General features: G+C 35.7%; 4 protein-coding genes across 14 annotated transcripts; 2 read left to right on the top strand and 2 right to left on the bottom strand.

Annotated features, from left to right (window-relative positions):
• Positions 1-4,268: 4,268 nt before the first annotated feature.
• LOC109160295 (zinc finger A20 and AN1 domain-containing stress-associated protein 8-like) lies at positions 4,269-23,353 on the bottom strand. Of its 4 annotated transcripts, none has more exons than XM_019308600.1 (3): positions 23,164-23,353; positions 6,422-6,563; positions 4,269-5,191 (listed from the first exon to the last, which is right to left on the bottom strand). In XM_019308600.1, exons 1-3 carry the CDS (start codon positions 23,304-23,306, stop codon positions 4,664-4,666), a joined length of 813 nt encoding a protein of 270 aa, XP_019164145.1. In that variant the 5' UTR covers positions 23,307-23,353; the 3' UTR covers positions 4,269-4,663. The 4 variants fall into 4 exon arrangements, 3 of the variants coding, with proteins under 3 accessions (XP_019164145.1, XP_019164144.1, XP_019164146.1); XM_019308599.1 differs by having other exon boundaries at positions 6,422-6,562; positions 23,160-23,353; XM_019308601.1 differs by having other exon boundaries at positions 6,430-6,563; positions 23,168-23,321.
• Positions 23,354-24,119: 766 nt separating this feature from the next.
• On the bottom strand, positions 24,120-27,469 carry LOC109159829 (uncharacterized mitochondrial protein AtMg00810-like). The gene is made up of 2 exons (XM_019307940.1): positions 26,830-27,469; positions 24,120-24,307 (listed from the first exon to the last, which is right to left on the bottom strand). Exons 1-2 carry the CDS (start codon positions 27,467-27,469, stop codon positions 24,120-24,122), a joined length of 828 nt encoding a protein of 275 aa, XP_019163485.1.
• Positions 27,470-31,289: 3,820 nt separating this feature from the next.
• On the top strand, positions 31,290-37,017 carry LOC109160237 (pre-mRNA-splicing factor CWC22 homolog). 5 transcript variants are annotated; one of them, XM_019308499.1, is made up of 9 exons: positions 31,290-32,292; positions 32,341-32,350; positions 32,390-32,822; positions 32,947-33,136; positions 33,307-33,410; positions 34,021-34,123; positions 34,249-34,550; positions 35,401-35,706; positions 36,419-36,814. In XM_019308499.1, exons 1-9 carry the CDS (start codon positions 31,482-31,484, stop codon positions 36,755-36,757), a joined length of 2,598 nt encoding a protein of 865 aa, XP_019164044.1. In that variant the 5' UTR covers positions 31,290-31,481; the 3' UTR covers positions 36,758-36,814. The 5 variants fall into 5 exon arrangements, with proteins under 5 accessions (XP_019164044.1, XP_019164043.1, XP_019164040.1 ...); XM_019308498.1 differs by having other exon boundaries at positions 31,290-32,350; XM_019308495.1 differs by having other exon boundaries at positions 31,290-32,130; positions 32,161-32,822.
• A 24,120-nt stretch (positions 37,018-61,137) lies between these two features.
• LOC109160191 lies at positions 61,138-66,418 on the top strand. 4 transcript variants are annotated; one of them, XM_019308412.1, is made up of 12 exons: positions 62,251-62,394; positions 62,586-62,686; positions 62,802-63,004; positions 63,171-63,368; positions 63,462-63,533; positions 63,647-63,742; positions 63,869-63,948; positions 64,119-64,194; positions 64,309-64,519; positions 64,737-64,933; positions 65,019-65,214; positions 65,508-66,418. In XM_019308412.1, the coding sequence occupies exons 1-12, from the start codon at positions 62,360-62,362 to the stop codon at positions 66,233-66,235; spliced, it is 2,193 nt and encodes a 730-aa protein (XP_019163957.1). In that variant the 5' UTR covers positions 62,251-62,359; the 3' UTR covers positions 66,236-66,418. The 4 variants fall into 4 exon arrangements, with proteins under 4 accessions (XP_019163956.1, XP_019163955.1, XP_019163954.1 ...); XM_019308411.1 differs by having other exon boundaries at positions 61,138-62,686; positions 65,022-65,214; XM_019308410.1 differs by having other exon boundaries at positions 61,139-62,686; positions 64,737-64,936; positions 65,022-65,214.
• The last annotated feature ends 5,671 nt before the right edge of the window (positions 66,419-72,089 follow it).

Consider the following 72,089-nt stretch of genomic DNA (forward strand, 5'->3'; position numbering starts at 1 on the left):
AAAAAATTATAGATATGCATTTCTTTAATTTAGAATTATGTATCCACAATGCCTTTATTCAAAAAAAAATTATTCATTATCAATAAATTAAATAAGAGAAATAATTGTATTAGTTATATTGTCTTTTTTTTTTTTTTTTGAATATATATTGTCTTTATTTTTCTACAATATAAAAATTCTTTATATTCAAATTTATTAATTGATTATATTCGCTACATTGTCCTTACAATGTCTTAATTCAGTAAAAAAAAATTATTCATTATCAATAAATTAATTAAGAGAAATATTTTCATTAGTTATATTGTCTTTATTTTTCTCAAATGTAAAAATTTTTACATTCAAATTCATCAATTGATTATATTCACTACATTGTCTATTATCTTTTTTGTGCACTATTTTTCTAATTAAATATCAAAGTTATAATACAAAATAATGCTATATATTTATTTACCAAGTATTTTATTAATACCATGAAAAAATTAAAAAAATATATAATTAATAAAGCCAACCATATTAACTACTTGAGAGATTTTGTGACAAAGAGAGTATTCAAATCACACAACAAATTGAAGTGAGAACTACCTTGCAATGTCCTTGTTTGACAATCCGCAGTTACGGATTATATTAGCGGATTTGACCAACGAATTTATTTAATTATTAACATTGGGTAGAAAAAATGACCGCCAAATTATTAAATCAAATGAATGATTCAAATTGTTCAGGTTTTAATTTTTTTTAAAGTTTTTCTAATTTATCCTTAATTATATGATTATCCATTTAACTTTTCCGTTAAATACCGTTAATTCACCGTTAGTCTAATTCTAATATTAACGTCTAATATAGAATTATAATTACACCATTAATCTAATTCTAATATTAAAGTCTTAATATAACTTAACCACAAATCCTAATGTCGAAATCTCCTCAAACAATATTAGTATATATTTAATATTTTATGCCCTAATTTTTATTTGTTCTCCCTTATGTCCCGTATTTGGTTTCAACCATACCTATACAATTATTTTATTGACAATTATAATCAATCTTGACTATATTATCTTGCATTTGTAAACTTAGAATTACCTATTTAACCCGCACGGGCTTAGCTCAATGGTTTAGTGGGCAGTATTTGGGAGAAGAGACCAAGGTTTGAACCTCGGCGGCGGCAGTGCGGGAATTATGTCCAAAGTGGGCAGATTCCTTGTTCGCACCGGCATTTGATCCTGTCTGCTGAACCATTGAGTCATCGTGATTTACAACTTCCCACAATGCTCTGTCGAGTCAGAGTGTGGGGGGCCCTTGGGGTTGGGGACTCAACCTTTGGGAGAAGAATTACCTATTTAAATACGCAAATTCAACCTTCAATTATCTATGCATGAACAATTTCAATATAATCTTGCCTTAATATATTTTAAAGTACTTATTTTAAAAAAAAAAAAAAAAAAAAAAAAACATTAGGCATTATCCCAATCGCGCAATGCGCGTAAAAAACTAGTTTAAAAAATACAAGTCAATTTTTATAATTATTGAAAATTTTGTATAACCTAGTTCATTTTATAATTATTAAAAACATGAAAGTTTAGTTTTAGTAAGATCCAAACTTTTGATTTCTCAAGATTGAAGGGTGTATGTGTTCCAATGTTGCAAAAACCGCGCCTAGGCGCTAGGCGGTCGGCCACTTAGGCGCCCGCCTAAGCGCTCTAGGCGCCGATTAATCGCTATAGACGCCGATTAATCGCTATAGGCGCCCTAGGCGATCCCCCGGCGCTTAGCGATTTTTTCAACCTTGATGTGTTCACATTTTTTACATGGATACCCCATTATGATTCATCAACGGTTATGGGTTTTAGTAAAAAAAATAATAATAATAAGGGTCAAATAGGTTATCGAACTGCACACGATAATGCAATTAGGCCACTGAACCTAAAAAATCAACAATTGGGTCCCTAAACTAACCAATTTCAAACAATTCTTTCAATTTGAAGGTTTCCAATAAGTCATCCTCCCAAATTAATTATTTTTTAAAAAATAATTATTTAAATTACAAAAAAAAAAAAAAAAAAAAAAAAAAAAAAAAAAAAAAAAAAAAAAACAGGACTCCGGCCGGAGACGAAGAAACCTTCTTTGTCTCCCGTCGATTTCTTCATCTCCACGGCCGGAGACTAAGAGTTTCTTCTTCTCCATGGCTGGAGACGAACTCTTCAAAGCTAAGGAAATTAGGGGTGTTCAATCGGTTAACCGAACCGAATTAACCGAAGTTTTTTTTTCCTTTAACCATTAACCGAACCGAAATTTGCTCTACCGAATTCACCGAACCGAAATTTTTTTCGGTTAACCAATTAACCGAACCGAAATTTTTTTCGGTTAACCGATTAACCGAACTTTTTAAAGCTAAAATCTAAAAATAACACCTAAAATAATAAATCTAATTAAAATAAAATACATATCATAATAAATTCATAACAAAATATACAAAAACATTAATTAGAAACTCCAAACATCCATAACTTCAAATTATTATTTATATTTATATTATTATTTATATATATATATTAAAAACTTCAGTTAACCGACCTTTCGAACCGATTTAACCGTTAACCGAAGTTTTAAAATTCCTTTAACCATTAACCGAACTGAAAAAGTTTGGTTCGAAAATGGTTAACCCAAATTTGTCGGTTCAGTCGGTTAACCGAAAATTATCCGAAGTTTGCACACCCCTAAAGGAAATTACTGAAGCCAACAGGAAGGAAAGAAGAGACATAGCTAAGGAAATTACGCTTCTACCCCTATACTTAACGGTTGTCAAATGCCATGTTAACGGAAGGACTAATGGTGGAACAAATCTGATAGTCAAAAATTTATTTCGTCCAAATTAAAAGACGAGGACCAATTTTGAAAAATCACAATAGTCGAAGGAGCATTGCTAGAATTAACTATTTTCGTGATTATCTCCAACTTTACTTTGCAACTTGCCAACTTGTAAGACTATATGTTGCACATTGAAGTACTTAACTATGCACTCTGCAACAACTAAATGTGCATTTCTAGATAACTTTTATGAAGTCAATGAAAAAAACTGAATTTGAAACCTAAATCATCTATGCAGTAAAAAGTGAACCCCTATGTCAAATAAAACCAAAATATCAAAGCATAAAATAGAAAATCTGAAACTAAGTGCACTACACTTGCGCATTTTTTAAAGTTTAATTTTTAATACTAAAAGTGCACTTTGTACCTGGTGTTGCAAAAATCATACCTAGGCGCTCGTCGGGTGCTTATATAATAACCATAATCGGTGCTCTAGGTGGCCGGCCGCCTAGGCGTCAACCGATTAGCTATTGTATTTCTTTTCAAATGGGTTATTCGCTCAAACGACGTCATTTTGAGTTAAATAACCTTAAATCATTTATACCCTAGATGCTTTTTAGGCTAATATTTAATACTTTACTATTAACAAGTCTTAAAGAAATTTTTAAAAATAAAAGTTTTTAAACAATTTTCTTTAAAAAAAAAAAAAAAAAAAAAAAAAACACAGCTGCCTAGCGATTTTTTCAACAATATTTGTAACAACTAAATGTGCACTTTGTAACAACTAATTGTGCATTTATGGGAAAACAAAAACGCGGTGGCACTTTGTAACAAACAAATGTGCATTCATGTAATATATATTGTGTTAGAAGTTGCGTAATAAATTCGATTATAATTACGATAATGTCATCAAGTTTTGTTTTTGTTTTTGGTTTTTTTTTTTTTAATTTGATATGATTCGTTCAATTTTTTCAAATGTAAGACAGAGATTGATTTTTAGTTTTTTTTCCTGAGGACACACACATATATTTGTATTTAAATGATGACACACCTTCAATGGAGGACAATTAGGACAAATCTTATCTATTGGATGCAAACTTTTAACTTTTTCTCTACTAATATGTAATTCAACTCCAAATTTGGTTCTTTGATGTTTAAGTTTGTTTGATTTGGGTCAAACACCTTTTTGTTCTAATAATATCACTATTATTTAAACATATACTATAATCAGTATTCAAACTATAATTTTATATTCTTATTCATTTCAGATTGTTGGACCTCTCATAGCATTTTTTTTTTATAGCTTAGGGTGTTTAAAGGTCAAACAATTTGTTGATTAAACAAAGGCCTAATTTTTTCTTATTTTAATTTCTTCTATATAAAAGAGTAAAACAGTTACATGAAAGGATACTACAAGTAGGGTTGTCAACCGTTAAAAAGAAACAGAAAAATATGTAGTCTGAAGTGGATCGGAGCAAGTGAAACCACACTTATAAGAACGTGAAAAGCATAATTTACAAACCCAATCACAATCTGGCAATTGACATTTTGGATATTTTCTCCATATTATCCAGGGTCTGTGCATAACATTTTAGACATGAGATACGATGCCATAATAACCAGAATTACACATAACCTAATCACGACGATTACCCACCAAACCAGCACATTAAACTTGGAAACATGACCCAACAAACGAATTCTTGCCAATCATAACGAGAATAAGAGAGAGTTCAACCTTCCGCGTTTTTTCTTTTACTGCCTTGCTTCCAAGTATCTGAAATGACATGATGTAGCCAATCTGAAGATGCCCGTTTTTGGAATATAATTGAGGAGTTTCAGCAGAAGGGCATTATTAGATCTTATCCAGTTTTTCAGCCTTGACAACGGGATTGGCCTTGGCTATGGCCTCCTGTGCAGCAGTGCGGTAGTCGAAAGGGCAGTCGTGTTTATCGGAGTAGCGGTGTGAGCCACAGAAAAGGTCACCACAGCGGCATTTGAATCCAGTTAACCCAACCCGTTTATTGCAATTGCTGCATCGGTTAGGCCCCTTCTTGGCCTTTGGCTCAGCACCATTGACAGAGCTCGAAGCTTGAGATGACGGCATAGATACATCCTTCACTTCAACCGAATTAGGATGCACATCCATAGAGCCAATGGCAACCGGTCCCTTCTCATTACTGCTTGATCCATTAACAAGGTTTTCAATTGATGATGCAGCAAGCTTAGCCTGTTCTTGTTTTAATATCATATCCTTGTAACACTTGGAGCACATGTTCATGTTTGCTGCACTTCCGAAGAAGCCACAGTTGTTGACACACAAAATAGGTCCTTCAGGATGGGGTTGGCATCCTGTCTCATCGTGCTCCATATCTCTATTATTCTGCAACAAATCCAATATAGAGGTATACAACATTAGTGTGATATTACACATATAGACAAATGTTTCTTTCCATTATCAATCATTCCCCAAACCGCAACTAGAAAGCTATGAGATATCTCTGACAACAAAACAAGAATTATGTATTAATGTATTATAAAATGTACTATTAACCTAATCCGGGATAACAGAGTTGCTAAATGCAGAGACTGAAAAGAAAATTTTCATATTTTCACTTCATAATTGGACCAAATTCAAATACACAATCCTAGGAGCAGAGCTCCCTCTTAGCAATTCATCTAGCCACATGAACCGAGTTGCAAAACTGAAAGGTCACTAGAAATAAGTTGTTCCTTTTGTATCTCATAAAAACCAAAATCCAAACCAAATAAAATATCAGCAAAAAGCTATCCTTAGAATAGTATCTCAATAATCTATAACCATAGATAAAAGACATAATTCTTTCCTTGCTTCTACAAATCTTCTAGGATAAACACCCACCCTAATGCTTCACACACAACATACTTCTAAATTTGAAAAGAATCATTCAACTGTACAACAAATACATGTTCAAGTCAAATATACGAATTTCATTCAACTTTGAACACAATCCACAACAGAAATAGAATAGTAGGGAGTAATTATTTATGAGATTAATATTCATAGTTTCACAAAACCTCATTAAACCATTTATTATTGAGCATAAACCTTCCAAAAAGAAACTTCAATCAATTTATACAGCCACAAATTATCCTCCAGTTGCAAACCATAACAGGAACGAAATAATAACTCAAAAATACAATTTTTTTAAGGCATAACCCTCCACAAAAGAAACTTTAACACTTTTATTATCTTCAATTCTTTTTCTTTTCCCTAATTGTACCAAATTACAAGCTGGCCCGTACCAATCAAGAAAATTTATTCATAACACACAAAATGATCCAAAAATTGAAGCTCAATACCAAACTTTAACATGAATACAGCACAAAAGACTTTAAAGGGGGAAAAAGAAAAAAGAAAAGAAAAGAAAGGAGATACCCTATACGGTCGATCACCAAAAAGATAATAATCTCATAACAAGACAACCAGGAGAAGCGATAAACCACAATAATTTAAAAGAAGAGAAACAATAGAAGTTGCAATCGAATCAGGCAAGATCCAAACACGCAGAAAAGAAAATTGATTGTGTAAAAAACAGAAGAAATCGAGCGTTAGATGGATAGGGGAACTGACCGGAGAACTGGAGAAGGGATTGAGAGATCGCGTAGGGAGAGAGAGAGAGAGAGAGACAGAGAGAGAGAGAGAGAGGAGGGAGCGTTTATCTTCCGTTTTCTGTGCAAACAAACGGAAGAGAGAGAGAGAGAGAGAGAGAGAGTTTATCTTCGGTTCTGAGCAAAAGAACGGGCTTTACTGATTGCGTACGTCGTGTGGGGCTCCCGTTGCTCCTAAACTTGTTTATTCTTCTTAAATAATCCTTCACCTTTCCTAATTTGACCCTCCTAATTAGTATAGAACTTTATGTAAGTAATCATATTTTTCAACCAATTTTTAGTAAAGTCCTAAACCAATTAAATTTGTTGAAACTGGAAAAATAATAAAAGAAAAATATTAAGAGACAAAAATTTCTTTACTAAAAATAGAAAAAAAAATCATGAAAATGACTAAAAGTGTTCAAAAAACGATAGTCTGGAATGTAAAATGACAAAAACGATAGTCTGCGACTAAATTTGAAATTACCACCAAAGACAAGGGACCTCCGGTGGAATTAACTCTCCTAAGATTGGTGAAATAATAAATGTGTGTTTATTGAGCGTAGATTACAGGACTACTTATACACAGAGATTAGCAGAGAGATAGGTAACTGTTACACATTTAGCTCTAACCAACTCATAACAATCTAACTGTCTAATACTCCCCCTCAAGCTGACGGGGGACTAGGGACCACGCCAAGCTTGGACCTTAAATCATGAAACCGTTTCGCAGGCAGCGGTTTGGTGAAAATGTCAGCAAGCTGATCACGAGTAGACACAAAATTGAACTTCAACCCTCCTGCGGATACCTTGTCACGGACGAAGTGATAATCGACCTCAACATGTTTGGTCCGTGCGTGAAAAACTGGGTTGGCACAGAGGTATGTGGCACCCAAGTTGTCACACCACAAGACTGGCACAGTCGGTGGGTGTAACCCAAGTTCCCGTAACAGCGATTCTATCCAGGTTACCTCAGCTGCAGCATCTACCAAGGCTTTGTACTCGGCTTCTGTGGAGGAGCGGGCAACCGTTCGCTGCTTCCGAGACACCCAGGAAACAAGATTGGGACCGAGAAAAACCGCATAACCTGACGTAGACTTGCGATCAATTGAGCACCCGACCCAGTCTGATTCAGAGAAAGCATGCACAACTGGAGTCGGGGCTGGTAAGAGATGAAGACCTAGATGTTGCGTCCCTTGGACATAGCGAAGGACCCGTTTCAGCGACGCCCAATGGTCTTCTGTTGGCTTGTGCATAAACTGGCACAAGCGATTTACTGCAAAAGAAAGATCCGGACGAGTAATGAGGAGGTACATCAAGGACCCAACAAGACGCCTGTAGGCGGTTGGATCATCGAGAAGCGGGGATTCTGTCGTAGTTGTAGTAGTTAGGGACATAGGCGTAGAAGTTCTTTGCACGTCTCCATGCCGGCCTTCTTGAGTAGTTCGGTCATGTACCGTTGTTGGGATAGGATTAGAACACCCTTGGCGTAAGTGGCTTCAATACCGAGGAAAAAACGTGGTACACCAAGGTCATGGATGCGAAAGGTCGTGGCAAGTTGCTTAAGGACGGTGTCCAGCACGTCGGAGTCGTTCCCAAGGAGTAAGATGTCATCTACGTAGACCAGGACATACATGCGAACCTGCCCTGAATCGAAGATGAACAAGGAGATGTCCGTCTTTGAAGGACGAAACCCAACCTGCAGCAAGAAGCCATGCAAACGCTTGAACCACGCATGCGGGGGCTTGTTTGAGCCCGTACAACGAGCGTTGGAGTTTGCACACATAATCAGGAAAGCTGGGATTTGCGTAGCCTGGCGGCTGCCGCATGTATATATCTTCTTCTATGTGGCCATTGAGGAACGCGTTGTGCACATCTAGCTGGCGCATGGTCCAGTTAGCTGACACGGCAAACGCCAGCAACAGCCGTATGGTGGTAGGCTTAACCACAGGGCTGTAGGTTTCAAGATAATCTTCGCCCGGGATTTGATTAAACCCCTTGGCCACTAAGCGGGCCTTGTATCGTTCCACGGTTCCATCAGATTTCCGCTTAATGCGAAACACCCATTTACTACCTATTACATTCATATTTTCTGTTACAGGTACAAGGCGTCATGTATTATTTTGCAAAAGGGCGTTGAATTCAGCATCCATCGCGGCACGCCATTGTGGTGACTTGATAGCTTGAGTATGACAAGAGGGCTCATCATCTTCGACCGAAGCCACCAAGGCGGTAGGACGACGCTTCACATGCGTCGTGGTGCGCAGCTGCATGCCATGTGTGCGTACGATGGACCTTATGCGACGACGCCCGTGGGTGGTGGTGGACGACAAGGTTGTTGGGCTGAAGAGATGAAGACGTCGCCTCTACTGAAGATGACGAAGGCGGTATGACTGGAGGCTGGGCCGGAAGGTGGCTGGTTGAAGCCGAGGCCGGTGGACGCGGTGGTAGACGCCTAGGCCGAGGTTGCGGTGCGGCAACTGGTGCAACTGGAACAGGTTGGGGTCCCAAGTGAATGCTTGCGCTGGCTCATGGTGATGTAGCGCTGGTTGTGGGGACACCAGTGGTATGTTGCTACTGCTGTTGTTGATATGGAAATATGTCCTCATTAAAGCGGACATGTCTTGCAAAATACACCCGCCCGGTCTGTCTATCCAAGCACCTGTAACCAAGGATAGAATCTGGGTATCCCAGAAACACACAAGGAGTGGACCGAAAATCCATCTTGTGTTTGTTATATGGACGGAGACATGGGAAGCACTCGCACCCAAAAACCCTTAGAAGACTATAATTGGGAGACTTGTGGTACAGGAGGGAGTAAGGACTGACATTTTGTGTGACTGTGGACGGTAGGCGGTTTATTAGATGCACCGCGGACTCGAAAGCAAAGGAGCAATATTTTTGAGGAACAGGACTTTGGGCGAGTAAGGTTAGCCCGGTTTCTACCACATGCCGGTTTCGCCGCTCCACACGCCCGTTTTGTTCGTGGGTATGTGGAGCAGATTGGCGATGAGCAATTCCAGCATAGCGTGTTTAACTTTCGATACTCCCCACCCATATCTGATTGAATGCACTTAATTGTCGTTGAAAAATATTTTTCTACGTAAGTGCGAAATTTGGCAAAAACGGAATATATATCGGATTTTAATTTTAAGGGATAGTACCAAATAAATCGTGAATAGTCATCAACGAAGAGCACAAAATATTTAAAACCATCAACTGACGGGACCGGGGCTGATCCCCAAATGTCCGTGAATACTAAGTCGAGTACATGTTTACTAGATTGTTCGACGCATGCCAACGGGAAGCGCGCAGACTTGCCCAATTGACATGCTGTACACAATTTATTTAAAGAGGAAAAAGACCCATCAACTGGACAACCAGAAAGAACCTGACGCAAGACGCGAGGGTGAGGGTGACCGAGACGGTTATGCCATATCCTGGGTGACACTTTGGCTAAAACTAACGCAACTGGGGAAGCCGTAGGCAGAGCGTACATCCCACCATGACTGGGGCCGCTAAGAAGAACTTGGTTGGTTGTACGGTCCTTCATAAGAAAATGAGAGGGATGAAACTCGAAGTAAACGTTATTGTCACGTGTAAATTTGTGTACAGGTAACAGTGATGCTTTTAACTTAGGTACGTGTAGAACACTATTTAGAAACAGTGACCGAGAACTAGATGGAAGAGTAACTGAACCTGTGTTCAAGATCGACAGACCTGAACCATCACCTACGCGTAACGTCTCATCACCACCATATTGTTCCACGTTGTTGAGAGTCGCCACATTCGGTGTTGCATGAGCGTTGGCCCTAGTGTCGGGACACCAAACATTGTTAAAAGGTGCTGAATTAAAGTCCTCCTGCGGTTGATGCGAGGACATGTCAGCTTGTGGAGGTACGGCCGCCGGTTGCCCATACTGCGATAGCGCGTTGCGCTGCCCGCCAACATCAACAAACCTCCGGTAGCAAATCAGGGCAGTGTGCCCGGTGGCGTCGCACAACTGGCAGCGGACTCCACCTCCGCGACCTCTCTGGCCACGATTGTGGCCGCGATTGTTATTATGACGACCGCGACCGCGACCATTACTAGGGGGTGCCGCCGAGTGTTGCGCAACCATCGCTGCCGGCGAAAGAGACGAAGGAATGGAGTCCTCTGGGAACAGATAGTGGTGGGTAGACAGAAGATCGGACACTTCCGGGATCGTCAGCGGCGTATTCTTAGTGGTGAAGGAGGCGACGAGGCTTCGGTATTCCGGTCGAAGTCCCCGGAAGACATGGATATTCTGTTCATCCAGTCCGATTGGGCGTCCTGCCTGGGTAAGCTGTTCGACCAGCACTTGAGCCCTGCCCAGATACTCTGTTGGAGCGGAGTCCCCTTGCCGGAGACTTTGGAGCTGAGTCAGGAGGCTGAGTGAACGCGCACGGGAGGCGGAGCCGAGAGCAGTCTCGATGGAGACCCATACCGATCGCGTTGTGTTGTGGCCGATCGCAAGATATAGAACCTCCTCCGACATGGAGGAGATCAACATACTTAAAATAGACTGGTCCTGTTGGACCCAAGTTGCGTGAAACGGATTAGCAGTTGGTGTAGCAGGGGAGAGTTTCTGGAGGACACGCCATGGTTCCGTCGACATATCCATACAGATTATGTCCTCGCAGAAAAGGTACTAGTTGGGCTTTCCAGAAGAGATAATTGGCAGATGTGAGTTCGAGGGAGACGTAATGATGAGCTTGTTGTAGCATGTTGGAGCTCCAATGACCGGCTCCGGTGACGGCACCAGTAGAGCCGTCGGGGGAATTGGGAGTTGATGAGGGAATGTCGTTGGTTGCCATAGGATCGACAAAGCAAACTGATACCACATTGGTGAAATAATAAATGTGTGTTTATTGAGCGTAGATTACAGGACTACTTATACACAGAGATTAGCAGAGAGATAGGTAACTGTTACACATTTAGCTCTAACCAACTCATAACAATCTAACTGTCTAATACCTAATTACCATAAAGACGGAATTGCCACAAAACCAACCATCATTTCTGTTTGGCAAACTAAATCGTTATAGTGAAACTGAAAATCAATGATTAAGCTTTTTTTTTTTTGGAAAAAACTAATGTTGGAAAAAAATAGCTTAAAATGGCATAAAATGGCATATTAAATGGCTATTTTGTGGTACAATTATCAGTGGGGTCCACTTCCGATTTGGGTCGGGTCAAAGTGGATTTGGGTTCTTCGTAGTAAGACGGAGATATTGATATATTGTACGCTCAAAACGGATAATGGGTGAATGAGATATTGATTCTCAAAGTAGACCAATTTGAATTGGAAAATGAAGGGAAAAAGTGAGCTTTTGTCCCACATTGGTTTGGGAAGAGGATTTGCCCCATTATTTATACATGAGCTCTTTTTAAGCTTATTGAATTGTATAGCATAGAGGCTCTCTCTTGCGCGCAAGGGGGTGCAAATCAAATCTCATAATGCATCCGAAAATTGGCAGACCTTGCGGGCTATATTTTGGTATCATTTTCCAATTTAGCCATGAAACAATTGTTTCAATGAAACTTACTTTCGTGGTGGTGTAATGCTGAAACTTTCGTGGGCCACCACGAATGAAACAATGTTTCACTTGAAATGAAATGTGACAATGTTTCACTGCCACGAAGCAATTGTGTGGGGCCACCACGAATGAAACAATGTTTCACTTGAAATGAAATGTGACAATGTTTCACTGCCACGAAGCAATTGTGTGGTTGGTGAAATATAAACAATGTTTCACTGTCACGAAACAATTTTTTGCATGGCCACCACGAAACAAGCCGAAAGTAGTGGTTTCGGCCTGATGGCCGAAACTACTACTTAGGCCGAAAGTTCGGCCTGAAACTCTTGTTTGTGACTGTTAGGATTTAATTCAGCTGTTATGGAATTAATTTTGAATTAATTTTAATTTTAATTTTTGAATTAACACCCATGTTAATGGTTGATGTTACAAGAGTTGAAGGGATGCCTCTAAATGCCATAATAAAGGCTATTCACTCCTCACTCCCTATATAAGAAGGGGTAGAGTGCAGCAGAATTTTTCTAAGGGAAAAAGTAACAATAACACACAAGAAAATAATTTTTCCAAGCCTCAAAATACTTCTGCTTCTACTCCATTCTTGAAGCTATGCTTTTGCCCGTGCTCTTGTTCGCCGGGTTCGTTCGTTTGGGTGCTCAAACGTCGAACCGTTGTACGTTTTATCCTGGGAGACCTAGGCCACAACGCTCCTAGCACTTTTGGGAGGTGGCAAATAAGGTTTTAAGGAAAGAAAGGCACTCGCCTAACTCGTACATTTCTTTCTTCCTTCTCCTTCTTTCTTGTTTGGATTATGCTTTTAAGCAAAAATCCGTTCTCTCTTTTTTTGATATATTTTTGGATTGGACTCATAATCTGAGGATTATTAGTTTCAATTTTGGTTGATATATATTGGTATATCTTTTTCGTAGATATACATGTATATATAACCTTTGGATCCGTTTTATATATATTTGTGTGTATATATATATTACGGATAAATATCCAATAATATTTTATATACTAGTGTGTGTATATATAAATATTATTTTTGGGATATTAAATCGATTGTCGTTCATTATCTCCAACAATCTTAAAACCTTATTTATTTCTGATAATGAACAAATCGGTGGAGTCCAAAAGTATTGGATCCGTGAATGTTGCCGGAGGTGCACATTCAAATGGTCGGAAAGGCAACGATGTTGCACATTCCGTGATGCCGGTTGACGGCGGCAACGTTGGAAATAATATTTCCATGGGAGTTGCAAAAACACACGATGGTGCTCCGGAGAACTTTGGTTCACGATCCGGTAGACCTGTGGCTAATGGCACACAATTGGTACCTATTGTGTTGTCTAGTGGATCGACTAAAAGCCACGAAGGATCCTATGATGGTGTAATGACTACATGGTCTGAGGACTATTGTAGTATAACCAAAGTCTTCAACAATAATCAAAGGAAAGGCAAGCGGAAGCTTAGCTTTCATGAAGATTATGAGAAGAAGGAAAATTGCCACTACAAAGCGAATCGTCATCCTGGTGAAAAGGTTGAGGACAACTTCGCTATGTTTAAAACATGTGGATGGTTGGACGAGTGAGGTCACAACCGAGGTACCCCCGATGTGCGCAATGGACCACCCTTTGTGGAGTGGACGGTTGAGAATGGAACAAGGCACACGGGTTTGAAGGATCACTACGAGATAGGAATAAGGAAATATGTTTCCAATGTATTTATTTTGAATAAATGTTGTAGTATCCTTGGAATATTTTTATTTGAATAAAAAAAATATAATTGTTCCATTGAGTTGAATCTTGGTACATACGAATTATTAACTAGAATAATGTCAAATGTATGAAATGATTCAATATGGGTGCATAGTGCATCACGGGGCATTATGTGGAAAATGCTAAAATGGCTTAACGGCCGGAACGAAATGTAACAAGCGTGTTACATGTTTGAAATCCCGTAAAAGGACTGCGGTCCTGGTTCATGTAGAACGATAAGGATTTCAAGGATCAATTTGTCAAAAAATTGGGATAGCTATATAATCGTGAGCGTCACAGCTCAATTGTTGAATATTTTAATTAATATTTTGAGAACGATTATATAAGTGTGTTTCAACTAGTTGGAAAATTTGGTTGATTTGTTCTCGTTAATTGTGTTATAATTAACTTGATCGAAAATTCCAAATTATACTAGTATATTTAATTTGAGACAAATTGTGTTTTGGTGAATAGTGCTTTTGTAGCACTAATGGAAAGTGCAGTTTTATTTGGCACTTTGAAGTGCAAATTAGAACACTGCAATAGTGCTATTAAGCACTAGGTAGAGTGCTTAATTAGGCACTTTCGGCCACTTGGTGGCTGCACCTCTATGTGTTGGAAACTTAAGCATTTGGTGCTTTGGTAATAGCAATAAAGGTGCTAGATTATGATTGGTCTTAATGCTAATCTACTTTGCTTAAATCTTTCGTATATGGCTAATTAAATTTAGCGTTGTAAGAGTGTTATGTGATTAGCACGAAAGGAGTTTTTGGTTAATTGTGAAATTAACTAATAATCCTTGCGCTAGGTAGCACTAGAATTATAAATTAAGCAACCGAATGTTGCTATGAGTTTATAATTTAAAAGCAATAAAGATTGCTTTGGAATCGATGCGTTAGTTTGGCAGCATTGATTCGTGCCTTGTGTAGCATGTTTCGTGCGTCACTACTAAGCACTGATTCGTGCTTCAATTTCTGGAAGCACTGATTCGGGTTTGTGGTCAATCGGTGAAAGCCGAATGGATTCGTGAGGGCTAATCTGTTAGCACCTACGAGATGTGTTGGCGTGTAACACATGTTTACTCTTTAAAGAATAAAAAGAGAAAAACCAAATTAATCGTGGATTAATGCGGTTATGAACAATCGATGTAGTGAATATGAAACACCTGTTGGTGATTTCTGCGAAAGCGTTGGTATCGTACTCGAGCATACGACACGGTATTCACCTCAATCGAACGTTGTTGTCGAACATAAATATCAAAACGTTGATAAGTTCGGGTCTACCTCAAAGTATGAGGGGTGAGATAATACTTTGGAAGTAAGTACCTTTTAAATAAGGTTGCCCGCATGAAATTCTTACGAATTGTGGGTACGTAGGAAGTTTTCCTACCAATGCCTGAAATGTGGGGTTGTCTTGCCAAAGGTGTGTATTGGTTCTTAGTACACGAGTCCAAGAGTTTGGATGTACATAAGAACACGAAAGATTGATTCAAGAAATTCATCGTTCTTGGAAGATGTATTTTTGTGAAGGATCAATAAAGGACTTAACACGTTGAAAGGAACTTTCGGCGTAGCTATGGTTGAAGGGTATGAAAGAGAACCCGAGCTCAAAGCTAGATGTAGCAAGAGAGCTAGGATTGAAAAATCCTTTGGTCCATTTTTTCTGACGTACATGTTATAGTGTGATGCGCACAATCTAACTTGTTTACTAGAAAAGAAATTGGATTTTCTGACATGGTTGTTAGAAAATGAGCCTCGAACATATGTAGAAGTGGTGACTTCTACTGGTAGACCAACCCGAGAGAGGCTACCGAGCGTGAAGTAGATTCTATCTAAAAGAATCATACTTGGAACTGGTTGTTCTTCCTTCGGGTTGTAAAACCTCTAGATCCTAAACGGATCACTAGTCGGAAGATAAAATCGGTTGGTTATATCGAAGTAAAATGGCCGAGCTTGTAATTTTAAATTACATGCAATGCGAGTGCCACAGTTACTTCAATATATATTCTCTTGTGATGAGAATGAAATCCATTAGGATGATACTTCCCAAGAGCTGTTTACCGAAACTTGGAAGTTTATCGAAATGGATGTATCGCTTTCTTAATAGACATGGAACAACCCGAGGGTTTTGTGGTTCCACGCTAGGGAAAGAAAATGTGTAATTGGTGAGATCATTGTATGGTTTGAAACAATTGCCTTAGTATTTGGCATGTAGGTTTTGATCATACAATGATGTGTCACGAGTTTAGTATAAACAAATGTGATAAATGTCTACGTAATGCGTACGATAGACGAGGCTATCACTATTTGTCTATACACGATAAACTCAACGTGGGTAGTAACGATCAAATGATCAATTCTACCTTGAACATGTTAAATTTGATATTTGACATGGGGTTGGCAGATTTAATCCTCGGGATTAAAATTGTGAGAACACTGTATGGTCTCGTGTTGAGCCAATCTCACTGTGTTGATTAAATCCTTGCAAAGGATGTTAATCAAGTGGCTTGGACACCGTTAGATACTAACGTACACCTAGCCAATAATCACGAGTATTGTACTTCTCATGGAGAATACATTCAGATTATTGGTAGTTTAATTGTATACAATGGGTTGTACTAGGTCGGACATTGCCTCTGCGGTTAATGAACTCGGTAGACATACGAGTAACCCTAGTGTTACGCACTAGAAGGCAATAGTGGAAGTTATGAGATACTTATGTATGCTTGTGACTTTGGACTGCACAACGTGGGATATCTAGCCGTACTTGGAAAGTATAGCACGGATATCAAAGGACGCTAAGTCCATCAAAAGCTACGTCTTTACGTAGGCCAGTGCAGTCGGTTGGACGGAAATTCTCGAAATGAATTTGTGATAGCTAAAATCCGACGGGATCAAAGCTAAGAGCCTTACACTCGTGTCGCGAGCGAGTAGGCCGAATTGCTAAGCCATTATTTCGAGAATATTCCTAGTGGTGAACTCGTACCTCCAATTTGTGTGCATTGCGATAGTCAAGCCAAAATTGGTTAAGTACAGAGTTAAATGTGGAATGGTAAGTCTAGACTTATAAGTCGTAGATATAATACCATTAAACAATTTCTCACAACGGGGGTTATCTCTATTGACTACGTGATGTCAAAAGATAACGTAGCGGCCGCAAACTCGCTAACCCGAGGGTAAGCAAATGGTTGTGGAGAAGTTGGAACGAGGATTGGGTCTAAAGCCCTTGGACTAAAAGTTCTATAGTGGATACCCAACCTAGCTGGCACCTAGGTTCAATGGGACAACTAAATTATGGAACGGAGCGTGTCACTGTGGGGTCTCGGACTCCCTACCACTCCTCGTTAGAAACAGTGACTCCCGCGCAAGGTTAGCATGTTGATGCTTTAATAATTCAAATGTCGGTTGACATGTGTGAGTATGCGGGATACTCGGGAAAGAATCACCTATGTGAGAGAGAAGTGAGGGTCGCTTCAAAGGAGAATTGATGGGCGCAATTCTTCACAAACTCTTGCAGAACCAGGACGGTGACCCACGACCAAAATGGGCACACTCATGAGAACAGAGCATGGTTGGGAGGTTCCTGTGTGAGATATGTCATCGTCTACACAAACGGCAGTCGGTTCAAAGACATCGCGTTCTACCGTACAGCCAGTAGAGTAAACATATCTTTACAAGGGAAGGTTCAAAGGGTATAGTGATCCCTACCTATCCTATGCAGGGATCGACCGTTGAACACAGTTTGTTTCCGATTTCAAAATACCATGAAAATCAATTTTTCATTCATGTGGGGGATTGTTGGAAAAAAATAGCTTAAAATGGCATAAAATGGCATATTAAGTGGCTATTTTGTGGTACAATTATCAGTGGGGTCCACTTCCGATTTGAGTCGGGTCAAAGTGGATTTGGGTTCTTCGTAGTAAGACGGAGATATTGATATATAGTACGCTCAAAACGGATAATGGGTGAATGAGATATTGATTCTCAAAGTAGACCCATTTGAATTGGAAAATGAAGGGAAAAAGTGAGCTTTTGTCCCACATTGGTTTGGGAAGAGGATTTGCCCCATTATTTATACATGAGCTCTTTTTAAGCTTATTGAATTGTATAGTATAGAGGCTCTCTCTTGCGTGCAAGAGGGTGCAAATCAAATCTCATAATAATGCATTCGAAAATTGGCAGACTTTGCGGGAAATATAAACAATGTTTCACTGCCACGAACTGATGGCCGAAACTACTCGGCCTGAAACTCTTAAGCAATGCCACGAACTGATGGCCGAAACTACTCGGCCTGAAACTCTTGTTTGTGACTGTTAGGATTTAATTCAGCTGTTATGGAATTAATTTCAATTTTAATTTTTGAATTAACACCCATGTTAATGGTTGATGTTACAAGAGTTGAAGGGATGCCTCTAAATGCCATAATAAAGGCTATTCACTCCCCACTCCCTATATAAGAAGGGGTAGAGTGCAGCAGAATTTTTCTAAGGGAAAAAGTAACAATAATACACAAGAAAATAATTTTTCCAAGCCTCAAAATACTTCTGCTTCTACTCCATTCTTGAAGCTGTACTTTTGCCCGTGCTCTTGTTCGCCGGGTTCGTTCGTTTGGGTGCTCAAACGTCGAACCGTTGTACGTTTTATCCTGGGAGACCTAGGCCACAACGCTCCTAGCACTTTTGGGACGTGGCAAATAAGGTTTTAAGGAAAGAAAGGCACTCGCCTAACTCGTACATTTCTTTCTTCCTTCTCCTTCTTTCTTGTTTGGATTATGCTTTTAAGCAAAAATCCGTTCTCTCTTTTTTTGATATATTTTTGGATTGGACTCATAATCTGAGGATTATTAGTTTCAATTTTGGTTGATATATATTGGTATATCTTTTTCGTAGATATATATGTATATATAACCTTTGGATCCGTTTTATATATATTTGTGTGTATATATATATTACGGATAAATATCCAATAATATTTTATATACTAGTGTGTGTATATATAAATATTATTTTTGGGATATTAAATCGATTGTCGTTCATTATCTCCAACAACTAATTCATTAATTCAGATCAAAGTACATATTGTTAATGATAAAAGACAGAGGGACAAACTTCCACTTCTGTCATACAGATATAGGACATGTTTTCCTACCTAGAGCATGTGCTACATACCCTAGTTGACATGAGAAATAGTTACAAAAGTAAATGACGGTAATATATCTTTAACATTTAGAAGAACTAAGTTAAAAGAAGACACCGGGCTTCCTCTGCATGTTTCAAATTTTGGAGTGAATATTTACTATTTATTTTGCTTCTTGATCCAACTAACTCAGTGTTTCTCTTTTCCTTTGGTCGGGGTACGTACTCCATTCCCTGGGATGCTTGAAGCTACAACAAATATACCAAGGGTTAAGTTGCTTCCTTTTGTTTCTCCTAATGACTGATGAAAGCCCTAAATAATTCATATCAACTCCTTCCCTCCTTTCTTACAGATCGAATATTTTTCACCTCACCCCATTCCAAATATTTGTGCTCAAGTAAATGGCTGATTTCTCATACTTTATAATATGCCCCAATGCCTTCCTGTAGCATTCCAACGATTCCTTTACATCAATAAGCTAGTTGATTGAAATTATAACATGTTTACTTCATCAAACTTTTATCTGTTTTTTATTTTCTAATTTTTCAATTTTTATTCTCTGTTTTCAATTTCTGTTTTCTATAGCACAAGTTTAATTTCAAATGATTTTTAGACCTTATAGTTAAAATATTTTTGAATATGTTAGGCTTAAATGGAATATATATAATTTTTACTTTTAAGTTTAATATATGTAAGATTTTTACAATTCATATCCAAACTAAATTTATCCGTATATAACATAAATAACAATATGTTATGATATTATACACACACACACACACACACACACACACACACACACACACACATATATATATATATATATATATATATATATATATATATATATATATATATATATATTTAGGATCATATGAGAACACTTGTTTAGGTGAGAACGTGAGAACAAATCATGTACATCCATCTAATATTTTTTAATGATTTAGATTAGATTAAGTGTGTGCGAACGCGAATTAAATGTTAGATGCGAATGTTGTTTCTTTTATTGAACTGTTTTGTATGGCAAGAAATGAAAATTGAGTTTGCTTCTTTTTTATTTTATTTTTTTTTTATTAAAGTCTATTTGAGAAAACCAAAGAAACCAAATTTAAATAAACTTAGCATGTTGCATTGTAATGGTAACTTTAAATAAGAAGTGAATGTGAAGGACTTTGACCATAAAATGTGGGTTACTTAGAACTAGTCATTCAAATTTTCTTTACATTAGATGATTCTGATTTTTTGAAAAATTTATTTATAGCTCCTTCTTGTAATTCTATTAACTGCTCTACTTGTTTTCTTTTCAAAAATTTCACCCCAGTAGTCCTGAATAAAGAAAGGAAAATTCACATCTACATATGAATAAAAAAATTATATTCTTTAGGTTCTAATTTGCAGCAAATACTAAACAACAACTTTAATTTACCTTAATCTTCTGAGACAGCCATAGCCCAACATCTTCTAAAAGCTTATTTCCTGAAGCATCCCTGTGATTAGCAGAAGATAATAGGTTCTCAGAAAGCAGCTCCTGTCCTGCACCTTCTGCTACTACAATCACCATGTGTTGATGTTGTTTGAGTGTTTTCTCTATGTACTCGAGATAAAATGGGGACTCGGGAATCAAGCAGCAATCAACATCTCGGCTAGCAAGCTTGGCATACATGGCTATATACCCTGCATTGCATATATACTCCACTGTCAAAAATGATGTTGCACACTACACTAATACAAATCGGCCATTTGGTATCGTGCCCCCATCGAGATGTCCCAAAGATGGTTCCCCCGCGTTTATGGATATGATTTACAAACTTGGTGTTAAAGGGACCAAGTTTTTCGAGTAAAAGCCTTTATATCCACCCTGCACACCCAGAATTGGATTCATTAGACCCAAAAGATCAAACTGCAAATTAATTAAACACAAGAACTGTGTACTTACATCTATTCCCATAACTTTCTTTACACCATACATATGGTGCAACTCACATACTATTTCTCTTATCACTGTGTTCAGGCCAGGACATAATCCTCCACATGTAACAATACATGCATTCACCTCATCTGACTTGAAATAAACCTGAGATAATAGATGATATCAAAGATTTAGTTTAATTTGATTCACACAACACCATCATGTCTAATTTTTTTTGACATTTTACAAACCAAAACTCACCTTTTGGCGCGGTCCTGCACGACGAAAATGTGTTCCTCTTGGGCTATCCTTGCCAACAACTACCTGTAAAACATTTACTGAATCAATAAATTAAGATGTTCAAGAAAAAACATCCTATCATATCCTGGGTACTCCTAACTAGTACCAACTTACTAATTTACTATTTGTTATTTGTGGAAAAGGACTGACCTTTTGGACAACTGTGTCATCCATGTAAGAAATAATAGGCACATATACACTTATAAATCAATGTATATGCGATAATAAGGACTAACCTCCAGCCATAGTTGTTTGCTTGATTTGCCATAGTGATGATGTAGAATGCCTTTGTTGAATTTCTGCAGTGATTTGGGCAGAGTGACTCTCACTTGTCTCAAGTATAATAAGATGGTGTATATTTTGTCAGGATAATGACCGTACTTAAGTAGTGGGAGGACCTCACTTATATAGCCTATCTAACCATCAATATAGGCTTTGTAACAGTTGTAACGGTAACCGTTACAACTGTTACCATTAGCACTCCTTAATGGCTATTAAGGCCATAATAAATCTTGCACCAATCATGGTAAGATGTTACAATCCACACCCACAAAATACTGCCTGTAAATTAAAAAAGTTGTAAAAACATCAATCAAAATTGGAATCTTGAATTCTTTCTCAAGAAAAAAAAATTGGAATCTTAATTTACTATTTTTTGGGGGGAAAAGAACAAGAATATGAAACAACTTACTTAAGAACAGAATATGAAGGATTGTCTTGCAAATGGTTGGGATATGTCTGCAACAAAAAACACAAGAAAATTAGAAAAAGTCTGAAGCTGTATGCCGTGTTCTTAAGGGGAAAGAGAGAGAGAGAGAGAGAGAGTATACAGAGAGGTTTGGAACATAACCTGACAAGTGAGGAACATCCTCAAGAATGTAACCATCGTCGCCGTTCACCGTCTTCGGCTTCGGCAACAGCACTGCAAAACCCTCTGATCCCATTTTAAACTTCACAAAAAACACTCAAACAACTCAACTTTATTTATCAAATTCAATTCGATCACGATCACAATCACAACCGGTGATACTGCAAACGACACACTTTATATTTCACCTCTGTTTCCTCTCTCTATATATTTTCAAAGTACTGAGATTTCTAAGTTTCTATGTGTACATATATGTGTGTGTGTATATATATATATATATATATATATATATATATATATATATATATATATATATATGTGGAGGGTGCTGGAAAACTTTGACTCCTGAAATGGTTTCCTAAAGTTTTAGCCGCCTATGAACATAGGTTTCAAATGGATTCAAAAACGGGTCTAACGGTACTGTATCAAAAAACGGTGTTGATTCAAAATAGCTTGTCAAATTTTGTGCAAAAAGGGATTACCAAATCCAAATAGGAATCAAGATTCCTACTCCTATTTTGGTAAGGATTAACAAAAACCTTCTTAGGACCATCATATGACTCTTGGCATTATAAAAGCAGCTACTCATCAACACAAGAGTTTAAGCTTTCAAGATATAATATTGTGAGGTACGAGAGTCATCGAGAAGAGATATCCAAATCCCCTAGAAAGTAGTACATGTGTTTAGGTCTCAATAGTCCGATAGGAAAGATCATTCTATTGTGGAATCTCAGGTTCCAAACAGTGTACTTTAAATACTAAGCTTTTAGTGGATTTAGGCAAATTCTCAAATTGAGAAGTGCATCACAGATTAGGGTTGTTTACCCGAACCGCGTTACAAATTGTTTGTGTTACAACGTCAGTTTTAACATCACTGTGTGTTGCATATATATATATATATATATATATATATATATATATATATATATATATATATATATATATATATATCAATTGGTATCAGAGCCAAACTGCTTAAGTTACTAGCAGGATCCTAATGGAATTTCCAAGAGAAGGACTATCAAACAACAGGCCACCAGCCCTGATTGGCACAAAATTTTCCTATTGGAAAGCCAGAATGCAGATATACATCTTGGCACAAGGAGAATGTGTCTGGAATGCTATAAAGAACGAATGGAAAACACAAGAAAATTAGAAAAAGTCCCAAGCTTTATGCCGTGTTCTTAAGGGGAAAGAGAGAGAGAGAGAGAGAGAGAGAGAGTATACAGGGAGGTTTGGAACATAATCCGACAAGTGAGGAACATCTTTAAGAACGTAACCATCGTCGCCGTTCACCGTCTTCGGCTTTGGCAGCAGCACTGCAAAATCCTCTGATCCCATTCTAAACTTCACAAAAAACACTCAAACAACTCAACTTTATTTATCAAATTCAGTTCGATCACGATCACAATCACAACCGGCGATACTGCAAACAACACACTTTATATTTCACCTCTGTTTCTTCTCTCTATATATTTTCAAAGTACTGAGATTTCTAAGTTTCTGTGTTTACATATATATATATATATATATATATATATATATATATATATATATATATATATATATGGAGGGTGCTGGAAAACTCTGACTCTTGATATGGTTTCCTAAAGTTTTAGCCACCTATGAACACAGTTTTCAAATGCATTCAAAAACGATGTTGATTCAAAATAGCTTGTCAAATTCTGTGCAAAAAGGGATTAACAAATCCAAATAGGAATCAAGATTCCTACTCCTATTTTGGTAAGGATTAACAAAAACCTTCTTAAGACCATCATATGACTCTTGGCATTATAAAAGCAGCTACTCATCAACACAAGAGTTTAAGCTTTCAAGATCTAATATTGTGAGGTAAGAGAGTCATCGAGAAGAGATACCCAAATCCCCTAGAAAGTAGTACATGTGTTTAGGTCTCAATAGTCCGATAGGAAAGATCATTCTATTGTGTAATCTCAGGTTCCAAACAGTGTACTTTAAATACTAAGCTTTTAGTGGATTTAGGCCAATTCTCAAAATTGGGAAGTGCCTCGCAGATTAGGGTTGTTTACCCGAACTGCGTTACAAATCGTTTGTGTTACAACGTCAGTTTTAACATCACTGTGTGCTGCACATATATATATTTCAATTGGTATCAGAGCCAAACTGCTTAAGTTACTAGCAGGATCCTAATGGAATTTCCAAGAGAATGTGACTATCAAACAACAGGCCACCGTAACCATTGAAAGTATTTATACATCCAGGGAGGTTTGGAACATAATTCGACAAGTGAGGAACATCCTCAAGAACGTAACCATCGTCGCCGTTCATCGTCTTCGGCTTCGGCAGTAGCACTGCAAAACCCTCTGATCCCATTCTAAACTTCACCAAAAACACTCAAATAACTCAACTTTATTTATCAAATTCAGTTCGATCACGATCACGATCACGATCACGATCACAACCGCCGATACTGCAAACAACGCACTTTATATTTCACCTCTGTTTCCTCTCTGTATATATTTTGAAAGTATTGAGATTTCTAAGTTTGTGTGTGTGTGTGTGTGTGTGTGTATGTGTGCAGGGTGCTAGAAAACTCTGACTCCTGATATGGTTTCCTAAAGTTTAGCCGCCTATGAACACAGTTTTCAAATGCATTAAAAAACGGGTCAAATATGAGGTCCCTCTATTATAGTATTTTGTTCAATTTAAACCTTCTATTTTACTTTTATTTAATTTAGTCCATGTATTTTAAAATCTGAAATAATTAAGGATAATAGTTTATGTGGCGTTGATATTATCTCTGTCACGTAATCATACTTACATGCCAACACATATATTATTTTATAAATATTTAAAATTAATTATTTTTACCACCAATCATATTAAATTAATATATCAAAAGTAAATACATAAATATTTGTTCACATCAGTTATTGTCCTTTTTTTTTTTTTGAAAATCAGTTATTGTCCTTAATTGTTCTAATTTTTAAAGTATAGGGACTAATATGAACAAAATTAAAATAGAAAGACTAAATTAAACAAAACACTATAGTATAAGAATCTCAATTTGTCTATTATTCCCATGAGTATTGATGGATATATTGAAAATATATGGCCATTTAATATGGACCTGAGTCTAGGAGTGCATAAATATATGTATTTAGTTTTTATAATATTTAAACATTGATATACATTCATACATATAAATAAATAAATAAATAAATAATACACACACACACACACACACACATATATATATATATATATATATATATATATATATATATATATATATATATATATATATATATATATATATATATATATATATATATATATATATATATATATATATATATATATATATATATATTATTAAGGACATTATAGTAAATTGATCCATATAACCTAAACTATAACCCTTAACCAAACAAGGTAATATTATATTACACAATTCAAACCAATAAAGTAATCTTACATTCTCAAAATCTCACATTACCTTCCTGCAGGTAATCCTATTACTTAGGGGGCGTTTGGTTCGGGTCATCTTAGATTACCTAGGTAATCTGGATCTGGTAATGTTATATTACCTTGTTTGGTTCAAGCTATGGGATTACCAGGTAATGTTATATTACCTGAAAGCTGATGTGGCGGTAATGTTTCAAGGTAATGTGATTACCACCATTTTTTTAGGTAATCTTATATTACCTTGAATTATTCCAACTTTGCCCTTGTTAACTAATCCTTATATAATAATAATAATAATAATAATATACTTATATAATCAAATATACATGTGTATATATTTTTTGAATGCTACTGGTTCTATTACATTGTAGTATTTGTTTCTCAACCTACTGAAACACAGAGAACCAATAACGCCTCCACTGAGGCTCGAACTCATAATCTTCCAAATGGAAGTCCAACCCGGATACCATTGGACCACATAGTCCTGGTATATATTTAGTTTTTTTAATATTTAAGCTTTGATATAATTCATAGATATAAATAAATACACAAACATTATATATATATATATATATATATATATATATATATATATATATATATATATATATATTACTGAGGATATTATTGTAAATTGATCCATATAACCTAAAATATAACCCTGAACCAAACAAGGTAATATTATATTACACCATCTAAACCAAACACAGAAGGTAATCTTACATTCCCAAAATCTCACATTACCTTCCAGGAGGTAATCCTATTACTTGGGGTAATCCAAGATTCCGTGAACCAAACGCCCCTACCAAAAGTAATAGTACGTGCGATTGGTCAGTAATATACCAAGCAGTGTATACTACTTCTGGTGTCCAATATGGTTTTATATAATACATCTTCATCGTGAATTAAAGAGGCACTCCTTGGATCCTTGCATTTGATAGCTTAACTTCTTTTGCAATATCATAGGTATACGGACCAATCACACTTTCATTGAACATGAAATTTTTATAGGAGTAATATCGATGAGGATACGATATATCTGAATGAATAATAATGAGTCTGTACAGGAGTATATATAGTAGTAAATAGTAAACCTATTACAAGACGAATACTAATAATAATAGGTAACGAACACTAATTACTAATAATAATAGGTAACGAACACTAATGATGATAGAGTCCTAATACTCCCCTCAAGCACAAGGTGGACTAGCAACAACATTGAGCTTGCCACATAGAGTAGAGAAACGCGGACCAGGGAGAGCTTTAGTGAACACATCAACGAGCTGATCCTTTGTGGAAATGAAGCTAACCTGCAACTCCTTCTTCGCCACTTTGTCACGAACAAAGTGGTAATCAATTTCCACATGCTTCGTACGAGCATGGAACACCGGGTTGGAACAGAGATAAGTCGCACCCAAATTATCACACCAGAGAGTGGGAGGAGCAGCCAATGACACTCCAAGCTCGTGCAACAGAGAAACCAACCAGGTGACCTCCGCAGACACATCAGCCAGAGCCTTGTATTCAGCCTCTGTAGACGAACGAGCAACCGTGCGTTGCTTCCGACAAGACCAGGAAATCAGATTGCCACCAAGAAAAACCGCAAAACCACTAGTAGACTTCCTGTCAGCTGGATCACCAGCCCAGTCCGAATCCGAAAAGGCATGAACCGCAACAGAGGAGGAAGGACGAATAAAAAGACCAAAGTGCAGAGTTCCTTTTACATACCGCAGAACACGCTTGAGCATAGCCCAATGCTCAGTGGTTGGAGAGTGCATATGCTGATAGACCCGATTCACGGTAAAAGAGAGATCCGGACGAGTAACAGTAAGATACTGTAGAGCCCCAGCAAGACTGCGATACTGCGTGGGATCCGCATAGGGAACCACAGAATCAGAAGAAGGTCGAGACACAGGAACCGGAGTAGCCAACGGTTTACAGTCCACCATACCTGCACGGCTCAAAATATCTCGCATGTATCGCTGCTGAGAAAGAAACAAACCACCATCCTTGGAGACCGTCTCAATGCCAAGAAAAAAAGACGGAGCACCCATGTCACGAATCTTAAAACTCCGAGGCTAAGTCAGTAAGAAGCTGAGTAACACACGAAGCATCAGACCCCATAACAAGGATATCATCAACATAGACAAGCAAATATAAACAAATAGAGGCACGAGTATAGATGAATAAAGAAACATCAGTCTTGGAGGGTGAAAAACCAACCGACACCAAGAAAGCATGCAACCTATTGAACCACGCTCGAGGAGCCTGCTTAAGACCATAGAGTGACCTCTGTAACAAACACACATCATCCGGCCGTGACTGGTCTTCATAACCGGGCGGTTGTCTCATGTAAACTGTCTCTGCAAGATTATCATTGAGGAAGGCGTTGTGAACATCCAACTGCCGAATGACCCAACCGCGAGAAACGACTAAAGAGAGAAGAAGCCGCACGGTGGTGGGTTTGACAACAGGACTGAAAGTCTCAAAAAAGTCTTGCCCAGCGACTTGATTGAAACCCTTTGCGACCAATCGAGCCTTGTGCCGCTCAATCGTGCCATCGGCCTTGCGCTTCGTTCTGAACACCCATTTGCACCCCACAACGTTCATGCCAGGTGTACGACTAACCAGACGCCAAGTGTGATTCTGGAGCAAGGCATTAAATTCAAGATCCATGGCCTCACGCCACTCCGGATACCGAACTGCCTGAGAATAACAAGTCGGTTCAGGAACAGTCATAAGAGCCACATGCTGCGTCGGTCCTTGAGAACGGGTTGCCATGACATGAGACCGAGGCTGAACAGGCTTCGCCGTACGGCGGCCTCGCTTGGGCGCAGTAGGAGCACCCGAGACCGCCCCTTCCGGAGCCGTAGCAGTCACGGTGCGAGAATCTGAACCAGCTGCGGCAGCCCCGGAATCCGCATCCAACTCTGGATGAGGATCAGGTCCAGTGGGACAAACATCGGAGCCAACACCAACCCGAACGGCACCAATACCCCACGGCTCAACCGGGCGAGAGCTAGAGACCTGAGAAGGCATAGAAGAAGCAAACGGATATACGGTCTCATCAAACCGTACATGACGACAAATGAATACCTTGTTAGTAGCAGGATCTAAACAACGATAGCCACAAAACGAAGACGGATAACCAAGAAACACACACGGGGATGACCGATACTGCAACTTGTTACGATTGTACGGGCGCAACAGAGGATAACAGAGACAGCCAAACACACGTAAGAAGGAATAAGAAGGATTAGAATGATGCAAACGATAATGAGGACTGACATTGTCTAGAACTCGAGTAGGCATTTTATTGATGAGATAGACCGCAGTCTCAAAGGCATAATCCCAATATCGCTGTGGAACCGAAGCCTGAGCCAAGAGAGCCAGACCCGTTTCCACAACGTGACGATGCCGACGCTCAACTCTACCATTCTGCTCATGGGTATAGGCACAAGATTGCCTATGATTGATACCCAAAGAGACAAAAGTACGGTGCAACCGTTTATACTCTCCCCCTAAATCAGATTGTATAGAGACAATCTTACGACCATATGAACGCTCAACTAGTGACCGAAACTGCTCGAAGATAGCATACACATCAGTTTTTAATCGCATAGGATAAAACCATACATAGCGTGTGTAGTCATCAACAAACAAAACAAAATAACGAAAACCACTGACAGAAAGAAAAGGCGTTGGGCCCCAAATATTAGTATAAATAAGCTCTAAAACATGCGACGTAGTAGTATTGACACGAGGCAAGGGAAATCGAGATGATTTCCCAAGCATACAAGCACGACATGACACCGAACTATTACTAAAACTAGAATCAATGGAACACGAATTCAAAATCTGTCGCAAGACACGAGGATGAGGGTGACCCAACCGACCATGCCAAACGTCAGAGGAGACACGCGAAGCCACTAACGCAGCGGGACTCGAACGAGAAACAGGCCAAGAATAGAGACCCCCCGAAGCCTGCCCTCTATACAGAACTTCCCTGGTTGAACGATCTTTCACAAAGAAACAATCAGGGTGAAATTCAAAGAATACATTATTATCACGGGCAAACCGTTGCACGGATAATAAAGACGCAGAAAGTCCAGGAACAAAAAGAACATCAGACAACCGAAACAGTGTTTTAGAAGAGGCTACCGAAGACGAACCAGTACCAACAATAGGTAAACACTTACCGTCACCAACACGAAGATGATCCGGACCGTTATAAGAGACCGTCGAGGACATCAAAGACGGATCTGGGGTGGCATGGTTCGACGCACCAGTGTCGGGAAACCATTGCTGAGTGCTAACCGAAGCCGCATCATCCACAGGATACGCAACATGCGCTCTCGGCCCCGGAGCTCCATCGTACAGGCGAAAGCACGAAGCGGCCGAATGGCCCTCGCCGGAGCAGATCTGGCACTGGACAGCCTCGGCACCGCCACGACCACGGCCACACCCTTTGCCGCGACCACGGCCGCGGTTGCCGCCTCCACGCTGCTGCCCGCCCGAACGGCCTCCACCTCGCTGAGCCGCCATGGCGACCGGAGCAGCAGCAACATCACCAGCATCATCGGCACATATAAAAGCCTGCGAAACAAGAAAATCGGATAGCTCGGGCAGAGACACCGGAGCACCCCTTGTGAGCGACGCCACCAAAGGACGATATTCGGATCGCAAGCCTCGGAATATATACATATTCTGATCCTCTAGCGTCACCGGACGGCCGGCAAGCGCTAAATCCTCGATAAGCACCTGTGCACGGCCAAGATAGTCCGGGATCGAAGCATCCCCCTGCCGTAATCCTTGCAACTCGCCCACCAACCGGAGGGCACGAGCCCGTGTAGTCGAACCAAGAACCTGTTCGATTGCCAACCACAAATGCCGAGAAGTGGACTTACCGATTGCGAGGTGCATCATCTCGTCGGACAAGGATGAGATTAATAAGGAGAGCACGGCCTTATCTTGACGGAGCCATGCACTCCGAGCAGCGGAAGACGAAGCCGACGAAGGCACGGCAGGAACAGCTCCCTCGGCAGGCGGCACGGCAAGCGCGGTGATCGGCGGACATACCGAAGTACCATCGACAAAACCCAACAACCCTTGGCCATCCAAGAACGGAAGAAGCTGAGTACGCCAAAACAAAAAATTGCGGGATGTCAACTTGATGGAGACGAAGTGATGCGCCGAAGAAAAAGACACCCCCGACTGCAGCGGTGCAACAAGCGCGGCCTCGGAAACGGTCCGTTCAGAACTACCAACAGAGCCGTCGTCAGATCCGAGGTGCGCCATTAGAGAGAGGAGAGAGAAACCTGCTGATACCAGATGAGGATACGATATATCTGAATGAATAATAATGAGTCTGTACAGGAGTATATATAGTAGTGAATAGTAAACCTATTACAAGACGAATACTAATAATAATAGGTAACGAACACTAATTACTAATAATAATAGGTAACGAACACTAATGATGATAGAGTCCTAATAATATCCGTGCAAGAATGTATACTGGAGGCATGGTGATTATCCTAGAACGAAACTCTCGAATTTAAGTTTTTGATATGAACTAAAATCCTTTCACAGGATGTATTTATAGTTGATGATAATGCATTAGAACTAAATATCGTAGGTTGTGGAAACAATGCGTTCAATGGAATTATAAATGCAAACATAATGACGTTTAATCGATATGCAAATAATTTCCTTAATTAATAAATTTAACACACATAAAACTCAAAATCAGAACTCCACAGTAATTACGCCTATAATTAAAACGACATCGTTGTAACCAAAAATAATTTTGTTTTTCAACTTTACTATAATCAAGAAATGTTACCCCTCTCGAAAATAATTACTATGAACCCGATATGCCGCCCAAAAAATGTTGAGCGGATTTTAGAATTTCATAATTCTTTCAGGAATCAGGATAGCCCAAATCCAAAACCCATTTTTTATAGGCAAGATCCAAAATTAGCTTAACCTCGAAACCCTCCGGCCACGGTGAACCCCAAACCCATACCCATTTCGATCTGCGTGGAGAGATTTAGGGTTTAAGCTATGGCTCGGAAGTATCAGCATTCTGACTCCAGTGCTTCAGATGAGGAAGGTGAAATTCGTGGCGGACATCGCTCTAGTGATGATGAAGAAGAAGAAGAAGCTGAAAGAGAAAAAGGCAGGAGTGGGTCTGAGCATCGAAGAGAAGGCGAAGATAAGAAGCGCAGCCCTAGTTCTGATAGCGGTGCATCTCCCCGATTAAGCGATGGTAGAAGAAGAGGGCAATCTGATGGGCGTGAAGTCGCCGGGAAAGATGAACCAGAGAAGGAAAGGGGGAGAAGTAGAAGAGGTAGAGAAGATGCCGGCAGGCGGGAAAACGAAAGTAGCAGAAGAGACAAGGAAGAAAATTACCGCACTAGGGATAGGGATGAAGAGAATTACCGCACTAGGGATAGGGATGAAGAGAATTACCGCGCTAGGGATAGAGATTATGAGCGGAGGCGTAGGAGTGGACGTGAAGGGGATAATAAACACGGGAATGGGCACCGGAGGAGACAAGATGATGATCATGACGATGATGATGTTAGGGATAGGGAGCATAAATCACAGCGCCATGACTCTGAGGATGAGAGTGAGATGAAGGTGGAGCGGCAAAGGCACCGGGACAGGGCGGAGGATGACGGTGGAAAGAATGATAGGAGGGAGAGGAAGCACCGGAGGGACCGTGAAGAGTACGATGGCAATGATCACAGAAGGGAAACTGACCGCAGGGGTAGGCATAGGGAGGACCCATATGAAGATTATAGGGATTCTAGAAGAGAAGAACGTAGGAGGGAGAAGGAAAGAGATAGGAGGGTTAATAATGCAGAGGATGGTGAAAAAGATAGAAGGTACAAAAGTGGGGAAGGGAAGTATGATAAAGAAAATTATAACAATGAGAGCAAACAAGTACGTGCAGATGATGCAAAGTTGAATGAGGATTCTAAAGTGTCAAAGCAGGAAGGAAATGTGATTACACAGACTGCCAATTTGGGAAGAAGTGGAGGAGTTTATATCCCTCCTTTCAAGTTGGCAAGGATGATGCAGGATATACAGGATAAAAGCTCAGTTGAATACCAAAGAATGACTTGGGATGCTCTTAGGAAGAGTATAAATGGGTTGGTGAACAAAGTGAATGCAACTAATATAAAGAACATCATTCCAGAATTGTTTGCTGAGAACCTGATTCGTGGAAGGGGTCTGTTTTGCCGTTCCTGTATGAAGTCCCAAATGGCTTCTCCTGGTTTTACAGATGTATTTGCAGCATTAGTTGCTGTTGTGAACACTAGGTTCCCAGAGGTGGGTGATCTTCTTTTGAGAAGGATTATATTACAACTTCAAAGAGCATATAAACGTAATGATAAGGTTTGTACCTCTTCCTGTTCTTGGCCTCAGTCTGTTTTGTTCATGTTGGTAGTTTATACTAAATTTCTGTTAATCATCTATTGCTTATTTCATGTTTTACATCCTTGGTGTACTTTCCATGCAGCCCCAGTTGTTGGCAGCAGTTAAATTTATTGCTCATCTTGTGAACCAACAAGTAGTTCATGAGCTGATTGCTCTAGAATTACTTGCTGTTTTGCTCGAAAATCCCTCAGATGACAGTGTTGAAGTTGCTGTTGGTTTTGTTACTGAGTGTGGATCCATGCTCCAAGACCTCACCCCCCGTGGGTTGCATGGTGAGCAAAATTTTCATTTATATATTCCACTTTTGTTATTTGTATAAGACACTACTGTTGAAATTTGCATTTGTTTACTGAATTTGTGGATACCATCTCCTTCTGCGTGCAGAAACTTGTAGCCTTTGGTTATTTTAGTGAATTGATCTTTAGAACATCAATTTAAATAGGTATATTTGAGCGGTTTCGTGGGATACTTCATGAAGGAGAGATAGATAAAAGGGTTCAGTTCTTAATTGAAGGTCTCTTTGCATTACGTAAAGCAAAGTTTCAGGTAAACCAGCATTTAGTCTTTTACAGTTCTTTTGCATTACTGCTTGTGTGTGTGGATAAACTTGAGCAAGTATCAACTCAAGTTTTGAAACTGGTAAAATCAATTGTTGGAAATAAAAATTACAGATGAAAATACATAAAAGTACTACTCTTATCAAGAATTGAAATCTCAAAATTTCAAAGAATTGTCTTAAAAATTTATCAAAGTTACATTGCATTTACCACTGGATGCAAAAAGAGACAATTAGACATAAGAAGTATTCCCTCTGCCTTGTTTTACTTGTCCTATTTAGTATTTACTATTCATTGGTCAAACAAACTCTTTTTTCTTTGCTTATTTTCTTTTGTATTTTCTTATTATTTTTAATTTGGTATTTTGTGTTTTATAGTACTTTTAATGTAGTTTCTAAATATATAAATTTTATATACTGATACTAAACTTAATATTATGAAAAATTTAATTGTAAATTTCAATTAAGCCTCGGTTAACGGAACTAAACACATAAAATGGAATCGAGGGAGTAGTAGATTTTAGGTCAATTTCTGATAAAATATTAGCAAAGTATGATGTATGAGTCTTGAATTGGTTTCTTTATCTGATTTCTGATTAGGGGTACCCTGCGGTACGTCCAGAGCTTGATCTGGTAGAGCAAGAAGATCAGTTGACCCATGAAATATCTTTCCAAGATACTATAGATCCTGAAATTGCTCTAGGTATGTCCTCACTTTCTCAGATACTATTGATCGTTAAGTCACTTTAGGTATGTCTTGTATGTCTCAATACCTATGACTCTATGATTTTAATGACGATCTTTTTCATTGTGGTTTTCTATGCACAGATATTTTTAAGCCAGATCCTAATTTCTTAGAGAATGAAAAGAAGTATGAAGAATTGAAAACGGCAATCCTAGGTGACGAATCTGAGGAAGAAGAAGGGGATTCTGAAGCTGAGTCTGGGGATGATGAAGAAGAAGATGATGAAGATGAAGAAGAGGATGAAGAGCAAATGAAAATAAAAGATGAGACTGAAACAAACTTAGTCAACCTTCGGAGAACTATCTATCTGACAATTATGTCGAGTGTTGACTTTGAGGAAGCAGGCCATAAGCTGCTGAAAATTAAACTTGAGCCTGGTCAAGAGGTTGGTTTCATTAATGCTTCTTTTACATGCCTATATTGTTTTCAATTTAGCTGTTGATTCATACTCCATCTTGACTGCTGCAAGACAGAAAAATGCCATTTATAATATGCATCTAATTGGTATGTTACTATTTTAGTGATGGGCTTGAGTAGTGCTTGACACCTGACTCCCCCTTCCCCACAAAGAGAAAGAGGGGTGGTGCTGGGGCTGCTTCTAACAATGAAAAAAGAAAACTGCCTTTAACATGTGGTTTTAGGAATAGGCTTTGAAAGTAAATAGTATTTTTGAATAACCATTTCTAGGGGCGCATTGGTATTAGCTATTCTCGAGTTCTTGTGTATATATACATGTGTATACACACACATGTATGTATTTATGTATGTCTGTTTTTGTTTTTGTTTGTGCCTGCATATGTGTATACATGTATTTATTTATATATTTAAATATATAATATTTAGTGTATATGTGATTCTGTCTTTTGTATGTTTATTCCATTTCTATTCCTTAAACCAACCAAACAATGGAATAGAATTCCTATTCTTTCCTGGCCTATTCCATTCCCTATGGAATAGGATTTTTATTCCCCCAAAATTCATTCCGTGAACCATATGCATTGTAATGGTTTTAAGTGTTTATATGGTAAGATGAAAATTCGAAATGGTTTGTATTAGTCTTGAATGGAGAATTGGGTTTTCTTACATGTCATCTACTCATCTTGTTAGTTACTAGTTTTTCTTGGTGAGCACTGATGTATCTTAGTTTTCTGATATGCTTCTGTTGATAGTTGATTTTTTTGGCCTGGTCAATGTTTGGGTTCATTGGTAACTATGCTGTTTTTCTGTCTATGCAGATGGAGTTATGCATAATGCTTTTAGAGTGCTGCAGTCAGGAGAGAACTTACCTCCGTTACTATGGTCTTTTGGGGCAGCGTTTTTGCATGATCAACAAAGTTCACCAGGAGAACTTTGAGAAGTGTTTTGTGCAACAATACTCGATGATTCACCGTCTTGAAACTAATAAACTGCGAAATGTTGCCAAGTTTTTTGCACATCTGCTTGGAACTGATGCATTGCCTTGGCATGTTCTGGCTTACATACGGCTTACAGAAGAAGACACTACCTCTTCTTCTCGTATATTTATCAAGATTCTCTTCCAGGTAACTACTTGATTAATTTTAATTCCCCTAGTATTCTCTTGTTTAAATGTGTGTGTGTGTGTGTGTGTGCCGAGTAAAACTTGTAGCCACTACCCGAAGGTGTGCACTGGGTAAACCCCGGCTTGTGACCCTAGCTGGCAAAGGACCACAAGGAGGTAAACTAGCCTAGGTTGCCCATAGGCCATAGTTGACTGGCTCAAACCAAGAGGGTTGGGATTCAAACTCGTGATCTTGTAGTTACAAGTTTGTATCCTTTAGCCATCTTGGCTGGGGTTACCCCCATGTGTTATATATTTTTGTTGTATGATGTATGACGTGCCTGCAATAGCCTTGTAATCCTTGGGTTGCTTTTTTATTTATTTATTATTTTTTTTATAGCATAGGTACATAATACTTATTTGTATGTTCCCAAATAATTTATCCTGACAAATATTGTTAGCAGTCTAGCCACATCTTCCTCTGATTGTCTCTTTTCTAGTTCAAAAACAATTATTTTGTATATAAATACTCTGCCTTCCGGAGGTAACTAACAGTAACAGTGCTTAGTGTTGCAAATAACTTCATATTGCATTTTTTTTTTTTGGTCACTCATGTTTGAGGTTTCTGGGTATATTGGTATAAGCCATTGCTTATTTCAAACTCCTAAAGGCTTGTACAATTTTCCTTTATCATAATCCATTTGTGTTTGTTTTGACATTGATTACTGGTTCAGGAATTGTCAGAACACCTTGGAATCCGCTTGTTGAATGATCGTCTTAATGACCCGAATATGCAAGAATCCTTTGACTCAATTTTCCCAAAGGATAATCCAAAAAATACTCGGTTTGCAATCAATTTCTTCACATCCATCGGTTTGGGTGGGATTACAGAAAACCTTAGAGAGTATTTGAAGAATATGCCACGGCTAATCATGCAACAACAGAAACCTGTTTTAGAATCAGATGCATCTGAGAGTTCTGGGTCGGATGCTTCAGAGTCTGAATCTGAGTCGGGATCTGAATCATCCAGCTCCGAGGAGGAAGATACACGAAGGAAACGGAGGAGACATTGAGTGATGTATCCAAATGTTTGTTTGAGATGTATTTTATTAATGAATGAATGTTGTAGTGCAGATTTGAGATTTTTCATACATAACTATATTAACTAGTAGTCAATTAGATCCACAGAGATTTTGCAGCTGATGGTGAATTGTTGTTTCCAAATTTGCTTGCACGCAACTCAAAAGAGTCAAGATCCAGAGTCTGCGTTAAGGCAAGTTTTCCATTTTGTGTTATGCTTTTACTTGATTGCAAGAATGACAGATTTATCAAATTGTCCCTTTCCATCTTAAATGATGCATTTATTATTTACAGCAACGAAACACAACTTAGTTGAGAGAGATGTGTCAACTGCTATCTGTGAAATGCAACTTGATTAATTTTGAGATAAATGTAGATGTAGCAATCATGTTACTATTATTAGAGACGTATTCAATATAAACCGTATTTATTGCGATTATTGTAGAATCTTCAAATACTCGACAATCTTGAAGGTATCTTTTTAGTTGATATTTGGTTAACTTTCTACGTACTGTAATATTTATGGCATTCATCAGATTCTTATTTGGTTCATGGGTTTACACACTAGAAATGAGAATCAAAATCATAGTTAGTGTTTGGTGGACAACTTTTTAAAACACAATTATGAGATTTGATTACCTTTTTAATTAAAAATCTCATTTTTTAATTAAAAAGGGATATTCATCTTATTGATAATCTAATTTTTAAGTTTGGATTAGTACTTTTAGATTTCTGTTTTTATTTTTTTTTTGTTTATATTGATGCTTTGGATGTCATTATATTAGGTTGAGGAATAATGGAATGAAACCTTTGTTTTATTAGGAAATGAGTTTTATAATTAAGAATTCCATAGTAGTGTTCTAGAAACCTGTAACCAAATAATAACAATGACTTTAATTTTCATTCTTAATAGCTAAACTCATGAACCAAACACCCCCAAATTCTTTTAAATTAGAATAAGAAAATAAAATGTTGTTAGATTGTTGGCATGTTAGGTAGGCCAATACCCTGGACCAATGCTACTATTCATCATGTTCGCTTGCATTCCCTTTCAAAATGTTGGGTCGCTCCGCCAGCGAAAATTGTCTCACAAGTTATTTATTTATTTATTTTAAATAGAAAAAATGCAATTGGTTTGAGTAATTCACTTGTGGTCTCCCCTACTCTTTAATCTTCATGTCACTAAGAAAATCAAATTAAGGAATTATGCAAAAAATGTTACTCTCCCCCAACTAATTAAATCAATCATTACACAATACACAATCACTATTTAGCGTGGTGATATTTATTCTATTTTCATGGGCTAATGAATGATGACATGTTAGATAGTGATTAATTACTAACAAGTATCTAACACTGTTCGAAACTATGGAATTCACAAGTTCACAAATCTTGTTTAGTTTAGTATATTTTAGTAAATTATAAATTGTCAATATATAGAAAAATAAATTATTAAAATATCAACGCATTAAATACTACTCATTTTAGTAATTAAATGTTGATTGTTATTTATGAGAATTTGACTTATTTAATCAATTAATACATAATAGGTACCATATTGATTATTGTTTGATAGGCTTAATCATTCTTACAATTTTGGTCTTAGTAAGATGACATGGAAATACATAAATAGTTTGTTTTTTTATTTTTTTTAACTGATGATTTGATGATGCGGGTTGCAAGCTTTCACCAGCTGAAAGCTTGCGGCCCCATTTCAAAGTACAAAAAGTCTGCCTCACGTACTATTGTGTTTAATGAGTATTTTTTTTTTTTTTTTTTTTTTGGGATAATTGTACTTCGTATTTAATAGCACTTTTTCTCCCTTAGTTATATACTTAATTACTAATAACACTTTTCCTCCCTAAATTATTCAAATGGCTGTTTTTCCATGAAATATTAAATGGACATATTTACCCTTAAAATAAATATTTAAAATAAATATTTCATTTTTTTTTCTTCTCCAACAAATTATGACCACAATTTGGTTCAAACCAAACAGAGACTATAGCAACCAAACCGAAATATTCCAATTACAATTTAGAATCGAAACCCGATATTTAGAGTTTATTAAAATTGCGAACCAGAACGACCGATTCATGTTCCGAACTAAAAAAAATGAAATACATTTATTGTTGCATTTAGACTATTTTAAAATAAAGACGGTTCAAAATCGCAAATCTATTTGGAACTATCGGTTCACGATTCAGGATCCAATCTTTTGTTATTCATAATTTTAATAAACTGAATCGAAATATTGGGTTCTGGATCCGAATCATAAGAGGAAACTTTTAATTCGAATGCTATAGTGTCCAGTTCAGTTAGAACCGAAAACCGTGGTCATCCCTACGCATACGCAGTAATTTGTTAGAGAAGAAAAATAAATAAAATGTTTCCAAGGGTAAACATGTCAATTTAATATATTAGGGGGATAAAACCACCACTTTTAGAATAATTGAGGGGGCTAATATGCTTATATGAATAATTCAGGGGGAAAAATGATATAAGTATATAACTTAGTAGGAAAAAGTGTCATTTTCTCTTTATTTTATTTTGTATGTAATTAAATTATTAATAAAGAAAAAACGTACTCCGTATTAGTAATTGTATTCATTTTTTTTATTTTTATTTTCTTTATTTGTTTTTTTTTTCGTTTTAATAATTATATTTGTTTATTTTGTATTATGCAATTAAATTATCAATAAAGAAAAAATATTAATAATTGTATTTATTTAATTATTACATAATTCAAATATCTTTTATTTTAAAAATACTTGCACATATTTTGAAATTTTATTTTTGTTATTTTTAATATTTTATTGTAATTTATATATTGATACAAAACATTAATTGTGAAGATAAAATAATATTTATTGATAAAAGATTATAATTTTTTAATGTGATGTAAAAGTTATACCACATTTAAAAACACGAGAGTATTTTAAAGATGTAAAAAATATAGTGAAAAAATTATAAATTTAATGATGTAGAAGTATGATCCATTTTTAAAAGTGAGAGAGTATTACATGAATATTTATGATCTTGCCCATTAATGATATGTAGAAATTGTTTGGAATATTATGCCTACTAAAACTACATTTGTTGCATATGAACATCAACGATAGGTATCACTTCTTGTACATTGCCTCTCAATGAGAGTACTAATAATGACTTTAGTTCAATAGAAGAACTTTACATAGTTTTTATCCACACACAAATTAAAAATTAAAAATTTAGACAGAATCGATGCAGAAGTACTCAATGATTATTTGTACAATTGTATATACAAAATTATGCGTGTTGATTTATTTATTGATTTAAAATATTATAATTGAATTATTATTGCACTATTGTCATAGATCGAAAAAGAAAATTTTGAACAAAAAGGCTAGACTAAGTTACATTCTTTGCAACCAAAACGACGGATCATAATCATTTTGCGGCGTGTGAATGAATACTTTTTCAATTATGGTATAATTATATATATATATCTACCAATGGAGGAATTGATGAGTCTCCTCATGCACGACACTTCCCCTCTTATTGTTGTGCAAAGTGGAATTGAAGTTATTGAAAGTTGTTGTAAGTGTATAAATAATACACATGTATTTTTTGGCTAATTATTTGTCAAAATTATTATAGTTCTCAAGAAGATGATGGAGATTGAGTGGATATGAAAGATTAGACCATAGTTTGTATGGATAAATCTGTTCAACCCCTTTTGTAATTTTGATGATTATCTAGTGCAATCTTTATGCTGTGGAATCGTGTCCACCTTGCACAATTACTGAATTATATATTCATAATTATAAAGCTATATGTTCATAATTTGTGAACTTCATATTCATAATTATTGAACTCTATATTCACAATTACAGAACTCTATGTTCATAATTACTGAATTATATGTTCATAATTATAAAGCTATATATTCATAATTTTTGAACTTCATATTACAATTATTGAATATGTATATTCATAATTACAGAACTATATGTTCATAATTATGTTCAAAACTCTATGTTCGTAATTATAAAACTATATATTCATAGTTTTTGAACTATACATTCATAATTATGAATAGTTTTGGAACCGTGTCCACCTTGCAAGATGGACACGGTTTCACAACATAATTTGCCTCATCCCGTGGAGCTGGGCTTACGGTGAGTAGCCCTGTAGGAGAAGTTCTCCGAAATGCAAAATATATTATGGTTCCTTTATTTTTAAGCTTTACATAGATAATTAATTTGATTAAAATTCAAGTAGAAGCCAGTTAGAATTTTCAATGCACACCTTTGAATAATGGCGGCAGATTTTCTTCGTTATCCAATTATTAATGGAGTTGTGCAATTGATATATCTACATTTTATCATTTTTTTTTTATCAAATTGTCCCTCTCCGATGTAAATGATGTTTTGTTTGTTTGTTTTTGGGTGATGCATTTATTGATCAGTTAATAGTATGATAAACAAAACTGATTTGAGAGAGATCCGATCTGATCTACTAACCGGAAAATGCAATCTCAAGTACAATCATCAATCTAGATATATGGAGGACAAATATTGAAAAATACTAATTGTAACTATTCTTAAATATATCTTATATCTAGATGGAATATCAATAATATCGGAAAATATCTTTCAAATGATTATGAACACTTTGTATTAAATTTTGATGATACCAGCAAACTTAGGAGTTTAAATCCCTCAATTCTTTTTATTTTCTAGACTTAGGAAGTCAGCTCTACATTCGAATCTTAACCGAATGGTTAACCGAGTGGTTTAATAGTTACATCTGAACGAACACTCGAGGAGACAGTCTCAACAACCAAGTCGAAGAGTAACCCGGGTAGTTAACACTTTAAAACATAACGAGCTGAGATCAACCCGGGGGTTTATCTCTCAGCAGCTCAAGAAGAAGAGTAACCCGAGTGGTTAACTCTAGTCCGAGACGAAGACTGAAGACGAAAATTCAAAGAGCAAAGACTTTCAAGACTGAGAGGCTGCAAAGACCGAATGATGGATGGGTCTGCCTCTTGTGTATTATCAAGACCGAGTGATAATAAATATCATTCGAGGAGTTAAGGGACGATTGGTAAAGTCAACCATCGTATCCGAGAGGACCTAAGGTTCAGACGTTAACTTAGTTAACAACTCGATAGGACAAGCTCAAATATTATAACACCACCGGTTCTAACCATAACTTTAAGCATTAAACTTAACAAAGATGGGTAAATAAAGTCTAAAGCTGATATTAAATTGCGGAAGCAAAGCAATTCAAGCCAGGGTGTTATGCCACACTTATGTCAACAAGCCTAAGTGTTGAGGCCAAAACTAAACTAAATTCAAAACATAGTACTAACATAGAGGGCTTAACTACATCCCAACAAAACATCATAGTCTAGAGAACAAACATAAACTAGCTAAGGTAGAGAAGCTAAACATCCTGCTAAGCGCACTCAGATAAGGTCTCTACTCCATACCTGAAATTATTTTAACAGAATTAACGAGAAATGCTAAGTAACCCCACTCCAACATGTAAAGCTATATAATTTTACTTTTCATACTAAAATAGGTTTGGAACTCGTGAATACATAAGTATATATCACTAGTCAACTCTAATTCAGTAAAACAATAGAGAATAAAATCAATTCGGGACCAACTCAAGAGATAAACGATAACATGACTCAATTCATCAAATGAACTCAACTCAAAGATATAACAATGTACGACCAACGTAGGGTAAAGATTCCAACAATGAAGCTGAATCAATAGGATAACAATATCAAGATATGAATGGAAAGAAAGGTAGTTGAAATCACATAATCTAAGTATAATTCAATTCTCATCATGATTGCATTATAAATATCAATATCAATTCTCAAGTCCTCACAGGGACAATAATATCTCAAATATCGCGGAGTCAATCTCGATGACTCGAATATTAGTGAATCAGTGTGGAGGGCTCCCAGACAGCACTCAAGTCCACTCAGGGACAACAACATCTCAAAGTATCGCGGAGTCAATATCAAAGACTCGAATACAAGTGGAGACAGTTCTAATTCCTTAATGGCGTGTTTGGTTAATGGAATAGGTTAGGAATGGAATGACATTCCTTGGAATAGACCTATTCCATTGTTTGGTTCGTCACTTTGTCATGGAATACTATTCCTAGGAATGACATATTCCCTTTGCAAGGGGAATAACCATTCCTAGGGGGACTTAGGTATTAGCTATTCCCATGCTTATGGGAATAACTTTTATATTACAAATACCAAAAATACCCTTACATACATGGTTATATATATATATATATATATATATATATATATATATATATATATATATATATATATACACACACACACACACACACACACACACACACACACACACACACACACACACACACACACATTTATATATTTTTTATTTTAACCCTAATTAAATTTATTTCCTATGTCACCACCACCACCGCCACCGCCGTCGCCACCATTGCCACCGCCAATGCCGCCACCACCACCACCATCCCACCACCGCCACCGCCACCACCACATATTTTTATAAGGGTATTTATGTCTTTTAAAACATATTTCATTTCTATTCTCTAAACCAATCAAACACTGTAATATAATTCCTAAAGTCTATTCATTCCGCGAACCAAACAATAGAATACAATTGTAACACCCCTAATTTTTTAAAACTTTGAAACTTATGAAATAAATGCAATCTAACATTAATATCCCAAATAGAGCAGAGACTACACAATAAAAGTCGGGGTGCTATGCCACGTCTAAGCTTGAGAACTTAGATGCACAGGCTAACTAACTAAACAGAACATAATCCAAGTTTAATATCCAAAATACAAATCAAGGCATGCAGGCCATCTACTAAGACTACAACTATCTAACCTAGGTCCTCGTGTCCATCTAGCGCACTCCGAAGCTATTGATCTGCACCTGAAAAACTGAGGTGTAACAACCGTCAGCGAATAATGCTGGTAACCCACTCCCACGCGTTGAGTACAATATAGGTAGATATAAGCAAATCATTTTGAGACTAGAATACGTATATAGTCCTAAGCAACGCTAGCTTTAAAACCAAGATCAAGACTCGAGACACGGCAACAAACTGGACACCATAGAACAACATAAGGATACTAGCATGCAACCTAAAACCACAAGATATGACAGTAACGAGCCTCAACAACAAAGAAGACAATAATAAGGCTCAACAACAAACAAGACAATAATAAGGCTCAACAACAAACCAGACAATAATAAGGCTCAACAACAATAACAGACAGTAACAACACACATGTCCATGCTCCAACCTTATACCAAGTTTCAACTTTTACTCCTCTCCATCCTTATATCAGTTCCAACCTGTACCTCCAGGCCACCCTTATTCCTCTAGAGCACACATGCTCCCCACCGACATACCGCCAACAAAACCACCGATCTGATAGCACTGCAGTACCATTCACAAGATCTGTGCCTATAGCACAATAATCAATGGGTCAGTGCTTATAGCACAATGACATAGCACCGCAACACCAATAACTTGATCTATGCCTTTAGCACACTAATCAAGGGGGGTCTGTGCCTATAGCACAATGATCGAGCACTCGTTGTGCTAAACCGCCAACAAATCTTTTTCACAAATCACATCTCTTTTCTCATCATGGACAATTCAATCACAACAACCAATGCTCAATGATAACAACAACCATCAACACTCAATCAATAACAGTAGTCAACAACAATCAAAGCTCAATAGTAACAATAACCACTACACACAATCCCTACAACAGTACCCGAAACATCACACGAGACTCATAAACACCAAACGGGGCACGGGGAAACAACGAACTGGGTAAAACAACACAATACACCGCCCGTACCAGTGGGTGGTCAACCACCCGCCGGTGGGCGGTCCTATACCAGCGGGTACACGGCGGGTGGTCGTCCACCAGCTGGTACGGGGGACGGGTACTGGCGGGTAGTCAGGTGGGGATTCGCACCCCACCGACCCTCCGCTGGTACGATGTTAATTTGGCAATTTTCCAACCCGAGAATTCCTCAATTACACCCAAAATCAAATCCAAATACATCCCAATACACAACAACAACAATAGGGACTTGAACAACTGGAATTAAGCTAAGAACCACCACCAATTACACTCTAGATGTGAACCCTAAACGTGCCAAGATTCAAGACTAGAACGTATAGTAAATCAAGCACATCAAGGACCTCAAGAACATCAAGATACCATCACATAAACCTTAAGACAAACCCTAAACCTAGAATAACGCCCGAACATGCATAAACCCACCCAAGAATGACAAGACCCACCATATAAACCCTAATACAAGCTCTAAATACTCATAAACCCAAGAACATACAATTAACCACACAAGTTTATCAAGAATATCAAGAATCCATACCATAAATCCTAAAGACAATCTCTATCAAGGCATAACCACAGATTCATACATACGATTATCAAAGGAGCCAATAAATAAGATATAGCAAGGAAAATAGGTTTTGTAAGACATGGGTTACCTCTTAGCCTTAATTAATCCCCCCTTGGCTATTAAGGTTCTTTCCCAAGATTTTTCTCCGATTGATCTTCCTAGGCTTGGTGGTGGGGAATCCCTTTTGATAGGTTTCTTGGGCAAATTCGTGTATCAGAGTTATGAAAGGTGAGAGGGTTCTAATTGCTTCCTAATCCCCAATTTATAGAGTTAGGAGTCCTAATTAGAATCTGAATAGTAGAAGGTCTACTTTCTTTATTCCTATCAAGCTCAAAGTCTTTAATATGGGCAAGGGTCCACGATCCATTGTGGACAACATTAATTAATTAAGAGAATCCTAACCGAATTAAATCCTTTTTAACCATTTGTTAACGGGATAAATTCAATAATTAATCCGGGTTTGAAGGCCGTAACACAGGGTGTTACAACAATTCCTTGCCTATTCCATTCCTTATGGAATAGCATTCCTATTACCCCAAAATTCATTTTGTGAACCAAACATGCTGTAAGTGTATACACCCTTATGGAATCTCCAGGCCGCAATAAATAGAACTAGATCTGACAACCCAGGATACGTTTCGATCAGGTTGCCCGCAAATCAAATATCACTCAATCAAGTCAAATAAGTTCTCCACACTGTCCACTTTGCCAGCATAACAATCTCAACAAGATTTCAATTCAACAAAGGAATCTCAAGAAGCAAAGTCAATGAAATATATTCCAAAAGAAGGTATTCAACAATGAATAATCTCAAGGCAATAGGTCAATATCAACTGATTCCAAGGAAATGATACAATAAGGATATAATGTCAAAGCAATAGATCAATACCAATGGATTTCAAGGAAAGATTACAATGAATATATTAAACTCAAGTTAACAATCAACAAGAGTCAAGGTAAAGGATATCAAGAGGATTATACTAGCATCAAAGAATCAACATTACTAGCATGCAAGGCCGTAGAATACTCTCAAGAATTTTTACGAAGGAAATACGAAGGATTTACAACATAGAATTCAACAATGAATCAAAGTAATACAAAGATTGAATCTGTACAACGAATCAAGGCTCAAATCCTAATTAATAGACTCACAACGCATAGCTCTAGACCCGAATAACATCAACAAATAGTCAAAAGTGCACGGGAGGCAACAAAACAACTCAGGAAGCAAAAGATAACAGAACCAGCGGGTGTGTTTAGCGGGACCAGAGGGGCCCACCAAGCACCCCCGTGGGAACAAGGCCGTGGGGTTTGGCGGGACCTCTAACCCCCACCGAACACCCCCACGGTAGCCTTGCGCGTGAGTTCAGCGGGACCAGAGGGGCCTGCTGAATACCCCCGCTAGGCCAAATGGACCTGTAGAAATAGTATGCACGAGACAATTTCCAGAATGGGTATTTTCCACTTCAACAACACCAAACTCAACAATAATAATGCCAACAACAAATACAACTTGGAATGGAAGAAATGGCACATCAAACATAAGTTTACACCTAAGATACAAGCTCTAAAACAAGCATAAACACAAGAATATGCTCAATATCATCAAGAATGTCGAGAATACACAATATGGAGTTTAAAATAGTTTTCATGGACATAGGGTTATCTTCTTACCAATGCACTTTGAAATTTCAAATTATTGAAGAACATATTTATCATTTAATAGAATATTTTCAATTTCCCTCCACTAAATCATTATATATACACTAGTCTTACATGATGAACCCAGTGAATTTAGAGACCAAACAATTTTGAAGTTTTCGCTACACTCTAATGGTAAAAATAAGTCAACCAACCTTAATAATTATTAATTAATACAAGAGGATATAAATGGGAACGACCAAAATGTCATTAAATAATTTGGAAATTCAAAGTGCAGTGTTAATGTTAACAAAATTTATTAGTGGTGAGTTAAAACTACCATCAAGGATTGGGAAGTAGGGATTAATCATATTTTCCGAGAGTACAATGAAGTGGCGGACTGGTTGATTAAGTTTCAAGTTCCTCTGGTGGATATTAAAAGCATTCTCGAGAATGATAGAGTGATGGCACCTCAAAAGGATAGTCCATAGTTTGCTTCCAAGCCCCACCCCACCCCTCCCCAAAAAAAATCTAGATATAAAAGTAATTCATAAACTGAGTTATATATAAAAAAAAAATATATAAATATATATATATATATATATATATATATATATATATATATATATATATATGTATGTATGTATGTATGTATCTATGTATGTATGTATGTATGTATGTATGTATATGTATCTATGTATGTATGTATGTATGTATGTATGTATGTATACATACATACATACATACATACATACATACATACATATATATATGTATGTATGTATGTATGTATGTATGTATGTATGTATATACATACATATATATATATATATGTATGTATGTATGTATATACATACATATATATATATATATATATATATATATATATATATATATATATATATATATATATATATATATATATATATATATATATATATATATATGCATGCTAAAATTGTAAGTTTTTCTTAGTAATACTCCATATTTAAGTAATATTATTCTTAGTTTCTTGCCTATTATAATTGGAGGTGGACTAATGAGCAGGAGTATATATTGCTAGCATTCATCATGATCTCATAGGCATTAGGCATTAATTAGATTAGCAAAAAATTTTGGGGTCCGGTTAGTGACAATTATTGTCTCAAAAGTTTGGGAAACAAATCTATCATTTGTCCCCTCATACAATATTTTGACAAACTGTACTGTGATCTTTCCCACTCTTATTGCCACTAAGAAAAATCAAATGATTATATGGAATTATAGATTTATAGGATTGGTACAATGGTAGGTGATCAAAACTAGTTTAGTATACCATTAAAAAAAAATAACTTGCTTGTTTATTTCAATAATTAATTATCTATCATATAATTTAATAAAGAGTTAATTGCAGCAGATGTCTCTTACCGTTGGTAGAAATTTCAAATTTAGTTCCATACTATTATTTTTGTCATTTAATACCTCAGACTATTATATTTAGGCATTTCTTATTATTCCGATGATTTTTTCGGTGAAATCCTATTTTAGGCAAGAGTATTTTTGTCTTTTCAATTTTTAAAATAATTTTCTCAATGAGTGAATTCCCGCGGATGTCCATTTTCTTTAGTGACAATTTCAAATTTAGTATCATACAATCGTTATTTTTGTCATTTAAAAACCTAGACTATCAAATTTTGTACACTTTTGATCATTCTGGTGACTTGTTAAGGTGAGACCTTATTTTAGGCAAGGATATTTTCGTTTCTTCAATTTTATTTTCCGATTTTTTGTGCCAATTTTTTTTTCCAGATTTTCATCTCTTTAGCCATGGATTGCACCATGTCCTTCACCGGGCTCTTTGTTCATATCCTTCAACTCGACCCCAGATTGTCCTTCGTCAATGGTCATACCGAGTATGTGAGGACCGTCGGGTGCGGGAGAATCATTTTGCAACGTAGTTGGAATGCTTAGGAACCACCTGGTCGGCTTCAGTCTGACCTCTATTGTTTTAATCCATGGTTCTGTGAATTATCTACTATAGTTGTAGAGGAAAAAAGAAAGATGCATCTTCTTTGTCATTGAAAAATGCCCTTTCCTAAAATAGGGTTTCACCGTAAAAAAGTCGTTAGAATGACCAAAATTGTCCAAAATATGATAGTCTAATTTAAATGGCAAAACTGAATGTCTTAGACTAAATTTGGAAATGTCACCAAAGACAATGGACCTCCGCTGAAATTAACTCATTGTTAAAATAATAAAAGAAAAATATTGAAGAGACGAAAATACCGTTTTCTAAAATAGGGTTTCACTAGAAAAGTCATCGGAAGGACAAAAGTGTTCAAAATATGATAGTTTGAGATATTAAATGACAAAAATGATAATCTGAGACTAAATTTGAAATTGCAACTAAAGATAGGGGACCTCCACTGGAATAATATTTTTAAAGAACATTTAATAATATTTAGAAGAAGAATGAAATATTTTTTTTTTCAACAAAATACTCAAAACAATCAAATGATAGTAGCAATGTTCATAAAATGTAAATATGAATAATGATTAATTGTCAGAAAGAAATCTTCTGATCCACCGTAGTCCTCGATCAGGATCAAGACTAAGAAAAAAAGTCACTTTACTAGAATGATCAGTGAGCTTTAAGAATAAAATATAAATTATATTCCATTGTTTGGTTCACTGAAGGAATAGATTTGAATTGTATTACCGTGTTTGATCGGTTTAAGAAATAAAAACTGAATAAATATTCAAATAACATAAATATCCTTCACACAAAATGTTTTATATAATAATAATAATAATAATAATAATAATAATAATAATAATAATAATAATATATTATTATTATTATTATTATTTATTGTTATTATTAATGAATTTATATATATACTTCAATAAATATAATGTATTTAATTAAATACATAAAAACTGTAAGATTTATTAGTCAATTGAACTTACTTTTGATGCTATGGTGAATCCACGTGTGTGCGCTTTTTTTTAATTTTTAATTTTTTTTTAATTTTTAAATTTTTTGGCGAATATACCTATCAATTATTTGCCATCTTGTCATGTTTTAACAATAATTCTATTCCTCCATACCAAACAATATAATTCTAAATTTCTAATTCCTACTTTATTCCACCTTATTTTTTTCCCACCGAATTACAATTCTTTTCCTCCTTAATTCTTTCCTTCTAACCAAACGTCAGGTTAATATTTAATAATACACATATAATTAATTTTTACTCTGATTTTTTTTTTGGTGAAAATTTTTACTCTGATTATGCGACATATTTTCATTTACCCAGAAAAATAATAGATCACAATTTTTATTATTTCTTTTTTTCATTTATTAATAGAAGTATAACCCATGACTCGTTCAAAAAAAAAAAAAAAATTATAACACATGACAAAAATTACTCATTAGGAATCCATACATCATTTTAGAGATCACTTCTGCATTCTCATCACTCTTCGAATGCTTGTACCATTAAAAAAAATGACAAGTCTCCCATTACTTGAGAGATGTGCAATTATTGCATCTATACTTCATTTCTATTTGAAGTTTTCAACCTGTAAATTTTTTATTATAATATGACTTTTTTTACGTTAATGAAAATAAAAAGGAAAAATCAATAAATAATATCAAACTATTGAGACTATTGAATTTTTTTTTTTAAAAAAAGAGTCAACTAAATCCTCCAATCATTATTAAAATAACAAAAATCCTACTAACTTTAAAAGGTTCTAATTAAAATATTTAACATACAGAAAATGAGCAATTAAATCATTTTTATCCGTAATCAACAAGTTATTGATAAAAGCTTGATGATGTGACAATGTCTTGCTTACATGAATTTTTTTTTTTTTTTTTTTTTTGCTGAAATGTCACATGGATGCATGGTATTCATTTTTCAATTTAATAATAATAATAATAATAATAATAATAATAATAATAATAATAATAAATACCATAAATACACCATCACCACCGCGCACACTGCCCTCGTCACCGTTGGGCCGCCGCCGTCGTCACCTCCTTCAAATAAGGAAGGTGGCGATGGCGACTCGCCTCCTCTAGATCTGGATTCTGGAGAAGGCAACATTAACTCACGTCCTTCTAGATATGGAGGAGGCGACATCCACGCGTCTCCTTCTCTCAAAGAAGGCAACATAGGTGAAGAAGTGACGGTAGTAACAGAGGTGGAAGAGGCGCAATGACGGTGGTTATGGAACTAATGGCGATCGTGTACAGTTTAACTTTGCAATGTTTTTATTCTCAGACAATTTTTTTTAATAAAAATAACTACCGGATAGTAGTTATTTTCGTTGATGGATAGCTTGTACGACCACCAACTATTGACAATGGTCGGTGGTTGTTTTTATTTTAATTAATTTTTTTTTTTTTACAAAACATACTACTGAAATTTTTTAAAATTTTAAATAAATTTAAATATTGTATAATTAAAATTTGTATAAGCATCGGAACACTACATGTTAGTCTAGTCAGTGTCATATCAGTAGTAACGTACAAAATGGGTAATAATAAGATATATTTGTACTATTTTATTAGTTTAAAGGACCTCACTTCAACTTTTTTCAACAATTCGCTGAAATTAGAGGGTCAAATTAACACTTTAAAAAAAATTATAACAAAAACAAGTTGATATAAAACGTTGTAAAAATTCTCAATTTAAATAAGAGTTGTGTCCCTACTTCTAAATTGATGGAGGTGACTCCATTCGTTCAATCTCCACTTAATTAAGTTAAATTAGGAGATACACCAATACTCTCCACTATCAATATTTTGATTGATAAATTTCTAAACACCCTCGCATGCAAAAAGTTATAGAATAATGCTATTTTTCTCTTCATGATTTTACAAAATAATGTTGTTTTTTCTTATTGTTTTTTCTTTCTAATGTGATAATAATAAACTATTTGTATTCAATGACTATCTTGAATTGAATGATTACATCTCGTGTTAAAAGAAAGAATTTATTTATTAATTAATTACGAAAAAATAGGTTATATATTGCAAGATAAGAAAGTAGATATTAGGTTGGAGATGTAGCATGCCTCAAAATTATAATATCAATAAGCTAATTATTTATATTAAATGGACCATTTCAAAAGAGGAGCATTATGTATGTAAAGAAGATTCTTTAAATAATGGCAAGTATTGAAGTAAATTGTTGCTTGTGCAACATTATGTCTGATCTTCCATTATTTCAATCTCTTTCATGTACCTGCCCACACTATATGTTAGTAGGCCCTTCAAGCAATATGCAGGTCCACTTTACGTGCTTGGCATGCTTTTTTTTTTTTTTTTTTTTTTTTTTAAAGAAAAAAAAAATGATGCAGCAAGTATATATTGAAAAGGGAACTCTTTATTTTTATTAGTTATCTATAAATTTATTAATTTCACCATAAATTAATAGAGATCACACAATAATAAGAATAATCTATACATGCATCTTTTGATGTGACAATATATAATTAAAGTATTTTATATTTTATTACTTTTTAATAATTTTGTTAAGTCATAATGGAGCCAATCGATTTATGAGCACGCACCCAATGAATATAAAGAGTTCTATTGTTACATCAGGAGATGGACTTAGGAGGTAAACTTATGAGGAGAAAATAACATTATTCTAAGAATGTAACATTTCTATTATTATTATTATTATTATTATTATTATTATTATTATTATTATTATTATTATTGTTGTTGTTGTTGTTGTTGTTGTTGTTGTTGTTGTTGTTGTTGTTGTTATTATTATTATTATTATTATTATTATTATTATTATTATTATTATTAGAAAAAGAGAAGGTGTTTTTCATAATTATGGGGTTGAGTGGTAGAATTTGCTTACAAGTCACATGCAAGTGCTCCATTCCTATCCACTTTATACATATTGGAATATTTAGCTTCAAAGTTCAAAGTTGGCAGAGTAAAAAAGATTTTATTCTTTAAAAAGAAAAATTGTAGTATAATAAAATGTAAGGGGGCTTTCAAGTTGGACCCAACCTCGTTAGTAATTACATTTATAATTATAACTAATTTTTTACTATGCGCCATGCACAAAAACATATGCTCAATATTTATATTTTTAAAAATAATTAATAAATTCTTACTAATTAAAATCTATATGAAATCAAATTTATTTATTTATTATATTAATTCAATATATAATGTCTACAAATAATATTATCATTAAAGAATATAAGAAAATATATGGTGGATGCATGTACATGATAACAATAATGGAAAAGATAACAGAAAATATAACGGTAAGGGTATTTTTGTCCAAAAAATTATTTAGTACAACTTTAAAAGTACAATGTACAAAATGATTAGCATTAAAAACATAGACATAAATTAGGAATATAACTTTAATTGAGACTTATTCTGTTTTTAGATAAAGATAGGATGGTAGATATACCAAAAATATATATTTCAGTGTAACTTCTGAAATTCATAGATAAAATGATGATTAAATAACATAAAAAAATGAAAATAATACTTTTCATAAAAAAATAGTCCCACAAGTAGCGTTTTTATATTTAATCATATTCTTTTAATTTGATCCTATTGTATCTTAAGACCTTAACATCATTTTTTGGGGGCCAAATTCAATGCTAATCGGAGACTAAATTTTTGCATTAAAAAAAAAAATCAAAAGTACATGTAAGATTGAACTTAGCAAAAAAATAGAAGTCAAGAATGCAACGTGCTCTAATTAAAAAGATAAAGTTAAATATGAAAATATCATAATAATAATATGAAATTAAAATTAAAATTTTAAGTTTGAACCTCAAATTTAAGGTAATTTATCGCGCTTTGGAGATTAGTGAATGAAAGGATGTACCTCAATTGGCAAATAGCTCCTCTCTCTCCCCCCCACCCACCCACCCACCCACCCACATATTTGTACACTAGAGCCTACAATAAAGTCAAATTCATATATATATATATATATATATATATATATATATATATATATATATATATATATATTTGGTCTTTGATATGATTTGAACCTTACACTTTGTTGTTGCTAGCAAAGCAAATGACAGGATAATTGGGATGGTAATGGACCCGACCCGAACCGTCAATGTCAGTTAAGGTGGTCAAATATTATTGTCAAGATCGAGCTTAGCATAGAGCAGGTGAAACGGTTATGCAGAGCCCAACGCACTTATTAAAAGCACCACCTCATCAATAAGTAGGAGTACAATTATGGATGACCAACGCATTTATGAAGGAGAGCGCTACAATTACTAAAGAGCAGTGCACTTATTGAGAGGAGCTGTTGTACTCATTGTGTAACTATTATTTTTGTAATATAAAAGTCAAGCCTCTGTGACATTAGAGGGGACATGCTCACAAACTTGTACTCAGAATCTTACATCTTTCTTAATATACTCTGGTAACATATTTACTGTCAACAAAACTTATGAATTCATTTTTTATTGGTTGAACAGCTGAGTTGTGCACAGAATTTAAAATTGGAATTATGATTTTAGACAAAGAAGCCTCTATATATCTTGGGATAGTTACATTGTTGGTTAATGTTGAAATAGTAGTAATTCAAACTTGTACAAGTATATCACTTCTCTTTATGATCGGAATATTATATCAATTGAATACGCAACCTTAATTAAATAGGTAATTGATGTTAGTGTTTTGTATTGAAATTAGACTACACTCTAACATATCTAACCATCAAGAAATAGCCAAAGGCATGTCAGTTGTCACTCTTCCAATCACAATTCACAGAGACACAAACAATAATATGCTTTCTTTGTTGGCCACATCTTAAAAGATTATAAAATTTCGAGCAACAATATTGCAAGGGGTTGGTCCCCAAGAATGAACAGAAATGAACACAAGTGTCAAGCTTATTTTGGAATTTGTACCCTATCCGATAGAGAGAACCTCTTATACAATTCAAACTCAGCTCCTCAAAAAGTAAAATTTATATATACTAATGTAAATCTATGTTTTTTTTTTTTTTTTTACAATGTGGGACAAATGTTTTTTTAACAATCAAACTTAAATTGATATACATTGATAATCAATTTCTCATTTACTCATTATTTGTTTTTAGAACATAATATATCAAATTAGACATCTTACTTAGAAGAATCCGAATTCACTTAAACTAATCCAAATCAGATGTGAACTCCACTTAAAATTATACCATAAAATGACAACTTTAAATATCATTTAAGCCAAATTTTCCAACAAATCATACACTGGAGGAATTATTTATTTATTTATTTATTTATTTGTAAAGAGATGATGTTAACTTTCACATTTCTATAGCCTACTTCATTGTTCTTTATTATTATTTTTTTTACCGTGGTGGCAGATGCTATTTGAAGCATTCTTGTTGGCAAGCTAGCTTGAATGGTTTCTTTATGTGAATTAAAGATGCAAATTTTAAGAAAATATATACTTTGTGAATTAGATGAAGAAAATTGTTATAGAGAGCTTGTACAATTGATCTAAGTGATGGATCGGAGTTGAGCTTCTGGGAGATCACGTTATGACCAAATTAAATAAGAGTTGAATTGGTAATTTTTTTGAATATATTGTATTAAATGTCTCAAAAATTTACAAATATAACACCCAAACTACTCTATTCTTTATTTTATTTTATTTTTTTTAAATTCTTCAATTTGAATTTTTTGAATAAATGCAATCAAAAGATCCTCTCCCTAGCTAGCTAGTCTAACTCCTCTTAGACAATTTCTTTGATTGTTGAATTGTTGAGTTGTTTATTCTCTTCCTATTTGCCAAGTAGTGGAGCTAGCGATAGAAAAAGCATAGTTTACACGCAGAATTACTAAACACCCAATTCAAATGAGTTTTTAATAAAATTTTGATCTTTTATCACACATCTACAAAAAAAAAAAAAAAAAAAAAAAAAAAAAAAAAAAGAAGTCTCATCTTTCCAATTTTGTTTTTGTTTGTATCCCTATTATTTTCTAAAAACGGTGTTTTCTACCTTGACTTTATGTGTATAATGATATGTTTTTGTCTTTGCACATATGACAACTTTGAACTTCCTTAACATAATTTTGCCAAATACTTCTACTAATTGCAATCATGTAACAACTTTTAGCTCTCAACTTTAATAGTTATTTTCTCAACTTCCAGCACATTTCCAATGTTCAAATAGCTTTCCAACTAGGCCATGCTTTGTTTTCAAAGAGTGCTCATGGAAGAAGGCAGAATAAAACTGTGAAAATCAGGAGAGTTTTAAAAAGCTTAAAATGTCATCAAATTAATAAATAATTTGCCTTTCATGGTTCAATTCATATATTTGAAGAGAAGACTAATCAAGTAGTGTTTGTTTGTCCCAAAAAAAAAAAATCAAGTAGTGTTTCAAATATATATAAGAATTGAAATCGAAATTAAAATCATATATATTAATTATATTTTCAAAAAAAAAAAATATATATATATATATATATATATATATATATATATATATATATATATATATATATATATATATATATATATATATATATATATATATTCCCCAAGTAAAACATGTGGATTAATCACAGTCTTTGATCTTGTTAAAATCAACAGCCCAAAATGAAGAACAATTAAAAAAATGTGGAGGCATTATGGTCATTTTGTGTAAGGTCACAGCTTACGGTGCTAAGTTTATAGCGTTAAGTGCGTAAGGTCACAACTTAAGGTGCGTAAGTCTAAAACTTGCGGTTAGGGCTATTAACGAACGGAGGTTGTTCATGTTCGTTTGTTAAGGTTTTTGGAGTGTTCGTGTTCGTGTTCCTTTGTTAAGCGCTCATTAGTGTTTGTTAACGTTTGCGAACACGTTCACGGACGTGTTCGTTAACATTAACGAACACGTTCACGGACGTGTTCGTTAACATTAACGAACACGTTCACGAACATGTTTGTTAACATTAACGAACACATTCACGAACATGTTTGTTAACAAGCACGTCCACGAACATGTTCATTAATATTTGCGAACATGTTCGTTCACGTTCATAAACACGTTCGTTAATGCTTAATAACCAAACATATGAACATGTTCATGATTACAATTCGTTCGTGAACAATAAATAATCTATGTTCATGAAAAATAACCAAACAAGTAACACAACTACAAAGAGAATACAAACAAATATTAAACAAACACAAATAAGCTTGTTCGCGAACATTATTAAACCAACACAAACGAGCTTGTTCACAATCTCTTAACAAACGAGCTTACAATTGTTCACTCTGTTCGTTTATTAACCGAGCTCTAAATTTTGGTTGTTAATGTTCGTTTACCTTAATAAACAAATCGAACGCTTACCGAATACGAACACAAGTAGTTTACCGAAAGCTCTGTTTGCTAACACCACTACTTACGGTGCATAATTTTATAACTTAAGTTTATAGCTTAAAGTACGTATGTTTAAAGCTTAAGGTTCGTTATTTTCTAGTTTAAGGTGCATCAGTTTAACTCTTAAGGTGTATAAGTTTATAGCTTAAGGTCACCGTATGTTTAAAACTTAAGTGCGTAAGTTTATAGCTTAAGGTGTGTAATTTTATATCTTAAGGTGCGTAAGTTTATAACTTAAGGTGCATATGTAATTTTATAGCTTAAGGTGCGTAATTTTGTAGATTAAGGTGCGTCACTTTCTAGTTTAAGGTGCACCAGTTTAACTCTTAAGGTGCGTATGTTTAAAGCTTAAGGTGCGGGCGTAAGTTTATAGCTTAAGATGTGTAATTTTATAGCTTAAGGTGCGTCAGTTCGAGCCACTTGATTATTTGCATTCATGTTGCCAGGTCAGGAAGTGCGTTTTTTGTTTTTAATTTTCTTTCAATTTGAGCCATTGATCTAAATTAGATCAAGAGTAAATACCCAAAATGGTCCCTCGACTATAGCTAAATTCACAAAATGGTCCTCGACTTTCAATTTCAACCAATTAAGTGCTTAACTTTGCAATTTTGACATGATTTGGTCCTCCATCTATTTGACCGTTTGTTGACCGTGATCGACGATCTCCAGAAGAACCTTCAGCTCTCGTCGGAGCACGTGGAGGCTTCCAGGATGATGTTGCACTGGTTCGGAAACACGCCGTCTTCTTCGCTCTGGTACGAACTCAACTACATTGAATCCAAAGCGAGGATGAAGAAAGACGACCGGATTTGGTAGATTACTTTCGACAGTGGATTCAAATGTAACAGTGCGGTCTGAAAAAGCAATCAGAACCTTAAAAAACCGACGGTGGACCATGAAATTACATATATATCCTCAAAAATCATAGTCAACAAATAGTCAAATAGATGGAGGACCAAATCGTGTCAAAATTACAAAGTTAAGGACTTAATTGATTGAAATTAAAAGTCGATGACCAATTTGTGTATTTAGCTATAGTCGAGGCCTCGAGGGACCATTTTGGGTATTTACTCTTAGATCAATGACTCAGATCTCATCCCATTTTTCACCTGGTTGAAGCTTCGCACATTAACCATCCATATATATATATATATATATATATATATATATATATATATATATATATATGTATGTATGTATGTATGTATGTATATATGTATATATATGTGTGTATGTATGTATGTATATAAACTATTTTAGAAACAGTGGAATATAAGAATTTTGGTCAGTAGAATATGAAGCAGCATGGGCAAGAAGTATAAAATTTCTTCTAAAGTGTTTAGGCTAGAAAAAGAAATGGTTCACTGGAAAGTTGGAATTTTGTGTCACGGGTGATTAAAAAAAAAACAAAGACCACTCACATTCACATGATAACACACACAATAGATTAATGATGTTCTCTCTGACGGTTAAGATTATTAGTATTTAAAGACATTAAGATTATATTTATTTGTCAACTATTTAACTATATAATAAAATGACACTTCCATTTCAAATGGATGGTTTCAAAAAAATATTTATTTGTGGTATATTTATTGATATAATTAAATTGTACTTTTCGGTGGTTGACGTTACAATATATATATATATATATATATATATATATATATATATATATATATATATATATAGAATTTTATCCCAACCACAATCCTCCAACAAAAGCAAAAGCAATAAGAAGTATATGGAGTATTGGAGTACTTTTCAGTCTTTTCTATCTCTAGGATTACTTTTAGCATGCAATAGTGGACAGTGGTAACACCCCCAAACCTCAAAATGCTCACTTTTCAGTGTTTGTCAACCCACAAACCATAAAAATTGCATTTTTGACCATTTCAATTAACACCGAGGTTGATCCCTCCAGGGTAAAGAGTAATGAAAATAATCATGTTTTACTCATTTAGGAGAAATTTTCACCAAATGTTAGATTATCTGAATGTTAGATTGTTAAATTTTTGTATTTGGTTTAAAATTAAAATATGTAAATAAGGCAATAATAATAAGATAACTTGATTAAAATGTCAAATGCTCAAAATTAGTAATAAGACAAGAAAATGTAAAAATATTAAAGAAATTGGAGGGTATAGTATCTCACATTCTTATCTAATAGCTAAAAATTTTATGTGAAAATTATGTGACCTTATTTGAAAAAATTACATAACCTAAACCAAACACCTTCTTATTTAGTTAGTCTTTTCAATGCCACTACACAGGCACGTATACCATGTTTTTGTTTTTGAGTGATGAGGGAAATTCATAGCCATTACATGCGGGTTTGCACTAAGTAAATTTTGTTCCTGTGTAATGACGTGCAAACCACATAGGAAAGGTAAATTGTACTAAGATTGAAAACCTTATGCAACGGGCTCTACTAAGAGAGTGTTGACAATAACCAAACTCATGACTTCGAGTTGATATGAGAGAAACACATAAGTGCTATTCGAGAGTGTGCACTAGTAAATTTTGCTTTTGTCTAATAACTTGCAAATCATACATAAAGATAAATTACACTATGAAGACCCTCGCAGAGGACTCGACTGTGAAGATTTGTCAAGAATTAAATTTGAGATATTTTGATACGAAAATCATGCTATACTTACTTGGCCACCCTCTTGAGATTAGATATATGATCTTTGATTTTGATTATCTGAGCAAGTGTCAATAGGAAATGATACAATTATCATCTCTTTTTTTTTTTTTTTTTTTTTTTTTTTTTTTTTTTTTTTTTTTGGGTGTGTTTGTTTGTGCGTTTTGCATAGTGACACTGAAATAAGAGACACCAAAAACTAATCAGGATACTTTAGAATTTTTTTTTTAATAAGTTAATGTTTAATAGGTTTTACCAATAGTGCATATCAAAAGTCGTGCACTCTTATCTTTTAAGAGAAGTCATAAATTCGAACCACCTCATCTTATATGGAAAAACTAATTTGGTCAATACTTTACTCTTTAATTGAGCTGGGCCAGTGCGAGCGGGAATTAGTCTGATTATGATATGAGATTAAAGGTCTCTTACCATTAAGGTGTCTCTTAGGACCAATCATTATTGTGTAGACCATATTTTGTATACTGTAAAATAATATACATTCAATACAAAAATAATGTACTAGTATATTAAAAATATACATTGTATTCAGGGAATGTACATTATTTGTGTACTGAGTGTACATTATATTGTATAAGTACATTCAATACAAAAATAATGTACATTTAGTATATTAAAAAATGTATTTTTTGTTATGATCCACAGTGGACCATGGTCCACACAATAATTTGCCGCTTAGGACAACTTGTGTTCTGACAAAAATAAATAGTGCATATTACATTGGTTTTTTAGATGTCTTTATATTAGAATCAATTGTCTTAATTTTGTGTTTTTGTATTTTTAAAATCTTTATCCCCATTATAGGATCATACATAACCAAACGACATTATTAATAATCATTCTCATTCTATCCTACTACCAAACATGCAAAATACTTTCACTAAAACTTATTACTGTTACCAAGTATTTAATACACATTCCTATTCCGATTCCTATTCCTATTCCCATATACGAACCAAAGATTATCTTCATTGCGTCAGTACAAGTCTTCCTTTTGTTAAGGAAGTAAGACGAGTAAAGAGTGGCATTAGTTAGTTATGTTGCCCATTTCTTTAACCATTAACAGAGTTTGAAAATGCACTAATCATGATATTTTAGTTTAAGTACGCAATAATCTTTCTATGATTATTCAAAAATGTTTTATCTTGTATTTCATTAAAAAAAAAAAAAAAAAAAAAAAAAGATTCACTGACACTGTTGTTCTATAGATTGTAGAAAAAAATACACATCTTTTTAACCACACTTTTCAAACCAAATAAGTTTTGATTGCGTAGGAAAATGTCTGCGTATGAATTCGGAAAGATAGTGATGGAGCGCAAGTGGTTGATAGGATTTTGTTTCAAGTTTCAATCAATGGCAGTATGGATCGAGTGAGTAAATACCAAATCTTGAAAATGCCTAGAAATTATACTTTTCTGGGTTTACAGCCAACCCAATAATTTATTACTTTCTCCATCTTCGCACTACCATACATATAAACTGAGTGTGCTTTTTCTACATCCCTCCAAAATATATGATGTCTCGTCCGTGACTCCCATCCTGTCTATACTCTTTCCCCAATGCCTGTGTATATATATATATGTATGTGTATTTTAGTATATTAGGTGTGGGTATGATTTGTGTTCCAAGAAACACCTCCCATGCTTACCTTAAACTCCATTCTTCGTCCTCTCACTTTCACAGATTGTAGATAAGGTTACAGTTAGTTCTTTTTCATGGTATTTTCAGAATTAAATTCCTTTGATTCTTTAAATTGAGTTAATTTTCAAGAAACTGATTTTGGCGTTTTAACTTTACTGAAGTAACCATTATTGCCCTTTAAGAGACTATGGTGTTTCCTTTTCACAGTTACATTCTTTATTGATTGATTGTTATATATTGGACCATTAGTGGGGTTGGTTTTGTTCCATTATACTAAAAAAATATAAAGATTCAGTCTTTCAAGTTTGGCTGCATCTTTGATCAGTTGATGACAAACTGAGTTCTTTTGTTACTGTTTAGTTGTTTTTGTTCTTACTTTTGGGTTTCCTTTTGAATGAGAGAAATCATATCTGCAAAGGTCTTTATTGGTGGCATATAAATAGGTTGGTTTTGCTCTGTTCTACAAAAAAGATTCAGTGTTCCAAGTGTTTAATTTAATAAAATCCATGGATGATTCTTGATAGCAAAATGTTTTCTTGAGATTCTATTCATATATATATATATTCTACTTTGGGGTTTCCTTTTGATTGAAAAGAGATCATTATTACCAAAAAGATGAGGTGTTTGTTGATGTTGGGAGTGGTTATGTTTTCGTTTATGTGTGGATTTGTTCTGAGTAAGGAATGTACTAACACACCTACTCAGCTGTCATCTCACACTCTGAGATATGAGCTCTTATCATCAAAGAATGAAAGTTGGAGAGAAGAAATGTTTGCTCACTACCATTTGACTCCCACCGATGATTCGGCCTGGTCTAATTTGCTTCCGAGGAAGATGTTGAAGGAGGAAGATGCATTCGATTGGATGATGATGTATAAGAGGATAAAGAAGTCTGGTGGGGTTAAGGGAGTTGGCGGTTTTCTAAACGAGGTTTCGCTCAATGATGTGAGGCTAGACCCCAATTCAATCCATGGAAGAGCTCAACAAACGAACTTGGAGTACTTGTTGATGTTGGATGTTGATAGACTAGTGTGGAGCTTCCGGAAGACTGCTGGTTTGGAAACTCACGGTGAGCCATATGGAGGGTGGGAGGGAGCAAATGTTGAGCTTCGAGGTCATTTTGTAGGTTAGTTCAATTCGTCTTTTAATTTAAATATACAGCTTCAGCTTTAATCTTATTTTAATTTCGCGGAGTAATATTTTGTCATGTGCTGATATTTGCTTCTAATTACATACTGAAGGGCATTACCTTAGTGCCTCGGCACAAATGTGGGCTAGTACACACAATGACACTCTCAAAGAAAAAATGTATGCTGTTGTTTCTTCATTATCGGCCTGTCAAGAGAATATGGGATCGGGATATTTATCTGCATTCCCATCTGAGTTGTTTGACCGCTTTGAAGCTATAAAGCCTGTATGGGCACCATACTATACGATTCACAAGGTAGAATATATATGCTTCAATTTCTTTTGCAGTGATTAAATATGTATTTGTTTGAGAAGTGAGTTACCTTCGAACTAGTCCATGTGACTTTGACAGACCACATTCTTGTAGATAAATCCCGAAATATCAATAGCTAGCCCCAGTTACGTTTGTTGGACTTTTATAGGTTTTGGCAGGTCTCTTGGATCAGTACACACTTGCTGGCAATTCTCAAGCTTTGAAAATGGCAACCTGGATGGTTGACTACTTTTATGATCGTGTGCAAAATGTGATCTCAAAATATACGATTGAAAGACACTGGTTATCCTTAAATGAAGAAACTGGCGGTATGAATGATGTTCTTTATAAGTTGTATAGCATAACGGTGCGTATAACTTATCCATAGTACATATTATAGATTGTACAGCATAACTATATATATATTCTTAATATCGTTCTGTTTTTTAATACACTGCAGGCTGATCCAAAGCACTTATTGTTGGCTCACCTTTTTGACAAACCATGTTTTCTGGGTCTGCTGGCAGTTAAGGTAGCCATCAATCACATTATATGTATTCTCTCTCAGTTCAAATATTTATGCGCCATATGGTTATTCTTGCTCGATCATTTTCTCTTTGATTATATGTTATTTTGTGTGTTTAGGCTGATGACTTATCAGGTTTTCATGCAAACACACACATCCCAATTGTGATTGGATCTCAAATGCGTTATGAAATAACTGGCGATCCAATTTATAAGGTACACTACATGCATATTTCTATTTCGAGACCTTATATATGTATGTGCCTCTCGTCTTGTGTACTGAATTTAATGATAATAGTATCTTCTCGTCAATTCTGAGCTCGTTCTTGTTTGTTTATAAAGGAAATCGGGACATATTTTATGGATATTGTTAATACTTCGCACGCCTATGCAACTGGAGGAACATCAGTTAGCGAATTCTGGTATAAAGAATGATATTCATTATACGATATTTATAAACAAGTTTCCTTCATTCCCTTTGAATTGTATCTATCTAAGCGTATAGTATAGTACTCACAAAACCTTTATGGTTTGATTCATATCTGAAATTTCGTTTAATATTTTCTTTGTTTTCATTCTCGGATCTGATCAGGTCTGATCCAAAGAGGTTGGCTACCACACTACAGACCGAGAATGAAGAATCATGTACAACTTATAACATGCTCAAGGTGTCTGATCCTATCTATCTATCTTAATTTATTCCTCTTTTAATTGAACTTACGGGGAGGTTGGGCTATATATATATGTGTGTTTGGTTCTAAATGCATGCGTATATTTTGCAGGTCTCTCGACACCTGTTCAGATGGACCAAGGAGATGGCTTACGCTGATTATTATGAGAGAGCCTTAACAAATGGAGTTCTTAGCATCCAGAGAGGAACAGACCCTGGAGTGATGATTTATATGCTTCCGTTACATCCTGGTGCTTCCAAGGCCAAAAGTTACCATGGATGGGGAACAAAATTCGATTCTTTCTGGTGCTGCTACGGGACAGGTATATATGAGAAGATTTCCATTTCTTTTTCTGCCAAAAATCGCTTATTTCTGCGAGAATATGAGATTCTAGAATTCATAGGCGGACCCAGAAAATTCTTTCAGGCTAGGTGACTTGATTTCGGGCAAAAGCTATAAACTTGATTTTGGGTTTTGGGTCTGTGCTTCTGTTAGAATTCCTCGTAATTTTCTTGGTTGTTGTATCTATTTTTGGATAGGAATTGAATCCTTTTCCAAGTTGGGAGATTCTATATACTTTGAAGAGCAAGGACAAGTTCCGGGAATCTACATTATTCAGTACATATCTAGCTCACTTGATTGGAAATCTGGTCAGATTACGCTGACCCAGAGTGTAGATCCAGTTGTTTCACAGGATAATCGTCTTTTCGTCACAATTACAATAACATCAAAGCAGGTAGCTTTTTGACTTAAAAATATGAAATCATAAATAAATCCAAAGAACGTTTTGGTATTGTCTTATATATGTCTGTCTCGTGTAGCAGTCTAGTGTATCGTCTACATTACATTTGAGAGTACCAATTTGGACATATGCAAGTGATGCAAAGGCATCGCTAAATGGAAAAGCTGTATCTCTACCCCCACCAGGCAACTTCCTATCGATTACCAGAAGTTGGGCCTCTGGTGACAAAATTACTCTCGAGCTGCCTATGAGTCTTAGAATCGAGGCCATTAAAGGTATTAAACAATCCTAAGACTTTAATTATCACTACTGGAATTATGGAATTTCCGACCACCGAAAGTAATCTTAAATCAAGTCGAAAGCAAAAAGTGGTCGGAAATAGCAACAAAAAGGTTTTTCCGGATACCAAAAGTGGTCGGAACAAGACTCTCGACTTGATTTAAGATCACTTTCAGGTGGTCGGAAATTCCATAATTTCCAGTAGTGTATATTGTGAACTTGGTCTTCAATTTGTTGTCAGATTTAGTCTAACATACACCGTATTCTGTCTGTCTTTGTGGCGCTTCAGATGAGAGGTCAGAATACGCTTCTATGCAGGCAATCCTTTATGGTCCATACCTTCTTGCTGGTCTCTCCAATGGCGATTGGGTTATTAAAGCAAGTGCATCAGACTGGTTAGCCCCACTTGCAACTCAAAATTCTCATCTAGTTTCTCTTACCCAACAATCCGGGGATGATGTTTTTGTTCTTACAAACTCGAACCAATCAATCATCTTGGACAAATACCCTGAAACCGGAACAGATTCTGCCAACAGAGCCACGTTCCGGCTCATCTCAAAAGACACTTCTGAAACTCCTTCAGACTTTGTAGGGAAACTTGTCACGTTAGAGGCATTCGACTATCCAGGAATGGTTGTGATGCATCAAGGAAAAGACAACAACTTGGTAGTGACAGGTTCTTCAGACGACACCGGCTCTTCTGCCTCCTTTCTTTTGACCACTGGTTTAGACGGGGAAAATGGGACAGTATCCTTAGAATCCACGTCGCAGAAAGGGTGTTATGTTTATAGTGGCGTGGACTATAAACCCGGTTTAGGTGTGAAGCTTAGCTGCATAGATGATGGGTCCTCAGATGCTGGATTCAAACAGGCTGCAAGCTTTAAACTGGAAACTGGGATGAGTGAATATCACCCTATCAGTTTTGTGGCAAAAGGACCAGAAAGGAACTTTGTATTGGCTCCATTACTTAGTTTGCGGGATGAATCTTATACTGTGTATTTTGACTTTCGGTCTTAGCTAGGAATGAATCTTACTCTGTATTTGGATGTCCAATCATATGGGGTATGGTGGCAGTAAGCACACTAGGGTTTGGTCCACAAAACACTGAAATGCACTCTTTAACTCTTGTCCTTTAATTTGGCAATATGGTGCAAATTGAGTCTCCTGCAATGTTAAGTAATTCTTCAAAGTTTATTGGCTTCTCTATTTCTACATATACCAATAATACAAGTTGGAAGCTCAGTCAGTGGTACTTCTTTGGTGGCAAATACGTAGGATCGAGCCCTATCAGGGTAATAGTCATTCATCAGTTGTTATATCGTAGACCGCGGTGCATAATCGATTATGTACCGCGGTCCAGATACGACGCAATTTCATTAATTAGATGAAACGGCGCTCTTTAACGCCATCGATGCAATTGAGCGGACATCTCAGCGCGTCGTTTTCTTTCTTCTTCTTCTTTTTTTTTTAAAAAAAATATTAAAATATAAAAACGAAAAAGGCATGTCTTGTCTCCACTATCTTCCCAAACAAGCCAAACTTACCATCAGCGCTTTCTCCGAGCTAGGACTTCAACCGCCACTGTTTACCTCTCATCTCCATCGCTGTTCTTCTTCGTTCTTCTGCATATTTCAGTTCGTTACTTCAGCAAGAAGGTGATAATATTGTTATATATAATGCGACGTTCTATTTACCTAAAAAAAAAATATGTTCTACGGTACATTTTAGGTTTTCTCAGACATTCCGAAGCAAGCATTCATGTTTTGCATCACAAACATACATTGAGAAATACATGCAGTTAAAAAACATATAATATCATTGTAAACCCTAAATAAAAACCACATGTTTGTCTTTTCATATTATGTGGTCCCAGATGTTTGTGTATAAAATGAAGCTGCCAAGTGTGTTTAATAATACGGATTATATGGTCCCATATATTCCATAGGAAACTAGTAATCCAAATGAAACTCTATTTCTTCTCAAATGAAATTGTAGTTATCCTCAAATGAAACTGTATTGTTTATAGAATGAAACTACATCGTGTGTAAAATGACACTGAGTAGATATGTGTATTGATACAGAGTATGTGGTCTCAGATATACCAAATGAAACTATATTATTTCAACTGAAAGTGTAGTGCATATGAACTGAAAGTGTAATGCCTTTCAACTAAAAGTATATTGTATATGAACTGAAATTGCTTGTGTGTGTCACATTTTGTTTTATAAAATGTTCATTGACACTGTAATGTAGTTAAACTGATTCTATATTATTTATGAAATTGCATTGTATGTAGAGTGAAACTTAGTAACATGTATGAGTTTAAATTGTTAGTCTAATGAAACATCAAACTCTATATAATGAAACTGATTATAGTCATCATTAATACTTGTGATATTGTTGCAGACCAAACCTATAAAATGAAGAAATTAAAGCCACAGGAAAACACAAAACCAAGGCCGTCTTGGACTCACAAGCAGTCGAACCAACGCCACCAGCTCAACCAGCACTTGCTGCACAAAAAAGAAGAAGCAAAGAACAGTAAAGCCACAAAACAATCTGCAAATAAACCACCAACACCTGAAAAGGAACCAACAATTCCATATGAACCAGAACCAAATGTGCAGGAAGAAGAGGGACACGAAAAAAGATCACCCAAACGCAAAGCAACAGTAAAATCAGCAAAGAAAGCTAAAGCCACAAAACAATCTGCACCTGAAGCAACAACAACTGAAGATGAACCTACAATGTCATTTGCACCAAAACCAACTGCTCAGGAATTAAAGGGACAGGAAAAAGGAGCGCTCAAGCGCAAAGCAACAGCAAACCCCCCTGTTGATAAGAAAATGCATAAGAGAATAAAGAAATCTGCAAAGAAGAGTGATATAGATAATATGAGCTATCTACCGACCAGGATGTCACCAAAGTATTTTCGGTGCCTCATTTCATCTCTAATGCCAGATCAACAAAAAGCAGTTCAAGATATTGGGTTTAGTGAGATGTTGAAGATGACAGTATTCGACTGGGATAACAGGCTAACTAGGTATCTTGTTGAAAGGTTTGATGTCTACGAATGCATACGAATGTTGGAAAATAATAACATGCAGCTGTCGGAGGATGATGTACACATCACAATGAACCTTCCCCAAGGAAAAATCCTTGTGATTGAGGCTCCTTCTGAGAATGAATCTAAGAAATATAAAAAACTGTTGGCAGATTGGAAACAGCGGTGGGGAATAACAAAAGGTTCTCTGGTGACAAATACAATGCCAATGGCTATTATCGAGAGAGGAGATAGTGGAGATATGTTCAAAAGAGACTTCATTGTGCTGCTTGTATCCATCTTGATAAAAGGCAACCAGAGCATAAAGGCAACATACAAGATTTTATACTCCATGCTTGATGTTTCAAAGCTGAGAGACTTGAATTGGTGTCATTACACATTCAGATCATTGGTAAATGCTATTGAAGCTTGGAAGAATAACCCAAAAACCTATTTCACCGGTCCATTCCTTCACTGTTCTTGATGGTAATATTTTAATATGCACTTATAATAATTTTCTCATTTAATCTATGCACTACTACAATTACTGATAAAATAATTACTAATTATAGCTGTTATTCTTTCAAAAATAGTTAACATACATTGACAAAGTACTATTCAAGAGTGAGAAGATTCAAAGGGATTACCCTGCAATAATTGCTTGGACTGAAGAAGCAGTTAAAAATAAATAAAAAAGAAATATTGTCTTGAAGATTTGGACGGAAAAAAGTACTTGACAGATTTCAAAAGCAAGAACATGTGACCCTGCAATATAATTGCTGGGCGGAGGGCTCTCTAACTACGGGGGAGCCAAGTCAATGGGCCATCTACAAGGTCGGATCCGAGATCGGGACCTCGATCGCTAGGGTTCCCAGGGGAGCGATCGGAGGCAATATGAACAACGGAAGGGCCTACCATCTAGGGCTGCGGATTTCGATCAACCCTCGAGAGCTGACGAGATTGATAACTGGGCTTCAGCAAAGAAACCCTTATTATCGTGCAATTTTACTCCAGCTCATGCTCGTTTAAAGCATTGTACTTTCGGAGCCAGTGGCGGAGCATCTAGGGCTGACAACTGGGGCGCTTCGAAGAAACTCGTTGCTCCACAGCCTGCCAGATCTTCGAATTTTAGTTCGGAAATCAGATACTCGAGGCCTGAATAGAGAAGGTTGGACATATTTGGCATAGGCCTTTGGATGTCTTGTTTAGGATTAATAATTTGGTAGTGATGGGGAAACATGAGAAAGGAGCATACCAAGATAGAAGTATTTACTTGGATAAACTTTGTTAAGTTAGACATGCTAGTGCAAGGATTTTAAGTTAAAATTAAAGAGAGTTCGCTGAGAAATATAATAAGAATTAATTAATACTGTTTTTTGTCATGAGATAGCATTTTTGCTTTTAGTGTTTGACTATTAATTTGATCAGGTTTATTCATTTGACTTTTTAAATTAAGAAAGTTTAGTCTAAAACGTCCTTAATTCTAGAAGGTTGAAATTTGGTGAAATCAGAAATGCCCCAAAAGTAGGGGTATTTTGGATTAAATTTGGTCAATTCTAAAGACAAGTGACTAACTTTTGTGAGAAAGGAATGGAAAGGCCAGGCTCAGGGTTTGTTCAGACAGAGTTTCTAGATTTCCTGAGAGACCCCCTTCACGGTGAGGATTTTTTGGTGAACACAGAAGTGATGAGTTTATGGAGAGGCCTAAACAGCATGGCACACAAGATGCATTGTCAAGGTCATTTGATGATAGAATAGTCTTCTAAGATGGTAGAACAGGTGAGGATAGAAGAGCCTACTAGGGTGGTAGGCCAAGCAATGATTGACAATCTTTTCAAGGTTGTCTCTAGAGAGAGAGGGGGGATTACTTAGCAGCAGGGATATGGATGAGAGGTACTACTCTCTCTCTTTCTCTCTCTCTCTCTCACACACACACACAATATGCACACACTAAAACCCGTGCTTTGTTAGAGAAAACTTGAATGACCCACACATGTAGTAGCTGAAGATGGAAATCACAAAATTTAATTAATGAATTTTTTTTGTAAGTAGTCAATAGGATTGTAAAACTACTAAACTAGTCAGATACATTGACCAAAATGATCCAATAATCAACAAATTTTATGCATTAGCATTAGGAGTGTAAACGAGTCGAGTCGAGCTCGTTAAGGGAGGTTCTACTCGAGCTCGATCTTGATCTTGCGCTCGAGTTCGAGCTTGAGTTTGACCTCAAATTTGACCTGTTTAATTTAAAATTCATGTTTCAATTAAAAATAAACTACTTTGTTTTATCCATACATAAATAATAAAAACTTCAAATCAAAACACTCAAAATAAGTTCACAACTAACTAAAAGACACAAGTCAACAACATTGTTCAAACTTCAAAGCACTCAAAATAAGTTCACAAGTCACAACTTCACATCAAAATACAAGTCAATAACAGTGGTCCTTGATTCCTTGTACACAGATATTTCTTTCGGGATAAGCAGTTCAAAACAAGAAATATCTGTTCAACTTGCAAAACAATATGAATAATATTGGATAACAAATGAAAGTAATTAAAAATAGTATGTTACTTAGTAACTTACTTTCATGAGTTGGATGCTGGAAGAAATATTTCTTGGAATGATTTCTCTTTCTAAAAAAAAAAAAACGATAAATAAGTATACAATTAAACAAATGTTTTAAAATGACAATGTATCATTTAGCATAAAAGTTAACTTACTTTATTTTTTGGTAACTCTCATGTATATGTTGAAGCCAATCACCCCCACAAACTAAAGCTTGTGTTGTTTCAGGCAACAATGATGCACGATATAAATCAATTACCCTTGTCCCAGGACTAAATGTTGCTTCTGAAACCACAGTGCTAACAGGTATAACTAAAATATCTGCTGCCATTATTAACAATATTGGATACTGTAGTCTATTCATCTTCAACCAGTCTAAACAACAAAAGTTGCTAGGAACTTCAGTAGTCCTAAGACGCCCATTTTCTAGATAGTCTACTAACTCCGAGTTTTTAGGCCCTGAAGTTTCAACTTGTGCACAAAATCCCTCAAAATCTTCCCACGCATATGTAGACTTTTGACGGCTGACTTGGCTTCCAAAAGTGTTAGAAGAACCTGAATTTTCAGAATTTTCTTTGTTCATTGATTCAGCAACATACTCTTTATAAAGAATATTGATGATCTCCTTCACTTTTGCTAAAGAAATGCATATGTATTATTTTTTTGTTGTAACTACTAAATTATTATTTAATTTAATAAGAGTAAAATAGAGTACTAATTATATGCCAATTTTGATTGGGATGTGGTTCGAACCTAAGACCTTTATTATTGAAATCAATGAATAAGTCAACAACATTGTTCAAATGGGAAAGTTAACAGATAATCATATTCATTAAAGATAAAATTAGAAAATCTCAAGGAAAAATTAAAATCTGATCAATTGAGTCATTCGTTTGATTAAAAAACTTGACAGCCATTTTTTCTACCCATTATAGGCCTAACTCTCTATGACATTTATTAGTAGAGTAGATATGTAGAAATAGACAAGCCAATAAACTTTGAAGAATTACTTAACATTGTAGGAGACTTCACCATATTGCCAAATTAAAGGAGAAGAGTTACAGGCTGCATTTCAGTGTTTTGTGGACCAAACCCTAGTCTGCTTACTGCCAGCATACCCCATATGATTGGACATCCAAATACAGGGTAAGATTCTCTATATTCCTAGCTAAGACTGAAAGTTAAAATACACAGTATAAGATTCATCCCTCAAACTAAGTAATGGAGCCAATACAAAGTTCCTTTCTGGTCCTTTT

Source organism: Ipomoea nil, unplaced genomic scaffold (genome assembly GCF_001879475.1).
Source record: "Ipomoea nil cultivar Tokyo-kokei standard unplaced genomic scaffold, Asagao_1.1 scaffold2845, whole genome shotgun sequence".
Taxonomy (NCBI): domain Eukaryota; kingdom Viridiplantae; phylum Streptophyta; class Magnoliopsida; order Solanales; family Convolvulaceae; genus Ipomoea; species Ipomoea nil.

What these genes read in the sequence shown, in the direction of transcription:
- LOC109160295 (XM_019308599.1), bottom strand. Translation starts at nt 23,306, where the DNA reads ATGGGATCAGAGGATTTTGCAGTGCTGCTGCCAAAGCCGAAGACGGTG. An exon ending in CTCTCTCTCTCTCTCTCTCT is followed by an intron (nt 6,563 to 23,159) that starts TTCCCCTTAAGA and finishes CCGAAGATAAAC; the next exon opens with TCTCTCTCTCTCTCTCTCTC. An exon ending in ATCCCTTCTCCAGTTCTCCG is followed by an intron (nt 5,192 to 6,421) that starts GTCAGTTCCCCT and finishes GATTTGTTGCAG; the next exon opens with AATAATAGAGATATGGAGCA.
- LOC109159829 (XM_019307940.1), bottom strand. Translation starts at nt 27,469, where the DNA reads ATGGGTGCTCCGTCTTTTTTTCTTGGCATTGAGACGGTCTCCAAGGAT. An exon ending in TCTCTGGTGTGATAATTTGG is followed by an intron (nt 24,308 to 26,829) that starts GTGCGACTTATC and finishes GAATGGGATCAG; the next exon opens with AGGGTTTTGCAGTGCTACTG.
- LOC109160237 (XM_019308494.1), top strand. Translation starts at nt 31,482, where the DNA reads ATGGCTCGGAAGTATCAGCATTCTGACTCCAGTGCTTCAGATGAGGAA. An exon ending in AACTTGAGCCTGGTCAAGAG is followed by an intron (nt 34,551 to 35,400) that starts GTTGGTTTCATT and finishes CTGTCTATGCAG; the next exon opens with ATGGAGTTATGCATAATGCT. An exon ending in TTATCAAGATTCTCTTCCAG is followed by an intron (nt 35,707 to 36,418) that starts GTAACTACTTGA and finishes TTACTGGTTCAG; the next exon opens with GAATTGTCAGAACACCTTGG.
- LOC109160191 (XM_019308410.1), top strand. Translation starts at nt 62,176, where the DNA reads ATGAGGTGTTTGTTGATGTTGGGAGTGGTTATGTTTTCGTTTATGTGT. An exon ending in CATACTATACGATTCACAAG is followed by an intron (nt 63,005 to 63,170) that starts GTAGAATATATA and finishes GGACTTTTATAG; the next exon opens with GTTTTGGCAGGTCTCTTGGA. An exon ending in ATAAGTTGTATAGCATAACG is followed by an intron (nt 63,369 to 63,461) that starts GTGCGTATAACT and finishes AATACACTGCAG; the next exon opens with GCTGATCCAAAGCACTTATT.